Here is a 72,089-nt window from a genome sequence, read left to right on the forward strand (position 1 = left end):
TCTCCTTTTCTTCCTTTTCACAGAGAAGTTCACAATAAAATGCCACCCTCGAACCTATGTCTGTCAACCAGAAGGTCATCCCTCTCTTTTTCCCTTACTCCTCCCTCATTCCCCTTATCACGCTTTCATCTCTAATTAAAAGATGGATTTTTTTTTGTTTGGTGACCATAGATGACAGAGAGAATTGGTTTGAGTAGAGAAATACCTTCTTCAGCCTATATATATATATATATTTGAAATAAATTATAAAATATTACAGTGGCTGTATGGTGGCCATGTTAAATGAAAGGAAGGGCGCATAATGATGGCACCTGAGTGAGGAATAATATGGGAAACCTGCATAATGTGGATTCAGTACAGCACATCAGAGTGTAGTAATGGAAATGTTCAAAGTGACACTTAGCTCTATCTTCTTAAGATGAACAAATGCTTTGGGGGACCGAGGTCCAAATCAGAGGAATGAAAAAAAGACAAAAACAAGGGAGTTAGCTGTTTTTCATGCCAGAACTTAATGGGTTGAGGGAAGAGGGGAAAAGGGAGGGGTAGATTCTCTCTCTGTCTGCTTTGTTGGGAGGAGGCAATATGATCCAGATGTTGGGGAGCAGTGTTAATAGAGGGTCAAATTTGGACAATAGTCTCCATCACTGATTTCAAAGACGCCTCTGTCAGCTGAGCCCATTTCTGACTGCTCTATCAAGCAGAATTGGACAGACCATTCATATTATCTTTTTGGCATGGCAGTCATACACCATTACGTTAGAACATCCCCCACTGATCAACATCACGCTCACATACAGCATCCATCTAATGCAATGATAAGCAGTTTAAACGCAGTGTTCAAAAGATTTAATGACAATGTTACTCAATAAAGATTTAGCGAAAGATATGACGAGATGATGATGATGATGATGATGATGATGTGATTAATAAACACTTTAACTCTGAGCTTAGTGCTGCATGTGTCAAACATTACTTTTTCAGCTATCTCAGTGTGTCATTGATAATGGGATTTAAAAACAAAGGTGAATGCCTGTGAGCTCGTCTTTGCTTAGTCATGGTTGTCAAGTTGCACTAAAAGAAAAAGCTAACTCAGGCAGTGCTTTGTCCATCAGCTCTCAAGCGGAGAGCAGGATCTTTGTATTCACATATTAAGAACACAAAGGTCCTTACCAAACTTTATAACGTCACTCCAGTACTGAACAAGAAGCAAAAGAAAAGTGACAGCTTCATTGCAGTTCAACACAGCTGCCTAAGTACATTATTTAATAAGAGTAAACATCAGGGATATCATTCCTCTTTTTAATCAGAAGCTGATGAGAGATGATGTGACCTGTGAGAATCCATTAATCCTGGTACATTTCAGTATCATTTCATTTTATAGGTACAAAGAAGGTGTTCGTGCTGGTAAGTGTACGTGTGTGTGTGTGTGTGTGTGTGTGTGTGTGTGTGTGTGTCAGATTGCGGACTGGCTACCAGTCAGGAGGACTTGTACTTAAAGGTGCTGTAAGGATCTCCGACCAGCTGTTTTGCGCTGCTCTCCACATGTGAGGTTTGTTCATGTGAAAGCAGCTGAAAAGGAGTCCCACTGGTGACCCTTCACTTTTTAATTAACTGTGAGCAGATGAGGCGAAGACAAAGGTTCAATAATGACAAATTGGAAATCATGGAGGAAGGACAGAAGGAGGTAAAAGGGTGGGAACATCCTGATCGCGTTGCCCTTTAAACGTGCACGATCGCCTCCATGGTGCACTCCTAAAAGAAACAATGCATTTTCCATACATCTGAGACACGAGACATGCTGCTTAATCGTGATGCTTTTGTAAGAAATGAATATTCACATTGCATAAACCAGTATTCAGATTTTAGAGGTAAGTGCATTAGAAACGGGTCTGTATCTATCTAAAAATCGATGCTTTCATTTTGAAGTTTCCATAATTAAATAGTTTCATGTTCAAGGTTTTTTGTCCCTAAAGGACCATCTTTAAATCCCTAGTCTGTGCAGATTGACAGCGCGTGCCCTGTTTAATAGCCTGTTCCACACCGAGGCAGACAGATGTTCTCGACATCACACCGCTGTAATGCTGAACAGTGCGCGTATCTGTTCCTCTGTGACGCGCAGGTGCCTGATGCGGTTGTGCGCGTCCTGACGCGCTGCATTCGCCACTGTCACTCTCCTCTGTGTGTGTGTGTGTGTGTGTGTGACGGAGGAGGCAACAGTAACGCTCAAGTCTGACACAAAAAAAGCATCTGAGAATTCTGGACAGAAAATAATGACATCTTTTACAGCGTATTAAAAACATTAGCCTTTTCAGACCCTGAGTCAGTTCTGCAAAGTCAGTGCGCGTTGGACACACAGGCTGCAGTTTCCCCACATAACTGCATCATAAATTTGTAGTAGATTGTAGAGACTGTATAGCCATAATCACATTAAACACACCCTGCCCCAGTTTAATGATGCTTTTGGGCTATACTTTAGTTCAATCTGAAAAATGAATCTCATAGCCAATTCACAGCCAATTCGTATTTTTAGAAGGGCACATGAAGGAAAAAAAAAATATATATATATATATATATATATATATATATATATATATATATATATATATATATATATATATATATATATATATATGTATATTGGAAATAGTAATTGTTACTCAGTCCTAGTCGACTAACTGTTGTTGTCTACGTTATTTAAACAACTGAAAAAAAAAAGACACTAAATTTTACAGTAATTTCCTGCCAACAGGGTTACTAATAAAGTACTGTAAAAAAAAAAAAAAAATATATATATATATATATATATGTACAATAAATATCCTTAAACATATTTACAAGAAAGTACTGTAGTATAAAATATTAATTAATGCAGGATACAACTTAGCTGAAGGTTAAGGGTCTTGCTCAAGGATCTCACACCAAACTTTGCTGCCAATAAATTATTGTAAAATTTACAGTCATTATTTTTTTCTTACAGAATAGTAATTGCACATTAGCAAAATAAAATAAAAAAAACCTCACACCACACACAAACAAAAATATCATCATTTTCATCATCATCATCAACAGTAACAAATAATAATGATAACAACAACAACAGCAATAATAATAATAATAATAATAATAATCAGCATCATTTGAAAATGTGGTGTGAATAGTGCGAGCAGTGGAGGTGCAGATTGCATTTGGTATTCTGAAATGAAGAGGACTGTCTGAAAGAGGCATCCCATATTCCTCAGGAATATCTCAAGCCTGATCGATAGGAGGATGAGGAGTGCTCGGGGCTCTACAATTGAGTTCCTAAATGCGATATATGGGAGACGCAGCCTCTGAGTTGTGGAGCAAGACTGTAATGATGGAAAGCCTCTGGACTTACAGAGCTGATTACATCGAAAAATCCCACGTTTATAAGCTATCATGTGAAGTAATCTCTCCTCCTCCCTCCTAAACAGCTGGGCGCTCTCGCTGCACTTGTCATTTTCCTCGCGCTCCTGTCTCTCTTCGGCTCGTCATAACCTGTAATAAAATGGCCTTTTGTGCAGAGTTAAAGTTCAAAGGGCATCAGATTTATTTCAGAAGTGACAGAAGAGGGTACAAGGGACAAGACGTACCTGGTATACTATCATTCTCTCTCTCTCTCTCTCTCTCTCTCTCTATGGAGACTATGTCAGTCCTCACATGCCTGTCAGATTGCGCGCTGTTTCCACATGTGCGCTCATTAGATGATCTTTTTAACCCTCCTATGCTCGACTACACTGCATTTCTACATCATCTACAGCCTGTGCACTCTAATTGCAGGCACGTGAGCCTGTGTTTCCGGTTTATGCTACTAGTCCTCGCTCTACTGCTTCATCATGCTAAGATCTGGAGAGTCGTAACTTCTCCCTAAAACATTTTGGAGAAACAATTTTGCATTGCATAAGGAGGGGGATTATTATTATTATTATTGCATATTGCTGGACCCTGTGCTAGAGATAATCTTCCATCTGACCCTCACTGTATATTTATTTCCTGCTTTTACTTCTAATGTGTGGTGAACAGTCAGACAATCATTTAAACCTGTCTATTTATTCACTACATCTTAACACCAGCAAACAACAAACTGCAAAATTCTCCTAATGCAATATATATATATATATATATATATATATATATATATATATGCTTATAAAGTCATTTGTACATTTCTATGTAGAGAACAATAGCATGACATAGCAGGAAGTTTGTAACTTGGTTTCTGAGTTATATGAGTTACTTTATATTAGCTAATTAGAATATGCCCTTTTGGATGTTAGTAACTTGGCTAAAATCTTTCTTTTCCCTCCTCCTGTAGTAAGAGCTCGTTCATTATAACACTTGCTAACACAGTATTAATAAATGAACAGCCCATCTTGCTTGTGGTTAGAGTGTAGCCTATGTGTATATAATAAATAAATAAATAAATAAATAAATAAATAAGAACACAGAAGATGGACTATTACTGTACAGATTTTGTGTAGTTCAATGGAATTCAAAGTGTTGGCATGGAAGTATACTGTATAGTCCAATACAGCAAGTACAACAGAAAATATCAATAATAACAATAAATAATAATAATAATAATAATAATAATAATAATAATAATAATAATAATAGGAGTAGTAACAGTGGGGGTAGGAGTTGAGGAACAGGAGGTTTCTGTCTCTCTCTCTCTCTCTCTCCCTCCCTCTCTCTGCCCTGGACCTGTGGCATGCGGGAACGCTTGTGCGTGTACCTCACGCCTCTTGCCCTGCGTCTGTCTCAGCTGAGGTGAAAGGTACCTCAGGCTCTTCCCACCCCGAAAGGCACACTTCCTTCCCAAACCACCTCACCACAAGCTGCACCGTGATCCTGCTTCCTTTAAACCTGGCGCCGTGCACAACCAAAACATGTGCCACGCTTGTTAAAGGGGGACAGGATCCGTGATTAAGTATTTACACCGCAGCAAAGGGAGAGAAAGACAGCCTTGCATAGTTTGACTCTCTTCCCCTTTCCCTTATGTAGTGCTCAGTCTATCAGTTCTACTGTGTGCGTGTAGAAATGAAATCATAAAGGCTTTTGGCCAAGCCAAAGAGAGGTCATTCTAATAATGCCGGGGTCAGTAGTGGGAGCCGGCGAGTCTCCGCGTCATTTTTCATTTGTTCACGGAGTTAATGACAGTTGCAGGGGCGGCACCACAGTCAGTCGCCGTGTGACGTCACTAGCACATACCAGAGGATTATAAGAGCAGGTGAGGACAAAGACTGTGGATGGAATAGAAAAATAAACAGTTTTTAGCACTCACCACCTTCTGTGTACCTTCCCAATCCTTCTGGGATTAAGAAGTTAACGTTTACTATGTAATCTAAGATATGGAGCCTTTTCATTCTTTTAATTCTTTTCCACTGTTCTTCCATCACTAATAAATAAATAAATAAATAAATAGTGCAGCATTTTTGAGAATTTCTTTCTGTGGAGTGATGTGCTTTCTTCTGGTGCCCTTTTGCTTCTCTGGCTGATTTATACAACACAATCATACCACAATTCTTCTAACACATTCACACCACAATTCTTCTAACACATTCACACCACAATTCTTATAACACAGTCACACCACAATTCTTCTAACACATTCACACCACAATTCTTATAACACAGTCACACCACAATTCTTCTAACACAGTCACACCACAATTCTTATAACACAGTCACACCACAATTCTTCTAACACAGTCACACCACAATTCTTATAACACAGTCACACCACAATTCTTCTAACACAGTCACACCACAATTCTTCTAACACAGTCACACCACAATTCTTATAACACAGTCACACCACAATTCTTCTAACACAGTCACACCACAATTCTTCTAACACAGTCACACCACAATTCTTCTAACACAGTCACACCACAATTCTTATAACACAGTCACACCACAATTCTTCTAACACAGTCACACCACAATTCTTATAACACAGTCACACCACAATTCTTCTAACACAGTCACACCACAATTCTTCTAACACATTCACACCACAATTCTTATAACACAGTCATACCACAATTTTTCTAACACAATCATACCATATTTTTTATAACACAGTCACACCACAATTCTTCTAACATATTCACACCACAATTCTTCTAACATATTCACACCACAATTCTTCTAACACTTTCACACCACAATTCTTCTAACACTTTCACACCACAATTCTTATAACACAGTCATACCACAATTTTTCTAACACAATCATACCATATTTTTTATAACACATTCACACCACAATTCTTATAACACATTCACACCACAATTCTTATAACACAGTCACACCACAATTCTTATAACACAATCATACCAAAAAAAATTTCTAACAAAATCATCCCACAATTCTTCTCTTACATTAGTTCCAGATGGGTGAAGTCATTAATACCACGTCTCACCTTCTCACGTCTGCCATCTGCATTCTGTCCATTTTTTATAGAATGTCCATCAGGGACAATAATATTGTTCTGATATATTGCCGTGGCACTGATCTGAACTTCAGCATGTCTGGAATAAAGGTTTTTCTGATTGTACTGATTGAAAAACACAGCCAGAATCGTGAGAAAGGTGTGAGCAGGTGGGGTTTTGTTACTTTCAGGTAACTTCCCCTCGGATTGTAAAGTTTTCAGTTAAAGATTATCATTGTGAGAAATTCAGCCTTGAAACTGGTGGATAATAAACTTTACATATAACTATTCACGCATGCACACACACACACACACGCACGCACGCACGCGCACACACACACACACACACGCACGAATGCACACACACACACACTCACACACACACACACGCACACACCCCGCACGCAATTTGTTGAAATGTATTCAAGTTGAGTCCTTGATTGAAGACTCCTCATCACCTTCTTCACTAATAAAAGGACATGAGAAGGAAGCTGCTACTCGGAGCACTACTGCAAGTCTGGACTAAAATAACAACAATCTTATTCATTTTATATTTGCAATTTTGGTCAAGCCAAAAGTCCTTTCCATGCTTTCACCAGGACGACATCTTTTAAAAGAAGACCCTTTTTAATAGAAGAGAAAAATTGAACGAAATCCAATATCTCCTTCGTGTCTTCTAACTATTACTACCCTGAGGTCAGGGCTGAGTTTCTCCAAAGTATTACAGCACAAAATAAGCGCTAAACATCGCTGCAACAAGCATCACGTCAACACAAAGCATTGTGGGAACTGGGCCAGTGCATCTTTTGTGGTTTTGCTGGTTTGATCTCTGCTTAAACTACAGTGGTGACAGGTCTCAGGAACCTTCTCAAGAAAACCACTGAGTCTAAACCTGCCCCATAACCTTAATCATTCCCAACTTTCCACACGAGACATGACAATTCTCAAATGCAATTATAACTTTGGGCTTGAATAAAGTTTGGGATAGAAAAAAAAAATCCTACTCCAAAGCCACTCCCTTGCAAAGTGTCATTTAGACCAGGGGTTCTCCAAATCAGTGCAGCCAGGGAGCCTTTATTAAAACCGTATCAAAAACTAGCAACTATTCATATACATCCAAGTATTCAAATATCAGACTTGTTATTTCTATGTGTACAACAAGAGTATTTGGCTTTTTAGTTGAGCAGTGGAGCTTTTATTCTTGAGCCATACACTCACAGGACCCAGTTTTTAATTCAGATTTGATTACAATTATCATTAGATTCACATTAACATTATTTATAGTCCGACTTGTTTTAGAGGTTTAGATTAAACTCAAATTCAAGGATTAAATTAAATTCAAGTGACCACTAAAATCAGCTAATAACTAAAAGAAATCAATAATAAATATATAAACTTGCATAATAGTGGGTTTTGATTTCCACCACTGTAATAAATAAATAAATAAATAAATAAATAAATAAATAAATAAATAAATAAATAAATAAATAAATAAATAAATAAATAAATAACTCCTGGGGGTCTCTGGACTGCACTCTGAAAACCATGGCTTTAGAGAGGCGCTAATGATTATAAATCCACAGAGTATGCACATGATCTGTACAAAAACAGCAGAAACATGAACTAATGGTGCCTGTCACTGACATAACGCGAGATGGATTGAGGTCGCTTGGGTGGGTGTTGAGGTATGGGGTATACTCACACTGTAAATAAGAGTTATACTGATAATTATATATACATATATGTTAGGAATAATATGTATATTACAGTGGATATTTATAGCACAATTGTCATCTGTGATCACATTTCAAGAACAGATGCGTTTGGTGATTTGGTCTAGATCTTATAACAGGCTGTAAAACCAGCCATTCAGCTGGATGTTGGCATGGTGCTGGAGTTGCCCAAGTCTTTTTCGTGTCATCGAAATATCAAAAATTAAATCGCACAAGGGAGCTTTGACAAGGGTCGTGGTCCTTGTCTCCGTCTTGCCGTGTGTCGGACTGTGTTACTGGCCAAAGAGACCTGCGGTGTAAATGGGCTTCCACGCCTGTCATCCCCTTAATAGACCTGTCAAATAATGGCTCCGCCTCAGGAGCGAAACTGGTGGCATATCAGCGCAAAAAGACATATGTGGCGAGCTTGTGGATAGCTGATTTAAGAGGAGAAAAGGCGATGAAGCTATGGTACCATATTCCAGCCGACTTTTTTTTTTTTCATCAAAACGCCTGATTTAGGGTGCAATGGGTTGTCCCCTTCACATTAATATATATAATAATACATATATATGTATATATATATTGCATGGATGTTTTATTTTTGTATATATAGGTATATTTTAATATTCATGCAAAACACTGGATGTTTATAAACAGGCATTTATCAGTATCTGCTCTTCAGATCCTCTTCAGATCCAAAATATGTCACAGCCAGAACATGCAGAACGACAAACTTGTGTAAAGACAAACTCTAATGGTTAAAGAATGAGATATAAGATGTGTTTTTTTTTTGTTTTTTTTTTTTTTGGAGGGGGGGGTGGTAAAAAATATTAATAATAGTTATTATTATTATTATTATTATTATTATTATTATTATTATTATTATTATCCCCAATTTACTTTTGAATTTTTTTTTTATTATCATGCTTTACAACATGTGCATAACAGGTACTTTATTACTTTATTTATTTTTTTTTTATTTACTTCTTACGTATTTAGCCAGTAATTCATATTACAACGGAGTAAATGTTGCCTGCATTAAATGACTTGATGTTTTGCACCTATTTTTAAATGCTTATATTTTTAAACCCTAGGTCCAGTTGTGAGTAGAAAATGATTACAAGTGGTTTAAGGCTTCATTACAGGTGTGTGGATGTGATCAATACCGGGATCAGAAAATAAGAGCGCACAATCCATTTACTTGGACTTGGCTGCCATGGACTTTTTTCCCTACTGATAACACAAATAAATGTAGGAGGCTGTTAATGGCAATGTCAGTGCCCAAAGCAGGTCATAAATCAAAGCAAGAGGTTTTAATTTGTTTCATTGGGTCTCTTAATCTCAGTCCACAATTCTCACTAGAAAGCGAAGTACTGTTCCAAACCCCTTAAATATGAGATTATCCTGTGTCTTCTGCTTTTTTCTTATCCAACCCCTAATACCACCAAATATCAGAACTTGTCCAAATAAATGGTCTGGAGTGTATAAACACTATAAAACGTATTAACAGCGGTATATCGAAATACCTCTTTTAATCCAAGGCGTGTCACAACATCCAAACTAAACCTAAAACAAAACGACAGTGTGAGACGCTCGTGGAAGAGCGAATTCATTAGGCTGGTCCAGTGTGTGTGTGTGTGTGTGTGTGTGTGTGTGTGTGTGTGTGTGTGTGTGTGTGTGACCGCAGGGTGCTCGCTTTTCGTCAGGTATATCTAATTAGAGCATATTCATAGCTTCTTTTTCTTTTCACACCCTTCAGGCGCCCACACAGATTCAGTGAGGCAAAGCATAATTAGAGACACTGTTCCTTTAATTGTGGGCTACGTGGGCTAGTTATAAAGGTTTTTTTTTTTTTTTCTTTTTGGTTAAATTATCCTCCTGTGCCCCTGCACCGTTATCTCTCTGTAGACAAGACTATGGCCGTGCTTTCCAAAAAAAAACAAAAAAAAAACCTCAACCCTGTTTTTGCATTTTGCGAGCTCATTCTCGCTCTCCTCCTCTCCGTCCTTTTCTCTCTCTTTTTTAGTTCACTGATCTGAGCTTGAAATGCGAAGACAGCAGCGCTAAGCCTCCAAACGTGCGATTTTTCCAGAAGATCTCTAGAAGCAATCTCAGCCCGCCTGACCCCTGACAGCTGCACATCTCTTTATTTCTCTCTCTGCTGCCACTTCATTTGGTGGCAAAGCTCTCATATTCACACTTTGCTCGGTCCAGTGTTTATTATGTGCATACACACAAAATACCCCACCGTGAGCATGACAAAAAAAAAAAAAAGAAAAAAAAAAAAAAAGGTGGCGGTGGTGGGTGGGTCAGGGGTGGAAGGGGGTGGGGGTTGGTTTGGTTCTCATCGGTGGCGCTCACTAAATCCAGGCCTCCACGCGCAGTTTCACGTTTCCACCGGCCACTCATCGGTAGGTCATCAACACATCCTTTCTGTGCGTGTCATTCACACACACACACACTCTCACACACACACACACACGAGCGCGCGCGCACACACACACGCACGCACACACACACGCACCCACACACTCACCGAACGAGAGAGAGAGAGAGAGAAAGAGAGAGAGAGAGAATGATAGTATACCGGGTACGTCTTGTCCCTTGTACCCTCTTCTGTCACTCCTGAAATAAATCTGATGCCCTTTGATCTTTAACTCTGCACATAAGGCCAAGAGAGAGAGAGAGAGAGAGAGAGAGAGAGAGAGAGAGAGAGAGAAAGAGAGAGTGAGAGTGAGAGTAAAGTGTCTGGTCTATAATTTGCTGCGTTTCCCGAAAGTTATGAATTTTTATGAATAGGGAATAATTTAACGAAAACTTTAGTGAACACAGATTTAACTTCTGCTAAAAGCAGGTAAAGGAATCGAGCCACAGTCTCGCTAAACAGAAACAGACCTCCACAGAAAGTAGTTTTAAATGGAGGAGGATAGAAAATTAATATTCATTTTTAAAAGCAATTCTCGCAAAGCAAAATCCGGGGCTGCATATTATGACGAAAAAAAAATAATACTAAGAACGATTCTTTTCTAATGATATCATTATTTCACAGAATATTTTGTGAGTTTGTCTGAGTTGCAGTTGCACTGCTGTCATACTGGACATTCGGATATTCTCTTGATTATCTCTGTTCTTTAAATGATACTTTTTTTTTCTTCAAAGAATTAGAGAATAAAACAAATAGCAGCAATCAGATACTGAGAGGAAATCCACTATCACCCAGTAGCCAGTCTCACTTTCATTACCGAAATGTTTCATGTCAGCTGTAGATGGGATTCAGAAGATATGTATAGAGGTGAGGCCTAAATTCAGTGGCATAAAAAACTTATTTCATGCACGTTATCCCAACTTCATGTTGAAAATTGTATGTAGTTGCATGACGCCTTGATCACTAAATTCACCAGTGTGTGTTTTTTCTTTTAACATACCATCAGGGGCATGACCACAAGGACAGCACTGAGTGACTGCTGCCAACCATCAAACTATAAAAGTACTACAAAACTGTTTCATCATAATAATAATAATAATAATAATAATAATAAAAACAACTATTATTATTATTATTATTATTATTATTATTATTATAACAAAACTCTTTGGGGAAATGGACCAGTGAGGGATTAATTTTTTTTTTTTTGCACCGAAATTAGCGGCCTCTGCCTTTTTGACGTAGAACTGCATGCATATGAATAAAGAAGTGCTTAATAAATTATTATAAATGATTACTCATTCATCTGGGAACTAGTTTACGTAGCCTACTGCTAGTTAAGAAAGCTTTTGAGGTAATTAACTTTGCCTTATGAATCCTTGGGGAAACGCACCCTGCTCTGTTACACATCCTCTATCCTTTATCGAATTTTTCCATCCCTTCATGAAATGTATTTAGAAAATAAAATTCATCGGGGAAAGTTCTCCTCACTGCCCAAAGCTTGCTTGTGGTCTGTCTGTGTGTTTGTAGCCTACACCATGACCTACTGACCTGATTTCATAACGAGAGCCTTAGGATCTAAGTGTAACATTCATATCTACCTGTCCTGACTTGTCAGTGCATTGCATACTGTATCCGCTTACACAAACACACACACACACACACACACACACACACACACACACACATATATATATAAAACACTGACACAAAAGACAGTGCGATGAAATGTTTATTTGCAGGATTTCTTTGAAATCTAGTCATCCCCTCCCACTATGAGGGTGTATATGTTGTCGGACCCTCCCATTCTTGAAATGAGACTCCGGGCTCTGTCATTAGATCGGATGGCAAGGCTTTATACAAAATGTTTTGCATAATTACATACCAAAGACAGAATCGCCACCTTCAGATTTTATGGGTCACAAAGCATCCACAATTGCCACTTTATTGTCCACCGAAGTCCAGCGCAGCCAATGACAAAGAAAGAAAAAAAAATCTCATCTGCCTAATCTAAAGTCGGGGGATTGAATTTTCATTCTCATAAAAAAAAAAAAACAGTAAAGGAGATTACTTCCAGACTGACAACTTGTTTACATATAATTGTAAAGTTCAGAGGACTTGCCAGGGGTTTGAGAGAACGTGATTAGAGACTGCACTCTCAGTCTGCCTTTCTAAAGAGGAAGCCCAGAAAGGGCAGATCCCTACGTCCTTCAGGTTAACTCTACTGAGACATTAGGGCAAAATACAGCCTGGCATATATATATATATATACTGAATATATAGTATTTGAATGATCACCCACCTACTGCAGCACGGATATATATATATATATATATGTAGGTCTGCAGGTCATCATTTAAATAGTAATCCAAAGATGTATTGACAAAATGTCCTCTTAGAGCATGTTCACACCTTTTTTCAGGGAAGTGTTTTTCAGTAAATATGAAATAGTAATTTTTGCTTAGAATTTCAATCACAGTCATTAACAATGTGATACACGAATTCAAAATATTTAGCAAAATGTAAGTGGTGTTTAGAGTTTCTGTCATCTGATACTCGCCACACCGGAAATAATGCTTTTCCCCAGTCCTGGTTTTACAGAAGAAAAAAAAAAAATAACGGGATAACGAAATATATAACTATAAATTCCTCCGAAGAGAGAGGAAAGCGGCAACCGACAGCTTTAAGTGTATTATCATATTATTATCATATTAGATTTCACGTGCACGTGCCCTTATGAAAACTCAAAAAGAAAATTAAAATAGTCAAGATAATAATAATAATAATAATAATAATAATAATAAATTGTTGTTTTATAAAGGTGATAAAAGCTTCTTAAAATAAATGTAGTTCAGTTGATTAGATTTCTCTCATATTTTTGTTATATTTAGCTAATTAACCACAAAGACATTTTTTTTTTTTAATAAACCTTTTTACCCATCTTTTTTTTTCCAAGGGTTACAACATTGTGTGTATGTGTGTGTGTGTGTGTGTGTGTGTGTCGACCTCAGTTACAGACAGGACTTACTGTATATTTATAGTTATACTCACTATAAAAAAAATCAGTTGGTAGTAATTAATGTTCAATAAATTTGGATGATACAGGCCTATGTATATGCGTCAATATAAAACACACACAGTAACTGAGCACAGCGTGCGGGGAACACACACACACACACACACACATTAGAAGAGGTGAGGATGGGCTTGAGTAATGGTATAGTTCTGAGTGGGGTACAATACAGCGCCATCTCGCTTTTAAACGCAGAATAGCAGTGGAGCTTCATGTCCACAGAGCTGAGCGAGGGCTGGTTTTGTTCAGCAGCACACATGCTGAAAACTCTACCATTAGCACCACTGGTGTTTTATAGTCTGGATTCTCCAGCACTTGTTTACAAACGTGGCCAAATGTATGGACATGAAAATGTTATTTAATCCTGTGAAAAATAATAATAATAATAATAATAATAATAATAATAATAATAATAATAAAAGTGCACATGTAGTGGACACATCTTGTTGAAGTTATTATACATGTTTTTAGATCTTCATCTCAGTTTAGAGAGCAGGCTTAACTTTGAGCTTGAATGATCTTATGCAGTGATGTAAGACATTTCAGAGTGAGGACAACACTAATGACATACAATCAGAAACAAAAAGCAGGCTATAATTTCACACACCTGAGAGTCGCGTCGCAATAAGTGTGTGTGTGAGTGCACTGTTTCCAAATAGTGGGATTTGTTTGTTGGGAAAGTGGCTGTGGTTGTTGTTAATAATAATAATAATAATAATAATAATAATAATAATAATGAAATATATTCTTGTGCATTTTTTTATTTATATAGCGCTTTTAAGAATAGACATTTTAATTTTAATTTTAATTTTAATTTTAAGCCAGACGCGACGTTAAATTCGGTTCTTTTAAACACCAAAGCAATCTAAGATTGTTAGCAGCTGTCATTTTTTTCAAGGATTAAATTCTGTCACGGCTGGTGAATAGTGCATGCTGGTAGAGTCCCAGAGCTGCGGGTTTTCCACTGTACTTCACTCATCTATAGGTGAGATCTGCAGTATTGCTATACTGATGAGCCATGTTTAATAAAGATCTCTCTCACATGGAAGTCATTCTTGCTTGATGCTTAAATCTGACCACTTCAAGAATGATAGCACAACTGTAGTAGACAGAGGAACATGAATTAGCAGTCTATGGCTAGGAGTGTTGGGGGGAATGTATAGAGGCAAACCTACTACTTCTACTACTACTAATAATAATCAGAATAATAATAATGAGAATAATCATAATAATAATAATAATCAGAATAATAATAGTAATTAGAATAATCAGAATAATAATAAGAAGAGTGTGTTGTGCAGGTGTTAAATCATCAGTGATGCTTGAATCCTCATCACTACATTTTTTTTTATTATTATTTTTTTTTTACATATAGCAACCAAAGTGTCAGCCAACCAAAGCCTAGTCTCAAGCACTTCACTTTGCAACTTTAAGAGTATGATTAAATGGTTAGACTTCAGTGCAGGTGAAATCATTGCTCTTACTGTGTGTGGACAGCAATCTTGTGTCCATCCTGTGATCTCCAGCGAGCTATCATTTTCTGTACTATTTTCTAATATGCTCACATCACTTAATTTAGGACTCCATTAGGTCCAGCATATAAAAGGCATGTTATTGACTGGAGTGATGCTTGCGTACGGGTGTTATGGATCGTCTCTACAAAAGATAACCGGCGATTGGACTCCAAGTGAAAAGATTCATTCGTTTCAAGAGGTTAGCAAAGTTGCCCGGGCCGTGACTAGCATGGCCAAGTGGCTTTTCCATGTCAGCACAATGGCGCTTCAAAGAAATCTTTAAAAATGCTCAAATGTACATACACTGAAACACTCTCACACCCCTACCTCAACTGCAGTTGTCTTTTCTGCATTGGCTCTATTCTGCCTCTACAAAGCATTGTGCCTCCTTTTGTACGGCTGAACAGTTTTTACGGGATGAACTTTACCATTCTGGTGGCGAGCAGCCCCCTCCTTCTTCTTCTTCCTTTAGCGCACTACATGGCTGCTTTTGTTGAAATAAAAATATATTATGCATCTGAGCTCGAAATAAGTACACGGATAACGGATAATTTTATTATTTAATAATATTATTATTATTATTATTATTATTATTATTATTATTATTATTATTATTATTATCCATAGTGTGCGCCTGGAGAACAAAACGCAGATTCTCCAGACTTAACCAAATTGCATTAGGAGCATTACAGCTTCTAAGATTTCCACTTCGCATAAGGAAAGAGGCTTCGGAGTGTGCGGGAAAAGCAGACTGAGAAATGTGGATGGAGGGAAAAAATGAGTGCAAATGATAAAAAACGCAAGCACGAGCCCGTCCGATCTGAAACTCAGCATCGGATCCCCGCCGTCTCATTATCTGCTGTATATTAAATAAATCAGCAAGTATGTGGCACACAAACGTATATCATTAGAAGAATGAAAAAAGAAAATCGCTCCAGCAGAGTTCCAAGTGTTATGTGATGAGCAGAAGATGTTTTGGGGGAGATTTATTATTTTTTTTATTATTATTGTTGTTTCGCCCGATTTATGAAACAAAAAAAGGGCTAATTAGAAAAAGTTGGATTTATAGACATACCGGCAAACAAACAAGCAAGCCAACAACAAACAAACAAATAAATAAACAATGTGAATAGATAGATAGATAGATAGATAGATAGATAGATAGATAGACAGACAGACAGACAGACAGACAGACAGACAGATAGATAGATAGATAGACCAAAGCATTCCTCTAACTAAAAATCCTCTAACTTTTATTTCTTACCCTCAGAGCCATTATAACTCACAACCTCCACAGTTTACAACTGGATATTGGGTGTATAATGACTGCACGTATTATCAGTTGTTTTTGCTAATGAAGAGTAAGCAGTTGTTAGCATGTACACGGCCATGGCAGGGTATTCCTCAGCTGGGAGGAGATTATACGCTGTTGTGGAGGTGTGTTAATGCTGTTGTGGAGAAGGTAGCTCGCTGCAGTCTGTAATGCAGTCTGTATTACACTGAGAATTGTTGCTAGTTTTGGTTTAATGCCTGTCCTGGTCGACACTGGCCGACTACATGCGACCAAGCATCTCACCAACCCCCTCAGCCTTTGTGTTGGAGTCGGCTTGAGGTCTCGGGAGGTCCTGCAAGTGACAGTTCTGTGAATAGCGGGTAGATGGCACAATTTTCTAACATTTAGAGAGAGGAACCCACCGAGACAAGTGCAGCGAGTACATTTTAAAGCACTTTATTCAAATGAAAAAGATGACTCTGACAGACAAGTTGAAAGGCACATCTAAGTGGAGCATTAGGGTTCGTTTATGCAGTAAATAGCCAGTAGAAATCTGTTTATGATCCTTTTTTTACGCTTCTTCTAATCAATCAGCTCAACACCCTCTGGTGATCGAAACCGTCGTCTTGTGGCTCATCTAATAAAAAGAGGATAGTATGGGCCTGATGTAAAACAGGACCAAAATATAGACTAATATTTGGGCTAACTTCCAGAAGATCTCGCAGCCACACCGTTTAAATGATGACAGTAAGAGGATGTATTACTTGGACCATTATACATCTTCATCGTTACTCTAAAAGAGATCTAAAAGACCTTCACGTGGACGCCTTAAAACTAGTGGCGTCAGATGAACACAATGTCGTTGTGTGTGTGTGTGTGTGTGTGTGTGTGTGTGTGGCCATTGCCTATTATCTCTTTGGGGTGTCACTATGGAAACCAATTGCAGGCTCTTCCTTCATTGAGCTGAGCTCATCATAAGAATCACATGGCCTTCTGCGCGTCTACATATGACTGATTTTAATGAAGAGCCCATGCAACAAAAGACGGTAAACCAAATGCACTCGCAATAAAACGTTTGTACTAAATGCACTTGCCAGGAGAAAGAGCGCATCGGTGTGCACATGGTACGAGAAGACTAACCCTACTGATTACTGATTGATTATATTAGCCTGAGAAGCAAAAATAAATAGCTAGAATTGGCACATGAGCCAGTTTTGAAGGAATGATGCTCTATATTAGTAGTTCCACGCAGTTCTATTGACCCGATATTAATAACATGGAATTTATAATATAAATCAAATGCTCTACAGCTGCTATTTCTAAGAACTTATTTCTAAGGCAGCCAGTGATTACTGAAAGAAGTGTTTGTGATGACATTTGCACAAAATTGTAAGTAAGAATATGGATATTTGACAATATGTCTAAAATGTTTTGTTTGAGGGACAGATTCTGCTTAATCAATGGAGTACAATTTACAAAATCTAAAGTGCCATTCTTTCTCCAGGAGGAAATAAATAAAAGTGACACTGTACGGAGGGAGACCTCATTAGTTCGCTGTCCAATGCTAATAAACGAACAGGAGTGCAAATTATAGAGTTCAGTCTCAACACACGGTCTGTCAACTAAAATCAAGCCTCAAGCCATGATCCAAATCACTGCTAACTTTAAGTGCCAGCTCCAGGAAAGCACAAATATGGGATTATTATTCTATTTTTTAAATAAAGACAATAGTTATTCTCCACAGAATGAAAGCAGGGACATGTCTCTAGTTAGTAGTAAAGGACATTGTTGCAAGAGTAAAATTCATGAAAAAAAAAGAAAAAAAAAAGACTAAAGATTAAAGTGCAACAAGAGTCATTAAAAGCTCCAAACGTCAGGTTCTAAAATTACTACTTATTACTATAGTCTAATAAGTAATAAGTAATATAAATGGAGTCTGCATGCATTTCCGCTTCGGATCAATCGTGGATGCTGAGCCACGTTTATAAAAACATAAGCAACAGCCATCAATCGATTCCGATCATCAGCGAAGCCTCGTGCAGTCACACGCCGAGTGCAGAACCCAGCTCCTTCATCACACTGCTAGCCTTCTGTCCTGTCTTTCTGCATAGTATTATTGCAATAATAATAATAATAATAATAATAATAATAATAATAATAACATCAATAATGATTATCAATACAATAATAATGCTCAGCATACTACTACTACTACTACTACTAATAATAATAATAATAATAATAATGGTGTTGGATAATTTTAGTTATCGTGTTAATTTCTTTCATAGTATTGCAATAATCGAGAAAGTCACATGACAAGACAGTATATCCTTATGTTTCTAATATTGAAGCAATAGTTTCGTCTATTATTATTATTATTATTATTATTGTTGTTGTTGTTGTTGTTGTTGTTAATGGGGCAGATATTTACGCAAAAATGCACGAGCGAGAAAACGCTGCTGAAACTTGGAGAAGGCGCGCGCGTTAAGAAAATCTGGCAATAAGAAATTAAGCGTAAAAGTATAATAATGAAAAATTACAATAACAACCCAGGTGTCAGTAGAAATCCAGGCTAATTTGGGGAAGTGTGGAACTAGGCTAGTCATGAGGTTTCTAAGAGCTTGTTATTTTGTGTGCGGAAAGTTTTGCTGAGCCTCTCTGGCGATGGAGGGGGTCTTTCTTCCCAGCTCGGGATCAGGCGCATCCGCACTCTGCCTCACTGCCTGAACCAACACGACGCAGAGCTCTGAGCGAGTTTCAGCGATGCAGTTCTACCACTTGGTCTCCCTGCTAGAAGCAAACTAGGTGTAAAACTCAAATTTGGAGACATTGTTAGAAATGAGCGGGAAAGGTGTGACCGCTGCCCGCTTTGCTATTTCGCGCACATAACAGACGATGGCAGTATTTGACATGTAGCCTACACACCCATGTTCAGTGCACATAACTAGCTTTCAGATAGCAAAAATTATATATGAAGCACGGGTTCACCAAATAATCATGTGTGTTATCACTGGGAGATGCATCCATAAGCACAGATAAATAAAAGAACAAATAGAAGAGCTTGCTTTCCGCACAATGTCCTCTTATGCTTATTGCTCATTTTAAATGTCATTTCGGTCGTTTGCGTGCCAACATTTTTTTTTTTTTCCAACATTGGCATTTCTCTCTTCCTTTACCACACACCACACACCACACACCACACACACACACACACACTGGAAAACTCATCAGTATTGTAACACACATTTTAGTAAAATAAATAAATAAATAAATCGCTGATTGACCAGCAGACCAGAAAAGACAAAACATGGCAAGAATTTTGATTTCAAATTCATAAATTATAATTTAATACCAAGAACAAATTTACAGCAGAATGCTTGTTTACAATAAGCTAACACAAACAAACAAGAATTGTTTTCAACTATAAACTTCCACACACACTCACGTATATCACTTGCAATTAATAATAATAATAATAATAATAATAATAATAATAATAATAATAAAAAAGTATCTATACGTTATCAATACCCTGCAGTAATATATTCTTATATATTTATATAAAAAGGTGGGTCAGTTTAAACTGTTCATAATTACAATCATGTAGCATTCTCTGGTCCATATGTGGCATGGGAACAGCCCACGATAACTGTTCAGTCAACTACACAATATGATCCCTTTTTATCCAACCACAACATGGTGTCTTGTGTGTTGAAGAAAAGCCTCGAGACAAGGACGAAATTGCAAGCTTTCACACTTACACACACATACAAGGCATCTGTTACAGACCGAAAAGGAGCAGGAACACTGAAGTCAAAATAGCCACCCCTTTCCAAACCAGCTCACCCTGTTAAGTCTTATCCTATTATTGAACGTTTTGTTTCTTTTTTTTTTTTCTCCTTAAATACAAGGGCTAGAGTACTGAATGCACAGATTATATCTATACAGTCAAAAACATTTACATTTATATATATCAAAGGTAAAATAGGTTAGCGACCTGTGGCCATGCATTCACAGTCTAAATACATGAAAAAGAAAAAAAAAAACATTTGTCTTAATATGTATGTACAATACAAAAAATTTTCAGTGCTACTAGCTAACTCTGCCACTCATTTTTGAAGACATTTGTTTTACCGAGAAAAAAAAAATGGCAACCACAGTTTTTTTTTCTTAATCACATATATTTTGTATAAGAAAAAAGTCCATGAATTGACCTATATATTTACAAGAATACTGCGTCTAATTGTCGTCTCTCCCTCTTTTTCAAGTGAAATACTCAGTCATAAGACTGAATTGTAAAACTGTTCCCCACGTTCTCGAGCCTAGACATACAACAACGTTTAAATAACAAATCGGTGATTTCGCTCTTTACAGGCACTTTTAATGCTTTAAGTGTGTTGGGGAGGCTTTCGCGAGCCGCTCTTTATAATACTGCTTAGCTGCTTTTTTTTTTTAAAATACAGTGTAATGGGCTTCAGCAATAATTTAGCATTTGGACAATTTCGCAAAGTGGACGGACTTCGGAAAATTCCCTAGAAAGCTTGGAACAGATGAACTTTAAAAGTCAAACCAAATAATTTGCTCTACACATTACAGTTCAAACTAAATATTACAGATGACTGAAAGTAAGACCAATAGAGCAAGTCGCAGCATCTAAACAATCGCAAACAACACACACTCTCTCTCTCTCTCTCTCTCTGACACACACACACACACACACACACACACACGCACACACACATGCACACATACACACATGCACACATACACACATACACGCACACACGCGCGCGCGCAGCTCTAGTAGTGTAATGTCCTAATAGTTTAATAGTTTTCGGGTGTCTGAGAAACACCCAGAATAATGGCATCGTAAGATACACTCTGGTGCATTAAGTCGAAACTGGGCTTTAAAGGACTGCTCTGTTTATTTGACTTGAAGTTCATAAGTCCCCATTTTCGTTCATTATAGGGACCGCGAAAAGTAAGTGCGCTTTCAGCATTTATAAGTGTATTGTCCTATATTGCTGTAGATTTACTTTCAATTCTTAAAGAACGTCTTTACAACTGTTTTAAGTAGTGATTATCAGAAAATAAACAAATCAAAAAAAAAAAAAAAAACCAAAAAAAAAACACCAGCTTCATACTACAGGATCACATAGGCCGGTTTGGAACCAGAAAAAAAAAAAGGTAAAAAAAAAAATAAAATAAAAATACAAAACAGCGATAGATACATGGACACAGGACATAAGAGCCATTTGGTAAAAAAAAGAAAACGGACTTTTTCACTTCTTCTAAATTTCTCCAATTTATCGCCTTAAATGCACTTTAGAGTTTCCTTTCTCCAGAAGGAATATTAAAAATCCTTCCTGTGTTTTTGTCCCGTTACTCTTTTCGTGCTTTTTTTTCTTTCTTTTGTTTCAAAAAAGAAAAAAAAAAGTAAATACCCCCCTCCCCTCCCCCTCCCCCACGCCCCCAGGTAGTTTTCATTAAATGTCTCAGATTTGAAGATTCACAGTCATTTATGAAAAACGTCTCTTTTCCGTGAAAGTAAACTCGTGTAACAGCCGGTTTCTTCTACAAAAAGAAGCGCTAACTAATGGACCCCCATTTCCGATCCTTCCTTCTGCTTATTGAATGGACATATATGGCCAGTTAAAACTGCTCCCTGACAGCAACATATCCCGGATGAGGGTTTCAATTGGGGTTTTACCTACCAATCGGACGAAAAATAATTGCTCTATGACCGAAGAGGACACTGTGCGCAGAGAAGGCAGGCGTAGTAATAACTTCCCAAATCGCGTAGGCTGGTTAGGGTATTGGCTCCGCACGTACTCCTCCAGTGCACACTGCGACTTCTCCTGCAAACTTTCGATGTGGGCCACGTCTGACAGCCCGCAAGCATCTACAAGTAAAAAAAAAAAAAAAGACAAAGAAACTGTCATTATATGAACTGCAGCCTACGCCGGCTTGATCGCACGGGCATCAATCATCCTACTGCATTACTGTACTAAAATGTTGGGCTCCATATTGTCAGTATGCCAGCGTCATCATCATTCAGCTTTGATATTGCTTTGATATCCTGCGCGTGCATAAAGGGGATCACTGCAGGGGAGAGCCATAAACATACACGCGCGTTCAGGCTATCAAACGACGTCATCTGTCAAATTTAGTCTCGCGCTCATAGTTAGCATATTGCCTACCGGGCAACACCGCTTAGAACCTCGTATTAGGCTTGCATCAATACAAATGCGATGTATTACAGTGTGGAGGATGGAAAATAGGCTGCTGGATTAAATAAATAGATAAACGAACAAGCAAACAAACACTACTACACATCCCCCGGTATCGGTTGTCGGGCAGCGGTATGACAGCCTAATGACTTCAGAAATGTTTAACTGTAAAATGCATTATTAAAACTGGTATTCCAATGGACGTGTATGTGAAAGAACTATTGTCCAGGTGTAAGCAAAGGTTAATATTTCACTTCCACTGTCCTACACGTACCATGCTTTCTAAAGTCACTTTGGCACCACAGTGAACTGAAGCTAATTTCAAACTGAAGCCAAAAGGCAGCCGAGCCCCAGTGTATGAGTGCTTACTGTCATATTTATTATTATTCTTATTCTTATTCTTATTATTATTATTATTATTATTATTATTATTATTGTTATTATTATTATTAACAAACAGAATACTTTTTGGAAATGATTTCACTAATTCATAATGCAGGCCTGGAACCTCCAGGAGTTGCACACTAGGACTAAACGTTCAATGCAATGTTAAATGCTGAATGAAAAAAAAGTGAAAAATTAATCAAGAAATTTGAGTAAAATACTTAGTTGCCTACAGTGGCATGTCTGACCACTAGCCTACAGCTTGCACAGCATTACTACACACAATTCTTCGTAAAATACTTAAGGACATATTCGCTAAGTTTTTCACAACTGTGCAACCACTCGTGTAACGTTTATAATGCACAAATAAAGAAAGGAAGTGAGGGTCATGACCCAGCTCTGGAACGAGTCCAGCATGTGTCTCGGATCCCTAGATCCCCCCTAACAAAAATAAGGAAGAATTGTGAGCCCTTTTACGGCATGGAATGAAATGTGTCTCTTTCCCGCCCGACGCGATGCAGCACAATTGAACTAATCATGCCGCGTGCATTTATCACAACTTGGAGCAATATATCAATTCGAGCGATCAAACTCACACAGGAAAGCTGTGCTTAAATGTGTGTAAATATAGCATTAGGCCTTTCTTCCTCTTCCTAACAGGCTGCTCATCTTCCCTCCCCCACCAAGCGTGACATCATTAATAACTGTCATTCCAAATAACTACAAATAATCGATTGGACCCAAAGCCCAAATCAGGTAAATGGTAAATATTTAGAAGAGAACTAGCAAAACATTAGGTCATGTTCTCACTTTACACCGCATTTTAATCTAACCTCAGTATTTGAAATACTTGCTGATATGGTCGTATGTAACTCAGCAAGCACGTGCTGTTAGTGATACAATATGTGTTTATGTCTGGACAACGCACTCCTTTTTTTTTTTTTTTTTTTTTTTTTTTTTTGAAATTTTACATCCATTACATGCTCTGTAGACCAAGGCCTAGCTTACAGTGTCTAAACATAATTCTAATTTTATTTTCTGATCAGTCAGTACGACTGCTGTATTGTCTTATTTATTGGCTGTTTTATGAAATTTACAAGCACATAAATGGGTTAAATAAATAATTCAAACCTTAACGTGTGAGCTAAGGGTGAATCGTCTTAGTGAAATGGTTTGGTGACACCTGAAATACTAAAATAAATGTACCACCTTTTCACTTATATTCCCAAATTAACACAGCTAAAGGAGCACTCCCTTAATTGGAATTTTGAAATAATAATAATAATAATAATAATAAAAATAAAATCTACCAAGTGAATGTTTTTATTCTGTTAAACTGGGAACTTACCCGTGGTGAATAACACGATGGCTTTTAAGCAGCTGTATTCGGCCGAGTCGACATGTAATGCTTTGAGCTTTTCAACTTGCTCCTGGAAGATCCTAATGTGGTCCATAAAGGCGACCACTCTGTCCGCAGACATGGGGGAGGCGTGGAGGCCTGCGGCGGCTAGCAGAGGAGCTACATGCAGTGGCATGGAGCACTGGGCCGCGTTGAGGACGAACAACTCGCTCCAGGTGAGCCTGAGCAGAGCCACCTGGTCTGTGATCTGCAGGTCGGGGAAGAAGGGAATATTCCTGGCCCACTCCACGGCGCTGAACAGCATGCGCGCCGCCAGTTCGCAAATGTTCTCGATGCCCATGATGTTGTTGGGCTGCATGCACTGACTGCCATAGCGCGACGTGGGGTAGGGCTCTGCTCGCAGCAGCAGAGAGATATATCCCGATAAGTAGGAATGGCAGTGCAGCGGGTCCCCGTTCGTCAGGGCGAACTGGCCGTGGTGCGGCTGCGTGGGTGGCATCCTGCCCCTCTGGACCGCTGCAAAAAGAGAAACTACAGATATTGATGTTTGAAATTCTACACATCAGTGACTGACATGGTATGACCTCGTGTTTCTGGTCCTGTTGTTTGGATGTGCTTTGCAGTTAAACAGCTCAAAACGTCCTAATGCCCAAAAGTTCATGTTTGCATAAATAATAACGGAATTGCTCAGTGACACAATTCACATTTTAAAACATAAGTGCGTTGCTTCACATTACAGGCATAGTATAAGCTCTATATAATTGACAAAGTTAAACCCAAAGTCTCCAACAATAAAAACAACACTATCATTCATAAACCACGTCATCAAATTCTGTAAAAATGACAGAACTGATGTAATGTTATCAGCGAATCCGTGGTTGAGATTTTTTAAATATAACAACACGAGACTCTGGGGAAAAAATTAAACAAAGAAAGGCACGGATGCTAATCCATAACCTACTTAGCTAGCGCAAGACTCAGTTCAGTCAACAACAACTAAAGCTGAACTGGAGTGCTAGGGGAACACTGAACCACGCACGAGCACATCAGACCCGATCTTAAAACTTCACTATTATTTTCTGGCTCGTGTAGGCGGCCTGCGGTCGATCTTGACACCATAGCCTAATGTGTGTGTATGTGTGTGTGTGTGTGTGTGTTTGATTGTAATGCTGTCTGTCGGATTTTCATAAGCGTGCAGTATATACTGCAGAGGTGTTATTTAAATCCAGATGCATGCCATTTTTTTTTTAAATTGTTAAACAAAAGCGAAAACCCCAGGTAGGACTGTACGGGCTATAGTCTGTGCAAGGCACAATTAACGCGAGGAATATGATTTATGGGAGTATTACTAGCGCCGTGTGGAGCATTAATGAAGGCGGTTTCCTTTGCACGCGCTGGTCGGGTTGCCTATGGAAGTCGGAGGCAAAACATGGGAGAAAGAACGTAGCACACACTGGCCCACGGCACACAGAAACACGACAAGAGAATCGAGAAAGAAAATCTTAATACCTTCCCGTCTCATGCCAACTTTGAGACATTTTTTGAGGCGGCAGTACTGACACTGATTGCGGTGGTGCTGGTCGATGGGACAATTCCGGTTGGCGCGGCACGTGTATGTGAGGTTGCGCCGCACGCTGCGCTTGAAGAAGCTCTTGCAGCCCTCGCATGTGAACTGGCCGTAGTGCTTGCCGCTCGACTTGTCGCCGCACACCACGCACTCGATGTGCTGCTGCTGCTGCTTGTCCGACTGACTCTGCGACGTCTGGTTCGTTGGCGTGGACTGCGCGTTGCTATTCGGCGCTCCTTGAACAGGAGTCTGCGGGGTCGGAGGCGCGACCTGCGAGGCCGTGAGGTTCAGCTGGCCCGGCTGAGGGGTCGCAAGGGTTAGTCCGGCTTGCGATGAGAGGGCGCCCTGCGTCTCGGCCACATCGTCCTGGGAGCCTCTCCACACTACCATTGCCATATCTAATCAGTCAGCAACTTTGTGTCGTCCGTTTTGTTTTTGTTTTTTTGTTTTGTTTTGCTTTGTTTGGTTTCTTTTTGTCTTGTTTTGTTGCTGCCGTGTCCTGGTGGCCCTGGTTCTAAAGCAACGCAGCACGTCGAGGTTTGTTGATCGGGCGAAGAAATACTGCACCCTGTGCTTTTATCCCACTGAAAGTCGCGCGCCGACGGCGAAGCGTAGCCCGCTTTCGGGACTTGGCAGCGGTTACAACTGACACGAAGACGAGCCGAATCGCAGTCCTGCTCTTAGAGGCCACGTCCAGGGGCGCCTGCAGTCATCCATCCAGGAAAGCCGTGGAAGAAAAAAAAAAATAAAAGTGGAAAATAAATACGACGACTAAAGAAGAGCAAGAGTCTGCTACAGACACGGGGCCAGTATAACTTAGCGACGTTCAGACTCGCGGAAAATACAAGAGCTCGTGTAGATTACACAAACTGGCGAGCGGCACACCAAGTTCCAGTCTTGAAGTGTTGTAGAAAACCCAACAACTGGACCCAAATATCGCCGCTTCTTCCTTTTTTTTCTTCCAGATGAGGTAGCGCTAGCCGCCGCCGCGCGCAAAACCAAGCCTGCGTGCTCGAGTCAAATATGAAGTCAACTCTCCAGGCGAGCGGCAGCGATAAGGAAACAAAAAAAGAGAGCACAACCTACTGAGCTTCCTTTGCGTGTAGCAGAAATAATAAGAGAAGAGAACGGAGAATCAAAGTGATCAAATATGATGAAAAGGGGGAGGTTAGGAAGTGATTGCGATTTGGAGGCGCTGGGCTGGCAGAATGCTTTCTCTCTGATCAGCTCACCGAGCTCTCTATATAGTGAACTTTGACACGACTGCTGCAACTTAGCACACGTTACCATGGAGATGGTTTGCCATATATGGAAAGTGACTGTGTTTGACTGGTCAGAGCTCACGGACCGCCCCCCCTGAACCCGATTGGCTAGTCGGCACTTGTGCTACTTGGTGCTTTGCCAAAGCAAGGAAAAAGGGTCGAGGAACGACACGGTCCTAAAGAGAGTCCGATCCACTGCAACACAATAAAGCACGCATTTCTTTATCATTAATGTGGAATAAATCCAAAGATTGTGATAGCGATAATGTTCCACACTTATTCTCTCAGGGGGTTTCAGAGATTTTCACTTTTTAATTTAATATGTAAATGGTTGGCAGAAACATGAGGCCAATTGACTAACCATCTAAACATAACACTGCACGAAAAAAAATAAGATACTGGCAATAGCGCTTTTAATAAAATATGAACCACGTTGTATAACACACGTCCTTTTGGATTATATGCTATTGCTAAACTACAGCGCATAGTGCATAAAATAAAATCACTTCCACTAGGCATACCTCCTCATTACTCCTATATCAAATAAACCGGGATTATTACGCTGCCGCCATGATAATATTCACTAATAATACATCTATAAAATATGTAAGACATAATACGTGTATAAGTATACTGCTGGGATACGTGTGCAATTTACTGATTGCTTAAACAAAGCTTCCGTGCCGACATCAGTACATGTCACGAGAAAAAGATGTCAGAGACAGACTACATTACATCAAATTCACTTTACATTACACGACCTGCGCTGTAGCATACTGACTGCTCATCCACCACAAAATCTTTAATCTTAATATGCACAATATTTATTTCTCCAGTAGTCCTTTGCATGATGCGCTTATTCCTCGAATGCACGCGTAGCCTACAAATAAGCAGCGATGGCGAGAAGTTTTTAAAGTGTAAGATTGACCTGGCCGCTTTGTTCGACGCATACCCTTCATTTGCAACTCATATATTAACAGGATTTATTAGATGGTGAAACATAATAATAATAATAATAATAATAATAATAATAATAAGTATTATTATTATTATTATTATTATTATTATTAATATTAATATTATTGATATTGTGCAGCAACAACCATCATCCTGGTGTAGTTCAGCTTCGTGGACTAATAGTTACTCAGCTTCAAATATCCTATATGGATGTTTTAAGTAAGAAATGTTACACCTGGATCTCCACCCCATCACCAACTATAAATTACACAGGCTTTGTATATAATAAATATGAAAATAGTGCTCGATCTTGGGCCTTGGAATCACAGCAATATCTTGTTTTCACTCTAATCCATCTCACATGCTAAAAGTAATAATAAAAACAACATTTTAAACTGAAGCACTATAGTGCGCTGATGAACCTGGTGTGGATAGTTAATGGTGTGGATAGTTAATGGTGTGTATATGTTAAGTGGAATCCTGATAGCTCAACTTGCTGATTAAACTGGGAGGCTGAATGTGAGTCATGTCTTGTGTGAACGGTGAAGATGAGTGTCTCCCATTTGGCTACTCAGGTTGTATGTGTGTGTGTGTGTGTGTCATATCAACTTCTAAAAAGCCCCTCGTGTTTGAAGGTTACTTTGTGCATCTCCAGGGGCTGTCAGCCATGAGTCCAGTGCAAAATTTACAGCTCTAAATCAGAGCATATGCCGCCAATGAGGAAGAAACGCAGAAAACTGGGTGTATGACAGTATCTGGGTGCCCCCTAGCGTATGGATCATTTCTGCCTCAAAATACTCGCTTTACCGTGCAAGAGCCATCTTAAATAGAAAACGGCGTCTCCGGCTGTTCGTCTCTCGCTAATGCCAAAAGCGACGTGCGCTCGTTTTTAATCTGATTAATGCTTTTGAGACTCGTTTCTAATTGAAGCGGACGTGGCAAAGCTACGGGTGTGCGTCCGCCTTTTTTACTCATGCATGCTGCAGAAGACGCGGAATGTTTCTTTGCTTATTTTGCAGTCAGATGTGTGTGTTTTTTTTTTTCTTTTTTTTTTTAAGTGAGCTCTGCACTGTGCGAGCCAGAAGCCTTTACGCAAAGCGGACACGAAGGAAAAACGCAGGAAAAAAAAAACAATACTACGGTTTTGGAATTTACTGAAAGCCATTTTGGTGAGTGTGGTTATTATGTCTGATGAACAGTGAGTGAATGCATGCTCTTGTTGTTTTCATTTCTTCTCCCAGAGAATGCTAAAATGATTAACTACTAGTTTCTGCTCCTGACGCACCACACCGCAATTTTAAATCATCAGAAATCAAAGTGCACGTGGAGAAAAGCTAGAATAATCAAATATTTTCACCATCATTGCTCATTTAACAGTTAACATTTCGCGACATTAATACACAATGCAAAGATGATAGGGAATGTGGCTTGACTTTTTCTCTGTAATTCAGGATCCGATGCCTGTACAGGGCAGAGAGCAGATAGGCGAGCTGCAGAACTACACAGCGTTATAAACATGAAGAGCTTCTGAAACCTACCAAAAGCATAGGATGTCGATTCGTCGTCCCCGTAGTGCATCCTCTCCTAGAGAAAACCAACTTAGTCTTCTGTCTTTCTTTGTGTTTTTACGGTGTGTTTGCTGGGGCAGACAGTGTTCCCTTCCCCACAGACGGAGTAATGCACGAGAAAAACAGGTTCCTCGGTTTATTGAAATGATTAAAAAAAGCTTTAGGGAATAAAAGAAGAAGAAGAAGAAGAAGCAGAAAAAAAAAATTGGCAGAGCGTCAAGTCAAACCAACTTTTCTACGAAGCTTTAACTTTGGAAGTCTGTTATTTAGTACACTGCTACTAATGGGCTTGTCTTTATAAGCGAAAGTGTTTTGAAAAAAAGGGACAAGATGGTCCTTTGCGTGTTTTTCTTTTGTACAGAAGGTAGAACGCCACTTGCTTTGTGTAGGCTGAGGGACTGAGAGAGAGAGAGGGAGGGGGAGACGCAGCCAGGAGAGACACCTGTCTGTTTATGGGGACATTCGCATTCTATCCATGGCCAAGTTCACCGAGACCACACTAAACTTTACCACTCCAATTAAAACGCCTTCTGCGCAGTCCACCGCGTACAAGACCGAGAATCAGCCAGCAGAAGTGTTCATCCCAAAAAGTTCAAATATCAAAACCATGGAGACTTTTTGTCAAGGCCTTCCAAATGTGATTTCCAGGGCACTCTGCTAGATAAGCAAGCCGCATCCTGATTCAAATGAGAGTACACTTCACTGTGAAAAGCTCACTTCACCCGCAGGGAGCAGTGCTCCTGGAAACCGCTATCGATTAGGACGGGACCCAAAGACGGTGTCACACTAAATATTTACCGATCACACACACAAATAGCGGGGGTCTGTAACGATTTGTCGTAGAGCACCGGGAAGTCAGAGAATCCCTTTATGAGTGGAGAGGAGTGTGTGTGTGTGTGTGTGTGTGTGTGTAAGTGTGTAAGTGTGAGAGGGAGAGAGAGATAGAGAGAGAGAGAGAGAGGCGTAGAAAACTCGCCCTGGTCGGAGTGAAGAGAGTAAAAGGGGATCGATAGGTATTGAAGCAGACTTTTAATCGCTCTCTCGAGGAAAGTGAGCAATAGAAAAACACGTGTACTTGAAGTTATTTACAAACACACTACCTATTTTTATTGCCAGCAAACTAAATCGAATTAACGCACCCGGTATTTAGGCACGGATTGAATCATCTTGATTATTGCAGGGATGCTAGTCTTGTTCAGGCTGTGCTAAAGCACTTTTCCTGAAATTGGCACTCCTTCTTTTCAGCTAGTGTTAATATTAGTGAAGGGGTTTCCGGGCTCGGAGGAGCAGGGTGGCTCGTGCGCGGGTGGAGAAGACTTGACTTCTACCAGGCTGCACTCTCACACTAACGCAACGTGTAAAGTTTCCCTTCATCTTATCTTTTTGCTCCACCGACTACCTTCGACTGGGAGATAGAGGGATTGTGACCTGCAGGTCAGCGAAAGCCCGACCTAATTAACTCTGCACGGAGCGAAGGTTAACCAGGCTAATCTACATGAAGAGGCTGATTAGGTTAGATGACATGAAGTCGCAAAAAAGAAGAATTACAGCCTGTCCGCTGAAATGGTCTCTACACTCCCTGACCAAAATATTACCAGCATCCGCAGGTCTGACTGTTACTGGCTTTCATCACACCACTTCTTATTAGTTCTAACCTAAACGACAACGATAATTGTTATGGCACTTTAATGTATAAGTTTAAATTAATATTACATAATTATTCAATCTGTTTAAATAAGCAACAAATTTGTTGTTTTTTTTTCCTCCCTCCAATTTGTCTCTAATGTAAACACTGGTCTTTGCACCTCTATGATAACCTGTGCAACTATGTGAGGTGTTATAAGGGTCAGTGTCACAGTCTAATGGCCTAAAGACCTGTCACTATATCCAAGCAAAATATTGCAGGGAATATCCCATTTTAATGCAGGATAGTTATTTAACAAATTTAGTAACACATCTGAAAGAATGCTTCAGCCGTGCTCAGGAAGCAGCCTTTACATTTCAAATGTGATGCAAGGAATAAGTCAAAACAATTGGCCAATTTTAACCAAGGTTCATACTATCTGAAATATAGTCATAAATATTTTAGAATATCTCACAAATCACTAAAGTATAGTTTTAGTAACAATTAAGAATGATCATGATAGTGCTGACTTCATTTAATTTCTTTTGTACAGTTTTGTTAGTTTATTTAAAAACAATCCAATGTAGATAGAAACATCACTGCACTATAAATAATTCTATATATCATACTTGTAACTGTAGTGCCTAGTTTAAAACTATCCGAATGTAATAAGTTTAAAAAAAAAAAGGTTGAGAATCTTACACTCAGCCCTAGATGCATGGTTCAGTTCAAAATTATTATTTTTTTTTTAAATGTGAAATTTATGGAATATTAAAACATAAACCTCTTCACAGATCTGCAGGATTTAATTGTGTGTAATTATTGAAAAATCTCAGATTCCACTTAAAGATAAATTAAATGGGATTATTATTGTTTAGTATTACTATGTAGAAAAATCTGGTCCAGTGCCTAACATGTTGTAATTTGTTTAACATTACACACACACACACACACAAACACACACACACACACAAAAAAAAAAAAAAAAAAAAAAAAAAAAAAAAAAAAACTTGCCTGGAGAATTCAAAGGTCTTTCTCGTGGCACAAATGGCATCACTATATTCTATTCTCGCACATGATGCACAAAGCCAATTCTCTGTAATCATATTTGTTTGTAATTGCTTGTTTGTAATTGTCACATGTTTGTAATTTATCACATGTTCCTCACAGTAAAAGAGCTGCTTAGCAGGGTAACCCCTGCCTCTGGGTTTGCATTCTAGTAGAGTCATACACTATACTAGTATGTTTACAGTATGTAAGACGTGTCTTCATAGGCATGGGACATTATGAGAGATTGAAAAATTCAGTTTATTCTGAATGCATTGAGGTATTTGGTAACATTGCATGGGTTGGCTACTAGATAAGATGGCAGGTATTTGAAATTATAATTCCAGTAATGTTACATTTCATATATTAGTCATATATGAATCATTTGGTTGAATTCTTCTTCTTCTTCTTCTTCTCCTTCTTCTTCTTCTTCTTCTTCTTATTTTTATTATTATCATTATCATTACTATTTGGTACATTTAATAACAGCAGGATTTACTATAAACTGTGCACATTTGACAGTTTGATGTTTTAATTTTGCAATAAATACAAATACGTAGCTAGATTAAGTCTACAGTAGTAACAGTCTTATGATCATCATGCTAATGCATTAAGTCAGATGCGATTTGTCATTTTCCACTTCTTGAAAAAAAGAATTCAAGAAAATCATTTGATGAAAACCAAAGAATAATACATATAATTCTGGAGCACAGATTTTGTAGAAAATATGTCATTTGTAAATGACATTTAGGCCTACATAATTTCCCAAGAAATGAACAGTTGACTTAACATTTTAATCCACACTGCCATGTACAGCATCTAATGATCTGTATCATTGTATGTCATTGTATTCAATTAACATTCTGAATTGTTTTTTGCTGTATCTGTAGTTGTACAAATGATGTCTAATACAGAGTAGTATTATATTGTTGTATCTCACAGTTAGCAGCGGTTGCAGCTATAGCTGAAGTGTGTATATAGTTTACATACGCTTAACCTCTTGTGAAATAATTGGTAAAATATTTGTTGAAGCACAGCTCCAGTTATCTGTATTTGTTCAATTGATCATCATATTGTAAGTAATCATTTAGATTAAAATCATTATTATAAGCACTTTACTGCAAGCTGTTATGTGTATGACATCTTAAACATGCCTGCTCTGATGCGCAAGAGTGTTTTGCATTAGTCTTGTTTATGACTGAGAGCAAATTGCTAATAATTGAACCACCATTTCAATTTGTTGTGCAGCGTGTGTGAAAGCAGTATTTGCTCATACTGAATGGGTCTGGAGTCTGTTATGAACAAGTCCGTGGTACGCTTAGCAGCGGAGGAGATGACAGTATGAATAACTATGGCAAGCTATTTGGTGGTGAATTACCACCTGTGCTTATGCAACTACTGCATAGCATGCTTTTTGCTCAAAGCAAAGGGTACTGTATAAATAATATGCATCACTTACAAGCTACAAAGAGAATGCACATGCAACTAAAAACAGGAATTCTCGTTTTTCCTCGTCAACCTGTTAATAACAGACTGAAATAAGATATATATGTTTTGTGTGTTTGTTTAACCTCACCATGTGTAATGGAAGTTGCAAGTTGACATGAGACAACACTGATTATAGTACTCTCTGCCTCATATTGTAAAGCTCAGATTCATCTTTTTTATAGTACCCAACAAAAATGTCACATTTTTATTGTCACATCATAAACATATCATTTATGTATTGACAATTGATGTATTGATTATTGTATGGCCTTTTATGTATTAAGCCTGTGTTCCTGCATTAAAGCCTCTCAAGCAAATCAAATGTACGTTGATAGCATTATTTTTATTATTCCTGCTAATTTGACTTTTGCATTTGTTTGCATTTTTTTAGAGATCAAGAGAAACTAATACTATTTATTAATGAAGTTTGGAGTATCAGGAACAGTTAAGCCCCACACACAATATAGATATGGATGCCTTATTGAACTGTGTCTAAACGTAGGGATAGAGTCCATCAATGCAAACAGTTATGTTCTGTGTTAGATGTGCATATGTCAGTATGGAGGTGGAAAGACTGCTGCAGATGCTGACAAAAATTCAGGGAAGATATCAAACATATCAACCAAACATATGATGAGAATGACAGTTTGTGGGAATTATAGGGATTCTGTAATATACAAACAGGGCAAGCGGTTTTTGAATCAGGTAGGTTTGATTCTAATGCACTACTGCATTGTCTTGCTCACCTCTAAATGGAAATATAATATACTATATCAGCAAACACTATTTAGACTAATTGATATAATTAATTGTAGTTTCCAGTACTGCATTATGACTGAATGTCAAAATAGATCTAAATGTGAAAATATATCTTGCTTGTGAGAAATAAATATAATAGTTATTTATATTGTGTAGTCATGTTCCATCCCAAGTTGTTGTTGCATATTTTGTTGCAAGTTTTTTGAAGTGCTTGCGGTTTAACATCAACTACACAGCGTTAAATCGTGGACACAGCAATGTGCAGTATTCATTACCATTACCAAACATTAATATATAACATGCCAGTGACAAAGTGGGAGAGATTACCTGACTTAATGTTGTCACACTGATGTTTGCTAACCTGCTGTTCTATTGTATATACTTCACTATACTGTAACATACAAGGAAGCAAAACACTGTCATCCAAAATATGTAATAAAATATTGGTTGATCAAACAAAAGCATGCTGTTGTTCCATATTGTGGAACTGATTCTAAACAGTGCTGCATAATGATTGTCACATTAACAGCAATTTAATAAATGTGAGTAGTGCACACTCATTTGTGGTCTTTTTTCCTACTGTTTATGAATATACAAAACACCACACATACCGCAAAACTCCATCTAATAATATGTTGAGGATATGAACACAGGATACTGCACCTCTCCTCATACTTCTTTAATGATAGTTAAAATATCATAATAAAGAACAATTGTATGTAATATAAATAACATAAAAAATGGTTATTGTTGAATATCATTGTAATAATATTCATAATTTGTATTCATAATTTGTATGGTGATTTAACAGCATGAAATTTTATATACACACACACACACACACACACACACACACACATATATATATATATATATATATATATATATATATATATATATATATATGTATAATTTCCACATAGTTTGCTTACATTTAGTTTCCTAATGTGGAATTAATTTTTGATCATTGGATTAAACTTAAAATATCTTAAACATTTTTAAAATTAATCAAAGAGTCTTGGCAGGAGAGAAAGACAGACAGATTGATTAACTGTATAGAGTGACCTTAACTGGAAGCAGCTACTGAGGACTACTGGAAGCTCTGGGAAAAAGCTGGGTTTGTCCCTGCCACAGGACACTTCTTAAGGCTTACAAGTATTATGCATGTGCAAAGACACACACACACACACACACACACACACAAAATCTTTATTAAAAAATATATAATAGTGTCACTAGAGTTTCCCATCATGCAGAGGTACTTGCAAGTTTCATATTTCTTATTGGCAGTAGTAAGAAACTGGTGGTAAGATTATGCATGTTATTATGCAGCTCAACACGTCTGTGTAGTGTGTAGCCCACCCAGTGTTTAGAATAACTGTTTCTCATTAACAGTAATAATTAATAACATTATTATTATTATTATTATTATTATTATTATTATTATTATTATTATTTCCTAATCATCCATCTCTGTCATCCTCTAATCTGGATAGGCCTACTTTCTTAGCTGATCACACCAGGATATTTGTAGATTTTAGTATTCTGCTGCATTTTACAGGTGCAATTTGTCAAGAAGTCTGTATACTTGTATAGTTCTGCACAAATGTTCATAATTCAAAAGCATAATCAATAGGTTTTTTTCTTTTCTTCCGTCATCGAGGGCACACTGAAGAAGGAGACAAAGCACAACATAGAGCAATACACAAACAAATGAGGACAAACACACAACACAAGTGGGGGCACAACAGAGTGAGGCAGTCTCACAAACTTGACAAGAGATTTAATGCGTTTTGAGTTGTGGTATTTGCAAAATGGCCATGAAGGCTCAGCTACTCTAAGGAAGCTTGTGAAGTGTCAGCAGTAAAACACCCACTGTCAAATAAGATTTGGGATCAGTTACCCAGACAGAATGTGTAATGTTTATCTGAGTCTCCACTGAAGAGAGTCAGGCCTGGGTGAAGCTCCGTTGCCGCCCTGAAATGATCATGTGGCTGGCTCTCCAGGACTTCAGTCAAGATATTTGCTTTGGCACAGATACTCCAGGTTTACTATGTAACAGGAACAAGGTGAAGTACAATAAGTTTGGGTGCATTAATCAACCATAGGTGAGTTTACTAATAATGATGAATCTTAGTGAATAACAAATAACTTAAAGAAGGATGTACGCTATGTATGAGCCTGTTTTGTGAGTGTTTCTCGAAAGCCTTCATTATCGGTGGTTTAAAGAACGAGTTGTAAGTAGTTCTTGTTGACTCCACCCAGCCCGCATCTGGAGAAAAAACACACGAATCAATAGTCAAACAGTTGATTCATAGTCCAGAATTAAATTTAATAGATAAATCAGTGACTTAAACAGCATAAACAGATACAGATAGACAGTATTTATAAATAGTGAAAGAGAGACATGAGTGCAAGCAACAATTTAAAACATTACATTTGTCTGGAAGAGCTACAAGATCAAATTACTGTATGTTGGCAGTACAAAAAACAAACTGTGTTAATGCAAATCAATTCATTCACGTGGACTCAATTTACACAATAAAGTGAATTCAGTGGCCTTTTTTTCATGGTATAAGTAAATTTGTGTCTATTGGTTCCACACAAATGAAATATTTTACTTCAACATAAATTCATCTCTTACATTGAAATAATTGATTTATATGAACATAGTTTTAAATGCAGTTTACTTCATTTGTTTTTGTACAGCTAACATGATTAATAAAAGCATCACACAGGCAGTTACTGGACCATAGGCTTGAACCTAAGACACTGATTTTGCAAAGTGGCCACACTACCCACTGAACTGAGCCAATAGATCATACTGACTCTATCTAACTGAAAGGATTTTTGTATAGAAGTTAGTGGCCTATGTGCTCTGTACACAAGCTCCAAATAATGAAGTCATTAGTGAATAACAAATGGGTCAAGTTACTCGTTCATTTACAAAATAGTTTATGTACTGCGTTAGTTACAAAGGGTTTCAGGAAATACTCATTAATTAAAAAATATTCTAGTGAATGAGATAGCGAAGTACCTAGTGTTATGAACATTTTGAGAAACCCACCCATGGTCAGTACTCACAACAATGTCATACTTCAGCTTGAATAGCCCCAAACCACAAAATGCAGGTAAGTGGCATTGCACAGCAATGTTGTTCTTCAGCCACCCACAGCCAGACCCCATTATTGCTGAATTCCAGCTCCCAATACACCTGCACCAGGTATTTGTGCATTTTATTTTTGTTGGTTTGGGTATGTTGGGAGCTCAGACATGGCAAAAATGTGGACCATCTTGAGGTGCACAATGACTGGTTTGGGAAACATTCATAGGAAATATTTCATGAACTGGCCTCAGTGACTAAAAGAACACATAGGTGCACTTTTCTAAGAATAAATTCCCAGCTCATGTTTTCCAGATCTGAGAATGTTTACTTGTTTGTTTCCTTGTAGCAGGACATGTCGAAATGATCATTTTAAATAATAAAAAATTAAATAATAAAAATCACACTTAGTTCAATTCCAGGCATAGTTCCTGTGGTGCAGGAATGCACTCTGAATGTTCACAAACTATGCACTGATGGGTGTTTCAACACTGAGAATGTTTCATTGTGACTTCTGGGACTATCTCATAATAAAAGTCACAACAAACATGCCATTTACAGAGAAACTGTACAAGAAAACCTCTTCTGAAGTGGAATACTCTTAAAAGTAACATTTGCTAAAATGTTTCAAAATAAGGGTAGAATGTACATCCGAAAATGTACATCCAAAAAAAACAAACAAACAAAAAAAAACTGAAGCTAAATAGAAGCTAGTGAAAACCATACATAATGGTTGATAATGGATCTCTACTAGCATTCACAGACTTATCAGTGTACAAATTGCATGTTTAAGTTAGTGGAGTAACAGTAATGATATTGTTACTTTTTGCCAGGTTACTTCAAATATCAAAAACTTGCCTGGCAACAACAGCAACTGATTGGGGCTTTAACACAAAACTGCTTAATCCTGTCATTATCCATCTGTGCAGATTATGATATCAGATGCTGTATTTAACCTTAGTTTAAAAGGTTGGTGCAAGTGCCTGCCCTTTCAGTCTTCCTTCATGATTAAAAACTCACTACTTAATGAAAGTAGAGATCTTAAGAACACACCTTCTTATATATCTTAAGAGCTGTAGGAGGTAGTTGGATTAAGTGTGTGCTTTTGACCTTCCATAGACAGAGATCTGTAAACAAAAGCAGTTTTTGTTGAATTTTATTCCATTTGTGTGAGACTAAGCATGTTGGAGGTCAGTGTCATGTCGGAGGCGTTGGGTCAATTTTTATGAATATGCCAGAGCTGCTTTGAAACAGTTGCAGTGTGAATATAGGTAAATAACTGCCACGGTTAGGAAAGTGTTTCTCTTATGTTACATGATAAGGTACAAGGTGGGAAAGTATGGCATTCTTTCACTGATACGTGCTTTAGGCCTTCAGGTAACTAACACATTTCAGTTCTTAATATTACAAACATACATAGATTTACCTAAAAGCAACACACATGAAATCAAAGATGTATGAACATTTGAGAGGACTGATGCAAAACACTATATATTTATAATATGTAGGTTAATCGTGCATTGTAGCACAACAACCATGGAATTTTACTGTGGTTCTACTAAATTAAATTTGTGGCTCACCTCAAAGTGCTCTGCAGTATTGACCATCCCTGACTACTGTCACTGTATCACAGTTCTGCAGTACGGATAATGGCATATTGTTTATTGTTAATGGCATACAGTATATTTATATATTTCTGTAAAGCTCCTTTGTGACAATGTCTATTGTTAAAAGCACTATACAAATAAAATTATGTTGAATTGAATAGTACGTATTAGGAAGAGGTAAAAAAAAAAAATGTTTTCTTAATTTTGTTTTTGAAACTACTAGGGTAGTCCTGTATCACAGTCTTTTTGATTAATTCAGTTAATTCGAATTGATGTTTTAATGCGATTTTCAAATGGATGTTCTAATTGAGATTGCTGTTTACGTATATCTTTACATGTTTACACAGTTACGTAGAAGTCTAAAGGAAAATGTCAGGACATTTGTCCATGAACTGAATCTCAAGAGAAAGTGGGTCATGCAGCAAGACAATGACCCTAACACACAAGTCGTTCTACCAAAGAATGGTTTAAGAAGAATAAAGTTAATGTTTTGGAATGGCTAAGTCAAAGTCCTGACCTTAATCCAATAGAAATGTTGTGAAAGGACCTGAAGCAAGCAGTTCATGTGAGGAAACCCACCAACATCTCAGAGTTGAAGCTGTTCTGTACTGAGGAATGGTTCACATACTTTTGCCACTCACAGATATGTAATACTGGATCATTTTCCTTAATAAATAAATGACCACGTATAATATGTTTGTTTCATTTGTTTAACTGGATTCTCTTTATCTACTTTTAGGACATGTGTGAAAATCTGATGATATTTTAGGTCATATTTATGAAGAAATATAGAAAATTTTAAAGGGTTTACAAACATTCAAGCACCACTGTAGTCAATGTTTTAGATTTAACAAGGGTAAATATGTCTGTGTGTTGATTGATCAAAAGCAAATACTTGTATATACAGCATAACTCATTTAAAGCTACTATGTTTACTGCTGATGCTGTGAGCAGCCATGTTGATTTGACGTCACTCTGTAAATGGGGAAGAAACTCGGAGTTTGGAAAACTACCCCAAATTTTCGAGTACCAATTTCAACGAGTACTGGTTTCAACGATGAGTTTCTTTGGCTTTTACAGGTTGAAGGTTGGGAATAACAAGTTGCAACCTCAAGTCGAATGCAGCATTAGCTGAAATGTTTTCTAGTGCTGTACCATATGACAAGAACGGAAAAATTTACTAATGCGGTGGCATTTCATACAGCAAAAGTGCCCATTTACCCTGCCAAGAAAGAAGGGTTCATTAAGTTGTGCAAAATAATAACATCACCATCTATAGAAAATACTACAAACAGTGTGTCTTTTATATATAATTTATTTACATATCCTTTAAAAGAAACATTGTTTGTACTGTTTGCTATAGATGATGCTGTTCCTATGATTTTTTATTTTTATTTTTTGTAATATCACCCAGCCCTAGCTACAACTATGATTAACTTTCATTAAGTTGAATTTGAAGACTCTGGTCCATTAATCATGATATTCAGCATACAAACAGTATATGTATGTCTTTGTATACATCATTACAACATTGAAGATGGCCCTCTTTCTGCCTGTCACATACAGACAGGTATCAAACACACATCCTAGGATTCTTGGTAGAACTGGCTCTAAATTTTTTGTGCTGTAACAACTCAAATATTACGATTCAATGGATGCACTTTGATTGCAGAAGTTCTGTGATTGTGATTAAGGAATCATGATTAAAAAATAGAGATGAATTTTCAATGAGTGTATAATCTTTATTTCCAAAAAAGCTCCTCAAATATGCAAGTTGGCTGTCAATGTTCACCCAAAAGAGCTGGCTCAAAGATCTGACTTGGTCTTTACCAGCCCATAAGCACTGCTCGCTAAGATAGCAATCATTTTCTGCTGGAGAACATCCAAGAATTCTTAAGTTCCAACCTGATCTCCTGTAACTTTTTTAAAGATTCAAACAAACAAGCACGATTTTCATGAATTTTATATAAATGACATCATAAGAAGCACTACAATTGCTAACCTTTCTATATTAAGTGTTTATAACCTTTCATAAAAGAATGGTCTTGTTATTTAGCAGTTGTGTTGGTTCAGGCAAAAGGTAAAACTGCTAATGAAGCAAATTAGATTTGAATTTATTTTAAGGCTTAGTAAGATTTTTAGATGGACTCTTTTAAAACCTGAAATATTTCGGACACCAGGAAAAAGTTGCCACTATCACAAAGACAACACTAGAATTAACACTATAGGTATGGCCTGGGCTTAGGCTTTGGGTTAAAAAAGTATTTTGCTTGAACTGTTTAGCATCCTAAAATCCAGCATGACCTTAATCTGCATGGCACATTAAGGACACAAATTCAGCCGTCCCAGTACCTCAAAGCCCATTAGGATGGAATGATCAGTTTAGGCACTGAAGTCTGACCCAAAACACTGACTGATCAGGAGGCGTGCATTACCTTGCACTAAGGTCTACGCATATCAGCTCATGTACTGACTAATCCCTCCATCAGTGTGCCTTTCTAATACATTCATTCAAATCTTTGTTCAAATAGTGTACAGTACAGACTCCCCCAACACACACACCCACACACACAAATTATAATCCTATGTATTTTATGCCTGAGCCTCTCTCTCTCACACTTAATCTTTTCACAAGATCTGTGCACTGGGAAGCACAGAGTGTTAACTAACACCACTATTTGGCCCAGCAGGGTCTAGACTTTCCTTTGTGAATGAAACATAAGCAAAGATCACACTACTCACATGGGTGTGGCAATATTGCTGCCTGAAAAAAAAAAGAAACAGATCTCCCCCTTTCAATACTAGCAAGACCAGGCTTGTATCCTTGTGCCCTTCTCTTATACCTATGTCAATCTGCAAAATGATTAAAGTCAAATAGAAAGAGACAAACAAATAGAGAGGATAGCTCTTCATTTTCCCCCTTGTGATGATTGGACAAAATTTAAGAAAAGAAGCAGAAAAACAGTTTTTATTAAATTTCAACATGGCTGATTTCCTGTTTGGCAGATCACAAATTCATTACATGTCAAACTCTAGGCACCTTCCAAGAAATCAAGTGAAAGAAGAATTACGATTGCAGGTCAAGCAGTTATGGTTAGGTTAAGAAGTTATTAGAAGTTTTATTAATTTGTGAATTATAGTGCCCCCTAGATGGGATTTAGACAAAACATCTCGGAGTCCCTTAGGACAAGGTCATTTACTCATCTATAAAGTTTGGTCAAAATCCATCACACCATTGCTGACATATGCCCTTATGTCCTGTTTAGCGACTTCATTGTCAAATTCATTTGAGCGTTATGGACAAATTGTCCAACGTATCAAAAATTTAAGTATGAACTTTTGTTTGGGTTGGTCTCCAGATGGTCTCTTCCAAATTTCATGGTTATTCGACAAAATTTGCGGTACAAACAGCTGTTAAAATTCTGAATGTCCAATTTCCTGTTTGAGAAATCACAAATTCATTATATCCACCTTGGCAACACTGGTGCCTTCAATGGAATCAAGCGGAACAAGAACCTTGATTTAAGGTTGAGTAGTTCAAAAGCTATGAACAACTTTACGAATTTGTTATAGTGCCACCTAGAGGTGAATTTAGACAAACTTCTTGAAGACCCTTAAGGTGAGATCTTTCCGTTACCTACAAAGTCTGGTTAGAATAAGTCACACCATTGCTTAGACATGCCTTCACTTCCTGTTTGGCTTCTATGCCATCAAATTCATTTGTGCGTTATGAATGAACTGTCCCATATATGAAAAATAAAAGAACAACTTTTTGGGGATAGTCTCACAATGCTGTGATTAAAATTTGGCGATGATTGTACAAAGTTTATAGGAAAAGAAGCAAAAAAAATGTTTTTGAAAAAATTCTAAATGATGAAAGATACAACATGGCAGAAATTAGTATCCTGGTATCGGCATGACTCAACAAATCAGAGGAAAGTGGAATTGTGTTTCTACGACATGGTGTTGTGGAGTTATTGTTCAAAAGGTATGTCCAAATTTGCCCTGGTTTTGGTGCTAGAGGGCTTGAGTGGCCTACACCAAAATAACTGTGAAGGTAGCTGAGACTGTATAATAATAAATATAGCCACAAATGGCGATCTGTGGGGTCCAAGCACTCCTCACAAATAGCACAGCCAAGTTCTTGCCAAGATACACAGAACCATAAAGAGTCAACTTGTCAAGTTTTGTGATGATAGCTCAATGCTAGTTGCTTAAAATGTCTATTGAAAACTGATTGGCTGAAATTGGCCAAGTCTTTTTTTTTTTTTTTACTGATGATTAAAAAAAAAGAAACAGTTACAGATTATCAGATCAATGCAGCACAACATATTTCTGCTCAACTGGACTTTTTTGCTCCTGAGAAACAGCTATTTGAACTTAACTCCAACACCTATGAATACGATTAGCTCATCCCCAGTGGCCAATCTGAGCAAGACTGCATCAGCTACTAGTAGCTCCATCCCTGAAAATATCATTCAAGTTTCATGATGATGACTTAATGGGAACATTGTCAAATGCCTGCTAAAACCTGATTGGCCAGTGGTGGCCATGTTTTTTTCAGTAATTAGTGATAATGAAAAAATCAACTTACAGATTAGCACATAGATGCACCCAGCTTGATCACCTTTACGGTTCTTGAGAAACAGCTCGGTGTAGTATTAAATGGTGCCGGAATCATCTGTACAAATAGGACAGGTATAACTGTACTCAAGAACCAAATGTTTCATGCACAGAAAAAGTCAATTATCAATTATCTATCAAAATTTAACCAACCAACTAAACTGCTAAACAGCTAAAGAAAAGGAATTTCTCAGAATCAGAAGTGGATGTTATTTTGACTCCTACACCAATAAAAATATTAATTAAAAGCTTAACAGTGCCTTGAAAGGCCAAAAATCAATAGACAAATCACAGAAAAGGTGAATTAGGTGTGAATTAGTGAAGTGAAAAGTAACTTGCTTGATGAGAAAATGGAGGGGAAAAAAGAGTTACTGTGCCCAGCGATCATGGAAACCAAGCACATCACACAGAGAAACTGCTAAGTTTATATCGTTTTAAGTGTCTTGGTGACTGTTGTCATTGGTGCAGAACATTTAAAGAAGATGCCATGGCAAACTGAACCGCTTTATAAGCCGTCTCTGGGAAAAAAAAAAAAAAAAACCCTACCGGTTTCAGTTCCCTCATAAGCATGACATTAGCGATATCTTCCATCAGCTGAGCCATTACTCAGTGTTGACTTACAGCTATGCACAAACCAACCCGTCCTCCTTTTATACAGGGGCATTTCATTTGTTTTAATTAAAATGACTGATCTTGGATTTGGATTTGTGTTGGCTTTCTTTCTTTCTTTTTCATATTCAATATTTCTTTATATAATGACAGTAATATGAAAAGATTAATTAAATCTCACAAAATCTTTATTACATTTGTGCATGTAATTGAAATAGGGATGTAGCTCAATAGTATTCTTGCCATGAACCAGCATGTTTTTGATAGAGACTACAAAGCACTTCTGTAAGTTGCTCTGGATAAGAGCACCTGCTAAATATACATGTAAATAAATAAGCGATTTAAAATCGAGAGCATTATCTGTATATAAAAGTGCAGTAATCCATGAAAATTATATGGTTTGAAGCTGATCAATTGAGGTTTACATTAGTTAGCCTCCACAATTTCATGTGTAAATGTTCCTAGAAGTGATTTAAAAATAAATCTGTTCACATCCAGCTTGATAAATGAGGCCCATTGTCCAATCAAAATACAAATTGCACAACGGGAAAAATGACAGAATCGTAAGTTCTGTGTGGTTTCAAAGAAAGAGCTGACTAGCAGCAATTGCAGCTATTCAGAAGAGACATTAAATTATTACAAACTTGGAACACTTGAATAAAAAATAGCAATCACGAATTGTGTTGCTTATCTGCCTTTCAATAAGTGTGTTCCTATGTGTATGCATAATATGTTTATGCCTATGATGAGACCCCCTATGCTAAAAGGCTCAACCCTAACAGTTTTCTATGAGTAATGCCAAGTCACTGATAATTTTTCTGTTTTTCTTTTTCTTTTTTTCTTTTCCTTTTTTTCGCTTGTGGCCATCTGTCACTGTGTGGTGAACCAACAAATGGCCTTTTACAACATAATCTGAGATTATGCACTGAACATACTGAAGCAGAGACAAAGCTAAAAGCATAAACTGACAAGACACAACCTATTCCACAGCCTTATCTGTTAAACACTTTGGACCATTATCATTTCGATGTATTCACCTAGTGGGAAAAATGTATAATTTTAAGTAAAAATCAAAACAGTTTAAACTCAAGTAATATCACAACAATACATCTTACAAATAATGAGGTGGGTAATACTTTTATTTCAGAGTACAGAGCCATATATTTTGGCTAACTTCAGTATATCCACCTTTATCATGGGAGAGAGCTGGCTTTATTACTTGTATCATGTTGAATTTGCATTGTCTGCTTTTGGGATGGGGCTGGGAGTGGGGAATTAGTGTACACAGCTATTGATGTTAAGTAAGGCAATGTCCTCCATACACTGCATAGCCACTTCCTCTACAGCTCAAGGTGAAAATAATAGCTTAAACAATTGGACACTTTATTATATCAGTTTACATATCCAGGACACAAAAAAGTAAGCAGCTATTTCATCAAGCTAATTGCCTGAATGTTACAGGGAGCAAACTTTTTTGCCATCACTCTATTATGCAGTTTTTTTTTTCTTAATCACAAAAAGAGATCTTGTATCCCAGAGGGACTTGCATTCTAATTTACAATTGAACTCTAGACCAAAGCTATCAATCTTTCACAGTGTTTTTCCCTCTCCCTCTCTTGTCTTTTTTCTCCCAGCAGTGTAACTGTGCCAACATAACACCAAACAAGACCAAGAGAGACAGGCAGTTTTGAGGGATCTGCAAAGAAAATGGTCTAGTTCATCTTTTACTTAGCCACATCTTCGGGTGTGCTATTCGACTTGATAACTACAGGCTATATATAATGCAGAAGACAAGTACAACACCTTGTACACTGTACATTAACACACCAGGGACCTAGACCCCCCTTCTGAGATGATGAAATTTAGTACATAGGAATATTCTACACACACGTTCACATACTCATTCACACAGGGGCAATTTAGCATAGCCAGTCCATCTACCAGCATTTTTTTGGGAGGTGGGAAGAAACAGGAGACCCCAGAGGAAACCCACATGAACAGAGGGAGAACATCTACAACAACTCCACACAGACAGTAAATAAACTCAGGATCGTACTGGGGACCATGCTGCTGTGAAGTGGCAACAGCACCTGCTACACCACTGTGCCGCCCCACTTTTCTAACTTATAAAGGAACAGTTCAGAAATATACAGCACATAGCCATTTTAAAAACTATACAGCATATGAACAGTTTTCCTATGACGGCGTAGGACTGCGATTGCTACGAACAGTTCTGCACTTAAGTCTCCATCATTGAACAGTTAATAACGTCAACAAAACAGACTTCATGTTAAAACTATAATGAATTCAGAAATAACTCTGATGCTCAAATTCATCGTTTGCTCATAAGCTCATAGGTTCCTGGCTACACAATTGCACTTTTTGACTATATAGTATACAGAAGGGAAGTTATTTACAATCGCACTATCCGGTGCCACCCAGATGAGGATGTTTTCCCTTTTGAGTCTGCTTCCTCTCAAGGTTTCTTCCTCATATCGTCTCAGGTAGTTTTTCCTTGCCACTGTTGCCTCTGGCATTTATAAATTTAAATGTAAAATTTATATCTGGAATGTTTATATTTCTGTATAGCTACTTTGTGACAGTATCCATTGTTAAAAGTGCTATATGAATAAAATTGTATTGAATTGAATATCAACAGAGAATTTTGTGGTTTGAGCTGCTTTTTATATAGATAAACATTTTTGTATATGCATGATTGTTGGTTTTGACATGTCAACAACTGCTAATAAAAAAAAAGTTATAAAATAGATGAGTTAATAGCAAAACCAGCAGGCTGACCATAATACTTGACCATAACACATGTAAACATTGTGTTTCAAAACAACAAAAAGGGTGATAAAAACTGTGGCATGGACTCGCATAAGTCTTTTCTTTCACACAGATTGCTCAGTTTTAGCCATGTCATAGCCATTCCTCAGCTGCTATGGCTTAAATTAAAATCTAAAAAGGCAAAAGGGGCCTGATGAATTCCTCCCCACCCAGGGCACTCCCAGTCCTAACTCTTGTCCATGGAGCGATTCGTCTTGGCATTAATGAGTTAATGCGAAAACTCTCAATGTCATTGGCAAACCTAAGAGGGAAGAAAGCAGTGCATTGTACACATAATGACAGGCTATCCCCTCCTTCTCCTGAAATGTCACAGGTCAGCCATGTTAAGAATGTGTGTGCCCAATCATCTACTGATCCTTATCTGTATGACCTGCAGCTAACCAAGACATGGGCTCAATCAGTGCAGCTGATGAATGAAAAATGGGGAAAAGGAGGCTGTGAAGTGTTCAGCTCATCACATGACTCTCACTATACTAACACATGATGACACTGCCAATCAATAGATTAATTAGGACCATGAAACATATTATAGGCAAATATTCTGGACTTGTAGGTACTGTGAAGGAGGGAAGGGCACCACCTTACAGTGAAATATGTGAACTACAGAAACTTGCCTGCACAGATTTTTCATCTTACAAGTGACTAAAACCAGTTTTACACTGCAATTGTCTTTTTACTTCTCACACTGTACGAGATGATTCCAATGAAATCTTGTGTGCTGTCCAAGACTCCATAAAGATTGAATAGCAATAGACCTGCAATTAAAGTAAACTACTATTTTCTGCTTATGGTATTAATCAGTATGATCAAAGGTTGTACAGAAAACGGGGTCAGATAAACAGAAACATTTGAAAAAGTGAGCTTGAGGTAATTAGGATATTTTTTCTGTCCATTAGGATGTTTCATTTACATTTTGCTTTTGCCATTACTGTATTTATAGCTGTCTCATGAGTTTTGTGCAATCATATGCTGTCTTCCCATCTGACGTTTTTAAAGATATCTGACACTGGCAGAACTTTGTTGTTGACTGTCCTTGGTCACAGTGGCACTAGATTGGGCATTGGTGAACATGCCACGTTGTGCATTATAAGACTGCCAGTCTTGATTCCCAACCAAAGCATTCTTTTACGATGCGCAATTTTTGTCATCAGTAACAAAATTAGACCAAAAGCAAACAGTGTAAACCCAGCTTTAAGTATAATGAACATGAGGATCAATTCAATTCAACATAATTTCAATTTTGCCCTTGCAGAATATTGCATGTATATTATTTAAGACTGAACAAATATTAAAAATATATGTCATCATATTAAACGCTAAGCATAAACTAAGCATAACAACCTTATCTCAACAAAATCTAGTTTACTTGTAAATGGAAGCTTTATTCAAGTGAATGATATTCTTCAGGTGACAAATTATAGATTCGCTTGTCATAATATGGAGGCTGTGAAAGGTTAAGGAAATGAATTCCTGCTGTCACAGATATCGTCAAACCTGACAAATTGTATTATAAACAGTTTATTTAAATCTACTGTGGCGAGGTGTTCTTTTGCTACAGGTCCCCAGTGGGGCCATGTCTCAGATTCTGGTCTCCAGCTAGACAATAAGGCCCTGCCAGGTCCAGTGGTATTTTGTCTGCTTCTACATTATCTGAAATCAAATGCTCTATTCTACTCCCACAGTTCCATGTGGAACAATCAGCACTGATGTGGGAATGCATGTAATCCACACAAAAGGGAAATGTAGACATTTATACCAAGCCAAAAAAGGAAAAGAAGACTGCAAAGGCTACGGGGTGGGGAGAAGTAATGACACTTTAATACCGGCCTGCTAGCTCAGGTAACATTTGATAATGAGAGGTGGAGGGTCATTGAGAGCAGACACCTGTAAGCTAAGCGGCTCTGTGTATGTGTGTGTGTGTGTGGATAAATGGTTGAAATAGGTGAAGAGGGACTAATAGATCTTACTGTAGCTTAGGGGAGGGAAAAGAGTGTGATGTTATCACAATGCAAAAGTGAGTGGAAGGGAATGAACTTAGTTGCATTTTAGGCGTTTGAGTTAAAAGGCCTGGATCACTGGCAGACTTTGCAGCCACCGTGAAGTATAAATTTCATGCGGTGTGTTTAATCCGTTAATAAAAGTAGTCTGCATTCCACAATCTGTTTATTTAATGCTAAATAAATGTGTTACAAAATGGTCCCTGGAGGCCTGGTGGTTAGGCCATGGTGCTCTCACTGCTGCGGCCCAGGTTTGCTTCCTGGCCAGGGAACCAACCCCAGACACTGGAGTTGCACACGACGGGCCCAAGCCTGGATAAAATTGAAGAGGGTTGTGCCAGGAAGGGCGTCCGGCGTAAAAACTGTGCCAAATCAAATATGCGGACCAGTGATCCACTGTGGCGACCCCTAATGGGAGCAGCCGAAAGAAGAAGAAGAACTGTGTTACAAAAAACTGTGCTGTGAACATTTGCACACAGAATGATTTCTGATTACTTATCTGACAGGTCAGTTATAGCTAACCTTTATTCCATAATCCAAGAGCCTGTCAGCAAGCCAACAGTTTGCCTATAAGATTGCTTAGGCTTTAGCAAATCCTACTACACAAGATTAGGCCTTTTGACCTTGCAGACATGATAATGACATTAGCTAATGTTGTAACAGTACTGCTGTGTGTAGCACTTCGAAGAAGATAAAATCTAATGTGAACTTGCAATATAAAAGAACATGAAGACATACCTTATCACTTCAGATAAGCTGTCTTTAGCCTAAGATTGATTCATTTTTAAAACTTTCATGTATGAAAAACTTTTTTAACATTAATCCTAAAAAAAAAATAATCAAATATTTTAAACACTTTTATGATATACACTGGTCTTTAATGTAGAGGACTACTCATATTCATAAGAGATTTAACAATCCATTTTTAATAAAGAGAAAAACTAAATTTCACTAATTTCACCTTTTATTCAGCAGTTATTTAGGCTTAAAATAAGAATGTGTTCATATGCATATCATGTGCGTATGTATTTGCACATTACTTTATGTTTCATACATGTGTCTGTCTAAATGGATGAGCACAAGGGTTAAGTTAGCAGTTCTCCCACAGCTGTATGTGTGGAACTGGGTTAATTTAGTTGACCCATGTTTGTTTTCTTATTGGCTAATATTCCCAGAGCGCTTAAGCTTTCATTCTAGGAACGGATCCTGAGTGCTTGATGCCTGTAGCACTAGTGGTGTAAGATTTTACCCTCCCTCTGAGACTGTAACCTAACACTAAACCAAGACAGGCCTAACTAGATTCCACTATCTGTCTTGCACTGTTACGCTGCCAAATGGTCTAGTTTCTATCAGTACCATCAATGGTTTTACAATTTGTTTTGTTACCACTGTTGTATGAGTCTGAATTAAATAGTTTTAAACATTTTACATTTGAGGCGGCTTGTGACAGAATATGACTGGAAACAGAAATACATGAAAAGAAGAAATGAAAAAATGTTTGATATTGTAGATCACATTAAAAAAAGTGTACATTTTATTTCTAAACTTTATGCTTTAAATTTATAAACTGTATGTGAATCACATATGATAGGCTTTGAAGTATATAATATAACTTGAATGGTAAGTAATTACATATACACCATATTAAGTGTATCAGAAAGTCATGATTATTTGAAATTCATTCTTGCTTATATTGTATTTATGTGACATACTTTCTTTAGACCACACTCATCTTCCTTCTATTCACTTTTCTGAGTTAAACATTAATTCTATATTTCAGAGGCAATAGATGATATCTTTAACACCCCAGTACTTCATTGTGTTTTTGTGACAGTTCCAATGTGGCTTAAGTGGCTGCCTCCAGATTTGGTTTTTAGAACTTGATTGGTTTTAATTGTGCAAGATCATGCCTTAAGAATACACTGACATGTTAATAACAGGGCAACAAGTCATAAAAGTCAGTGAACTAGATTGAGCTAATTTGGAGAAATGTTAATCTAATGCATTCTCTTTTCTCCACACAATCTGAAAAGCAGCAAGTCATAAAGTATGAAACAGCTTCCAATGAAACCCCAACCTCTAAAAACCCTGAATTCTTCGAGCTTGACAGGAGTGGGTTTCTGGGTCTGGCAGGGGGCAAGAAAAAAATGTTCCGTGAAACAATGAGCTGACTGGCCGCAGTCATTGCGCTTTGTGACCTATGGGCTTTTCCATAAGAGCTCTCCAATAAAAAACACATTCCCTAATTTGATTCAAATGGGAAGTTTGTCATTTTGAAATACCCTGGTGCTGAGCAGTTAGTGGCTCTCCAATCCAGATGTGCAGGGTGTTTTATTTCTGAAGGAGAAGCAGCTAGTCACAGGTGCAAGGGCTGCTTTTGTGAGGTCTTGAATGGAGGGGAGGCGGAGGAAGCTGCGAGGAGATATCTATTGCCTGTGTTTAATCAGAGGTGGTCAGATGGGATAGGATTCATTGCTCTTTGATGGAGAGCACTGTTATGAAGATAGACAGTCACTTTGCTTTCTAAGTGAAACCATCGTTTAGCCTCAATTCGCAAAGAAAAGGCCCATTTGTTATCCACCACGGAGTGCAGCAGAGCGGGCCGTAGAAAGGCTGGGTGGGAATGGCATGCATTTGCCACACAATTACACCACTCAGGCATACATTTAGGTGCAGAAGGAAAAAAAAAGGCATGGAACGAAGGGCTATGCATATGGGTGTGCAATGCTCTTTTGCTTATTTGCCACATATTATGTGTGTGCAGATCTAAGGACCTTATAGTGAAGTAGATGATAGTGAAAATAAATTGCACTTTAAATTTGTAAATGATAATTAATTAATGATAAAGGCAACCTTGCTAACTTCCTGGTCAGGCAGTAAAACCTGGTGAATTTAAAATTGTGTTAAGATTTAGTGAGTTTGGGAAGGCAGGCCAGGTTATTAGAAATGACAGTGGACAAACAGGACTGGAGAAGTACTGATCACTCCTTTATAATCCATCAGTTATAGTGACATATCATTATTTATTAGTGATATCTGATTGCACTCAATCTAGAATTTTAATAATGTTCTCTCACTACTTTCTAATGTAGTCCCAAAATCATTATCTTGATCCAAGCATGTACTATACACGTTAAAACTGCCATGCATTAGATGTGCAGAACATGTGGAAATCCCAGTGGTTAATGTTCACTCTGAAGATAAATTCATTGAGCTCCATGACTAACTGCAAAGGATGAGCTCTGCCAATGAGTTAGACAGTGTAAGAAAGACAAGTGTATCTGGAGTCCTAATTCTTAACTCAATCATCTGCTGGTGATGGAAATTGCATTATGGATCATTCTGACAAGACAGCCCGCCCCAGCCTTGAACATGAATTTCGACAGGGATTCCAATATGCTAAGGAGGAGCGTGTCAGTGAGGTTAATATACATGAGAAAGAAGCTCTAAGTTGCTATCTGTTTTACCTGACTGGAATTCTGGCCTTTGCAATGACAATCTGCAATAAAAATGCAAAGGAATCTATTAGTTTAATTAAATCTGGTGATGCATAATGACTTCTAATTTTTAAGAGTAGTTTGACTTGCACCTTGTGTACCTCACCATCATGAAGTCATAGACTAGCATATTAACACACACACACACGTGCGCAAACACGCAAACAGAGCCTAATTTATGGCATTGTTGACCACAGGATAAAATAAAGCTGTCATGTAAATGATGCAATAGTTGCTAATGATATCATGCTGCCAGTATTTTTTTTTTTACGTGACTCTTGCCTATATTTATTACTCATGCCCAGCTACAATGATTTTGTACTTTGACATACTGTACATATAATAGTGCTTTCCACAATATAAGAGATAGAAAATAAAAACTGTCAACCTCTTAAACTCCCAGGACCTGTCTGTGGACCCAGTTTTAGGATTAATACCTTAAAAATAATATTGGAGTTTAAGAAATTAATATTTATGCACGGACTTATTTCCATTCCTTAACTGTTTTTAATGGAATTCAAAATCACATTTTTCACAGCATCATACAAATACATTTGTAATGCAATACCTCTGGGAATGTCTGAGAGGTGTCAAAAACTTAAAGTGGTGTTTAACTTTTTTATCAGCAACTCCTTTGACAAACTCAACAACATAACCATGCTTTCTCTCTATACTGACATTCTCTCTTGGCATCTGCAGCTTGTTCCCAACACTTTCATGTTTTCTTTCCAAATTCCTTTTTCTTGTACTGTATGTGTGTTGCTAACTAATGCTCCCTGACAGACTACCAGTGAAGTTATCTGAGGGAGTGAGGTTTCACATTTTATGTGCCTTCTCAGGCCCCTTTCCTTCACCCTGTCCCAGCTACAGTGTCTGGGTTATGTCTGCATAGTGTCTCCAGCTTTGGCCCACTGATAACAGCCCAAGTGGTCAGGGTGTTAGCACTCCCTTAGTATCTATTACAATTAGTTTTTGATTAAGAGACCCATCTTGGCCGTTTGAAGCCTTTAATGTTGCCAACTTGCCAATGATTGAGAGAGCAGCATGGATGCCTCCCAGTAACAAAGAGGTTTGTAAAAAGATCCAAGTGAACCATTTTATCTTCTTAATGGAAACCAGATTACCCACTCTTTCTTTTTTTATTGTAACCATTTTTTTCTAGGGAGAAAACAGACTCAAACAACCCTCCTACCCCCAGTCATTTATGCTTGGGTTTTGGTGGTTGTATTTCCTTGTGCTGTTTTCCTTTCCACTTTAGTCACTGAGTTCATGACTATAATCTAAGGTTTGGAATCTTGAAAGAAATAAAAACATTGCATTTTATAAATAACACCAGTGTGAGTTGATAAAGACAACGGAGTCTATGAATTAGCAGAAAACGTGATTTATGCTGCACCCTTCCTGTGTTAAATAATCACATTATGCCTGACAGTCAAATAATTATTTGACAGGATTTTGTTTTATGTTAAACTTTAAAGACTACACCTTTGTGAAGTTTAATCAGATTTACCCAAACCTGGCGTCAAGACAAAGAAATATGCTTAATAGCATATTTACACTGACAAGCTTAGCTATTTCACTTGTGGTCTTCAATTTCAGGTATTGAAAATTCCAGTTGAAAAAAAATAAAATAAACATGAACAATTGTGAAAAATTTACTTACTAAAAATTGTTTACAAATAACTCATGAAGAATCCAATGTATTGTATCTTGTTAACATATATTTATTTGCATAAAGAAATATTTATACAGTCTTTCAAAAGCAAAGCTTTCAAATTTGCTATTTTCAGTGCTGTGACAGGACTGAGACAGAAAGACAGTTAACATGGCTAAAAAATAAAACAGTCTGATGGGAACCCATATGGGATACATACATGACAAGAGTTAACAAGCCATGATATCCATGCAACTGAATATAATTTCCATGTTACTGATAATATCCCTGGTAGACAACAGCCAAAAAGAAACAGACAAAGGTCCATCAAAAGGTCTATATATATATATATATATATATATATGTGTGTGTGTGTGTGTGTGTGTGTGTATGTATGTATGTATGTATTTATGTATATATAGTCATCTCCAAAGGTGTCCAGGTGCCCAGGTGTGCCTGGTTAGATTGGTTGTTTAAACAATTTATAGTTACTCTTGGCCTGACCCCTGAGTTTTCTCTGTGAAAACTGCATTTGATGTTAAAAATCATAAACAAACGTGAAGACAAGAGAGCTGTCTATGGGAGAAAAGCAAGCCATTTTAAAGCTGAGAAAAGAGGGAAAATAGATCAGAGCCATTGCACAAGCCTTGGGCATAGCCAGCACAACGATTTGAAATGTCTGGAAAAAGAAGGAAAGCAATGATGTACTAACAATAAGACATCAAACACTCAAGGAGAACAAGAGCATTTGGAGACAGAAACATTGTGAGAGCTGTAAAGAAAAACCCAAACGCAACAGTCAGTGACATCACCAACAAACTCCACAGGGTAGGGTTGAAGAGATCACAATCCACCATCCACCAAGACATTGAGTGCAGAAATATAGAGGCCATACCACAAGCTGCGAACCACTCATCAGCAGTAAGAATCGGAAGACCACCAGGAAATACAGAGTTGAGCCACAAAAGTTCTGGTGTGGAGAAAGAAAGGACCTGCTCATGATCCAAAACATACAAGCTCATTGGTCAAGCATGGTGGAGGTAGTGTCATGGATTGGGCTTACATGGCTGCTTCTGGAATGGGCTCAATAATCTTTACTGATGAATTAGGATGAACTTCATCAAGGAGCAAGATAATGACCCAAAACACACTGCCAACACAACAAAGGACTTCATCAGGAAAAAAGTGGAAGGTTGTAGACTGGCCAAGTCAATCACCACACGTTAACCCAATTGAACATGCATTTCACCTCCTGAAGAGGAGACTGAAGGGAGACACCCCCAAAACAAACAACAACTGAAAGAAGCCGCAGTACATGCCTGGAAAAGCATCACAAAAGAAGAATGCATGATGTCAGTGGGTCACCGGCCTGACATGGTAATTGAAAGCAAGGGATATGCAACTAAATATTAAAGTGTTATATACTTTAATTTACTTTAAGACTATCTGTTCCAATACTTTTGCTCACTTACAAATTGGGTGGTGTGCCACCAAAGCTGCCATGTTCTAAGTTACCACATCGAGATGTAAATATCAGAAAATGAAACTGAAATTCTGATCTATCTTACATTCATCTTTTGATCTCAAACCCAAATGTCTTCAGTGAAGAGCAAAAACAAAGGAATTGGCCTTGCCATTCCAATACTTTCAGGGGGACTGTATAATCTCAGTTTTCAGAATATGTTCACCACTACCTCTAAAAGAGTAAGCTCTCTGGCAAATTTCTTACCTGTCATACTATGTGGGTCAACAACAAGACATGCAAAATGAGCAAGAGATGTTCATGCAGACCCACAAAATTAAGAAGAAGAAGAAGAAGACACGCAAAAGGTTTGTCTGGGTCATGTCACCACATCGTAAGCCTTGAATGTCTTTTATTGTTGGTCTGTAGTTTCATCAACTGAGCTAGAGAAATTGTCTTGGGAATCTGGGAATCTTTGATTATTTCGAACAATGGGACAAAAAATGATTGAAGAACTGAACAAAAGACAAGTAGTCTCTATTTTACAATAAAAATCAATGTCCTTTGTCCATCAAGGACTGAATCTCTGCTTTTATTATGTATGTGTAGGGGGGGTCCTTATTTAAAACATGTTAATGAATATTTGAGCATGTCATTGTGAGGCTGAAAATTCTGAAGCAAATAATTACTAACAAAACAAAATTAATAGTATTAGTATTGCAAAACCTGCACTTGAACCATAAACCCTTTTCTGAAATGCACACTCACACACACACACACACACACACACACATACACTCACACACACACACACACAAAGAGAAGAGAAGGCTCTGGCATGCAGTCAGGCTGATAAGTTGCAGCTTGTGCAGTTCGGCTTAGTTTATTTTATCCCTGGGCTGGAAATGACCTTGTGAACTTAAGAGTTTTTCTCTCTCTTTCTTTTTCTATCTCCCTCTAGCAGTCAACAACCTACTCACTATACAGTACCTGCATGGGTGTAGTGATAGCTGTTGACAGGTGTGGGTTACTACACTCCTTCCCTTCAAGTGTGTGTGTGTGTGTGTGTGTGTGTGTATGTGTGTGTGTGTTTGTATGTATGTGTTTGAGCGCAAGCGCAAGCTGATATGTAATACCTATGAAACTGCTGCTTTCACATATCAAAAGTCAAAGCCTTCTGCCCTAAAATGATTGCTCCCTATTTCATTAGCACTATGAATGCTTCGCTCTGCATGCATTTATGCGCCCATGGCCTGTAACCCCATTGAGCTGGAGCTTAATCATTACCGTGATCCACTTATCTCTTCGTCAAGCAGGTAACCATTAATAAGTGTTTACTTTCCAGTGACCTCCACAAATGTGCATGGGCCCTTTGGCCCATAAATGTCAACACAGTTCAAGGACCTGGCCTGATTTCTTTCGTCTTTTTCGTCTATTCCGCTTCATGAGCCAGCTGTGGTCTTGACCTAGAAGTCTATGTTTATTTTTCAGTGATAGAAAAACCGTGTGTGAACGAGAGCAGTGAAATACACAAAAGCCGGTATTTCTGGAGTGAAATTTTTGACCGTGTAAGAACTAAAGGTCATCTACAAAAAAAGAAACAAAAATATGGCAGGCTGACAAGTTCACAAGCTATAAACACATTCACACATCACCACTAAAGAGTTCAGCGATATGCCTTTCATAGTAACAGTTTTTTTTAATCTTCTGCATTCAGCACAACCTGGATAAGCTTGTACAATTTTATTTTTTTATCTTGATGCAACACTTGGTCGTTAAACAAGCTTTATCTTCTTCATGTCCAGATGTGTCCACTGCCTGCTCTTTGACTGCCTTTGGAATGATATCTCACTCCTTGTCTACCTTGCTGATCTTGGAAATATATAGGTGTAAGGTATCCTGACATAGTTATATTTGCTGGTGTCTTAGAAAAGACAAGGAGACTCAATTACAAGAGCAGCAGCAGGAATGCCTTTCTGAACGTCACACCTGATGAATCACACCTGACCTCACACCCAGTTCTTACCACTCCAGTCACGAGTGCAGACTCATAAATGAGAAATCAGGACTGGGGTGTGATTGTGTGTCAAATGTACTGCAAATGTGTGTCTATATGTGTGAGATGGAGCAGTTATAACAACATAAAATGTGTACATCAGGTCATGTAACAATGAAGATCCTACTGAATAAAATGATTCATTTGAAACATTCTGGTGGGCTGTTTTTGAGGCTAGCCAGCAGCTTCCTGACTGTGGTCTTGCTGATACTTGTGCCAGTCCCCTGTAGTGTTTACAGTAGGACCACTGATTAGCCTTCTCATAGCCATACACTCTATTTGTTCACACATACACAAACAGACCACATTCCCTACTAGCAGCCTCCCCATGCTCTTGAAAGAGCAAAATCATTATTGACATAGCAAGTATGCATATCAAGTCACTTGTTTTCAAGCTGAATTGAAAAGCACTCAGCAATCCAGATGTAGTATTGACACAAGGCAGCATTTCTTCCCACCGCACTCTGGCTGCCTAAAGTAGCTATGCTTTGGGAGCAGGCAGTCCTGGCTGTCGCATTGCCCCACTTGACCCCAGGCAGTCGGTGAGCTATTGCATTGTTCTCTGTGATAGCTCTGAGGATAGTTGAGGGGATATCCTTGCCTGGCCTTCTGGGGAATGGAGTGGAGTCAAGAGGTGGATAGGAGTAACGCAGGAATGAGCAACAGGCACACACACAAGGGCAAAGGCAGATGTGTGTAAGGATAGATGGGTGAAATAAATCAGAGGCTGTCTAGAGCCCAAGGCATTTGCATTCCTGAGATGGAGCTCAGGAGAGGGGGGTGGAAGTGGGAATTCACACTTAACTCCTAAAAGGTCTTTATTCAAGAAGTGAGATGTCTCTCGCAATAAGTTGTCTTGGTGAACAGATATATGCAAGCACTATTGTTATATCGATAACATTAATTGTTTATGATATGACAAACAGGTTCCAAGTTCAACGGAGATCGAGGATATTAGGAAAGGAAGGTCATACCTTGATGATTTAGTTTAGACAGGTGCTCGGAGATGTATTGCACCAGTGTCTTCAACTGACTCAATGTCACAAAAAAGGACATGTTGTCCTTTGGAGACCTTACATGGGCTTCAAATTCTATACAAATCCCCAGAAGGCAAGTGCGAGCTGAGCGAGAAATGAAACAACCACTCTGGTCTAATGCATTACCGGATGTAGTGAAACACATTTTTATGAGAGGATTTATAATTTCCATACTGATTTGCAACATAATTTTAACTAAAATGCTAAACTTTTAGAACCTGCTTTAGTATAAATAGTAATATATAAATGTATATACTATATGTGTAAGTAGCATAAATAGTGAGATTTCACTGAATGGTTGTTAAATGTAACACTCTCCGAGCACTGCTCAAACCTGCTGAGGTGAGAAACATCTGCTCATGTTTAAGTAAGTATACTGAATTGGGCTGCAGTCTAATCATAGACAACAACACATGTGCCCTGGACCAGTTCCAAGAATCACTAGATCATCACTGTTTACAACTGAATTTACTTGCTTTAATATGGCACAGACGTGGAGTACAATTTCCAGAATTTGCAAGTCATATATCTGGTATGCAAAGTGTTAGTGAAACAGTTAAGCAATAGCAAATGATGACATTTGCTTTGTAAATTTTTTTTAATGATGCCTAAGAAATAAGAGCTCAAGGGGGATTACAATCTTTAAGGCTCCTGAGTAAACTGACTTGGCATGATGCATGTGGAGCTTCAAAGTAAACATTTCTCTTGCTTGCATTTGAGCTGTTGCAGGACTGGAGGCTGTGTGTTGCATTTAAACATGAGATAATGAGAAACGAGAAAAGTGAAAGAGGTGATGGTGGGAAATCAGACAGTAGTGGGAGGGAGATGGGTGGGAAAAACTGTCACTGGGTACTCCTTGTCAGCATGAGGAATGTTGAGTAACTAATGAGCATGTTTTATAAGTGAAGTTTATCATAGCTGAGTAGATGCAGCTGGATACCCATCCTGCTCAAAGTGAACTCCAGGCTAAATACTTCTATTTAATTTTATTCAGTGTTACCCTCCCATATGAACACTTGAACACTATGAGAGAGAGAGAGAGAGAGAGAGAGAGAGAGAGGGGAAACAGCTTGGATCAACAAACAGGAAGGTTGGGAGGGTGGGGGTGTTATAAGCAGAATCTGGAGGGGGAACAAAAATCTCAGAGGAAAGACAGTCACTGGGATGGAAGCCATGAAACAAATGAATAAGAAGTAAACAAATAGAAGGAAACAGACAAGGACAAAACCGTGATCACAGCCTACTAGAACAGTTAATGAGCAACTAATAAAGAAATGTAAAGTGTGGTTGAGGGATGGTTGGGTTTGGCAGTTTAGGAAAACAAGCAAGAAACAGATAGCAGCTGAAACCAATAGAAATGTAAAGTGAGAGGGGCAGGAAAAGGGAAGTGTGGCCCCTGATTTGCGAGATGAACTGAAACCGGGATGAGGGCAAATTCCAGCAAGATGTCTGGAAGGCCAAAAAATTAAGTCACCTGTGCAAATACAACACATGTTCTCTCAGTGTGGAATAATCTTATGACAACTGATTTCTTTATCTGTCTTTGGTCAGGGTGTTCAGGAAGAGGCTCAGCAGCAGGAGAACAAACGTGACAAAATGTGAAGAATATAGTTGTTACAGCTTCATGAAAAGATTGTGCTTAAATATGTATATCTTATATTTTATACCTACTCCCTTAGTTTGATTAACCATGAAATGCTGAGAAATTTAGCATGGATACATAAATACAGTGCATTCAGAAAGTATTCAGACCCCTTCATTTTTTTTTTTTTTCACATTTTGTTATGTTGCAGCCTTATGCTAAAATGCTTTAAATATTTTTTTCAAATCAATCTACACTCCATACCCCATAATGACAAAGCAATAACCATATTTGTGATAATTTTGCAAATTTATTTAAAAAAACCCTGAAAACATCACAGCACAGTGGACTCCATAATTCTTAAATGGAAGAAGTTTGTAACAACCAAGTCTCTTCCTAGAGCTGGCCGCCAAACTGAGAAATCAGGGGAGAAGGGCCTAGGTAAGAGAGGTGACCAGGAACCTGATGATCATTCTGGTTGAGCTCGAGAGATCATGTGTGGAGATGGGAGAAACTTGTAGAAGGTCAACCATCACTGCAACACTCCACTGATCTGGCCTTTATGGCAGAGTAGCCAAACGGAAGCCTTTTGAAATGAAACCCCACTTGGAATTTGCAAAAAAAATGTACATTTTAAAATTTCAAATTGCATGTTTTCATGCTATCATGTGTCCTTCACTGTCTGAGCAGCCAGAGATCTGGTTATTCCAAATTTTTTCCATTTAAGAATTATGGAATCCACTGTGCTCTTGGAAAATTTCAATGCAGCAGAAATTTTTTGTAGCCTTTCCCAGATCTGTGCCTTGACACAATACTGTCTCTGAGCGCTGCAGGTAGTTCCTTTGACCTCATGGCTTGGTCTTTGCTCTGTTATGCATTTTCAGCTGGTAGACCTTATACAGACAGGTGTGTGTCTTTCTAAATCATGTCCAATCAATTGAATTTGCCACAGGTGGCCTCCAAAGTTTAGAAAAATCTCTATGATGATCCAGAGGAATGCGATGCACCTGAACTAAATTTCAAGTGTCATAGAGTCTGAATACTTATGTGATTTTCGAGTTTTTTTTTTTTTTTTTTTTTTTTTGTTATGGAGTTTAGGACATAGATTGATGTGAAAAAAGCATTTTAGCATAAGGCTGCAATATAAAAAAAATTTGAAAAAATGTGTAGATGTGGATACTATATACAAAAAAAAAAACCTCAAAGGAATGGAGTGAAATGTATGGGATTAGCTGTATATATTTTTTTCATTTCAAGTACCCTAACTATAATATTATGGATATGCTTCAGTAATTCATTAATGTATTTCAAGTAACTGGAACAAATAACCACAAATAGCACCAGCAGCAACTGCAGTGTTAACTCCTACATGGGAGACAAACACATGTTCCTAACTAGTCTGCCAATTATCTAACATTTACTTTCCACGAATTGGCCAAAATTTACAGTTTCTCTCAATTAGATAGCTATTTGGCCACAAAAAGAAATATGTACCACAATTCTGCATGACCCAAGCTAATATTACATATTAAAACTCTAGTATAATGGACCAGGACAGAACCCATGCTGTTTAGTAGATATTTGCCTTAAGAGGGCATTCATTATACTTGCCAAGGTACTGCTCGACCCTAATGGGTGAAAAAAAAAACAGCCTCTCATAAGAGAGGCATTTCAGCAGGTCTGTGCTGTAGCCTTACACAATCTCCACAGCATGTTCCAGATTTCTGAACTTATAAACTTTTGTGCACAGATATTAGAAGGTGCTCCAGTGTGCCAAAAGTCATGTTTTTACATCAGCAACTGTCTTACCCACCCACACACACACACACACACACACACACACACACACACACACACACACAAATTTAGTGAGCAGAAAAAACTTAATGTGTTTTCAAATCACTTGTGACCTGTGCTTGTACCATACTTTAGCAAGCTGAAAGTAGTGCCTTTTAAGGCTCTGAGTATTGCCTAAGTCCACTTTCTACTACTGATGATATCTTTACTGCAGGCTGACAAGAGCTCAGGGATTGCAACTGGCCATAAAGCAAATGGGGAAATTACATCTCATCTTAGGGCTGTAGGCTCGAATGGCCTGTCTGTTGATACAGCAGGGCTCATGGTGTCTTTTAACAGGGACTTAGCCTTCAACCTCATTCCTCATGTTCCCTCCCCTACCCATGTGATTACAGTACTTTCAAACAAAGCTGCTAGAGTCTAACAGTAAGAACACCAAAACGAGAAGTGATGGATGCTAATGCTGGCTTGAGATTGGTCACTGAGTCCCGGGCAGAGTCACTGTCATTCCAATGCTGTGCTGGTCACAGCATATCAGAGATATATGACTAGCTCTACTACAGGGGATTGAAGACCTTAAAGCTGCCAAGACTCCTGTCAGATATATAATGAGTGGGCTCAGCTTCCTGCTGCACCTGTGGACATTTGGCAGTACTGTAATTATCCTCCAATTTTGCTGATAAAAAGAAATAAAAAATCAGCATGTGCACATGCACACACACACACACACACACACACAATAATATACATGATTGTGTTCATGTATAATATACATGATGATGTTTTGGGATCTGGAATGCTTCATCCATCCCAGTGATAATTTGACTGACTATCAGAGGTGGTGGTGAGAGAGAAATTTCACTGGACATTTAATCCTTTAAATCCTGCAGGGATGGGTTGACCAGGTCATATGAGATCCACTAGCAGAGGCTAATCTGCTTGCAGCACTGATGAACCCAGAAAGTGGCATTTAACAAACTGTCTGTGGCTGGATTATCTAGTTTTCTGCAACACAAATTTCAAAAAGACACATATCCGTAATCCTGGTGTTTTGATGACACACGTGCTAGGGCCTCATGTTCCAATGCTGGCCTGGGCTACTAAATTGTGCTTATCCATTCATCCATGCTGATTCCTCCCATGCTCTGTAGAAAAGACACTGAGTATGTTATCCTCTCCAATCTGATGAATTACAAAGGCAGCCAGAGCTCTTCTTCCACATTAGGGCAATGGCCTTTTGATATGGTCTCAGTCTAACCTGTTAATATCCAGAGGACTGACTGCTGCAAGTATGCTTTTTGTCGTCAGCTTGACCTGTACAGAATGGAGGTAACTTCACCCAAAACACTGAATGGAAAGAGTAATCTTATTTTCATAATGCAACCTGACAACAAACTGAACATTGTTAGCATTTTGGGTGAAGGGTTTCTTTAAAAGAGAATGACCTTAGACACAGACATTGATCTGTGCCACTCTGCTGTTCGTAAAGGCATGTGGCATGAAAATTAGCCTATGAAGACTACGGTGTATACTTACACAGAAATACAAGATAGCATAAAGATCATTTGGGTGTGTTGTTGACTATGCATATTTTTCCTGATAGAAAACAAAATAGTTGGGAAGTGGAAACTAATGGGTTGGTTTGGGATGTATATACAGTACTTATACTTTACCTTTGAAGTAATATGGGTCAAAGGCAAAATGTAATAATGTAATATTTCTTTAAAAATGATATATACATACAGTAGATTCACTGACTTGTGGTCTTGATTTGTCTTGCAACCATTATTGAGTGTTTTTTTTTTTTTTTTTTTTAAATAAGACAAATGAAAAGTACAATATAATATTGTACAACCTTCTAATATAATGTTATTTATATTACATGATGAAATAATAATATGTCAAATCTACAGTCTTCAATACTCCCATTTCAATAAAATATAGAGCCACTATATAATAACAAGCTTTAAAAAAATAAGAATGATACAGTGCTCATTTACATTTACAAACCATTTCATAAACAAGTCTCCTCTTCAAGGCCTACAATAACAAACCTTGAGAGGCAGGCGGTAATTTTACACAATAAATCTCTAGTCTAACCAAGTGAGGCATCACATTGTAAGCAGCAGAATAATCCTTTGTAAGGGTGCACATGTATTCCTTTTCTTATTTCTAAATGTTTTACACAGCAATGGTACATTCAGTGTATTGTGGCCCCTAATGTCCCAAAGAATAGACCCGTAAGAGGACTCAGAAAAGGCAACTGGCCTTCAAAAAGCTCACAGGGTTACTTGGTAGAGGCTGCACTTGCTATTTTCCAAAGCACACATCTCTAAAAAATAGATTGAAGCTCTTTCAAATATGGAGACATCCAGTATAAAGGATAAATTAATGAAATGTATTAACTGGTTAATCATTCTGAGAATGCCAGCTTGGTACTACTAAATCCCTGAGAGCCTTGTGGGATCTGCACAGAGATTTTAGTGTCAACCCAAGTTATGGACCAGCAACATATGTTTTCTTCTATCCCACTGAAGTTAATTATTTAAAAGTCTGCAAAGCATTTCCTGCTTTTGTATTAGCTCTAGGTGGAATTCCCTAAATGGTAAGTAATTATATAGACAAAGTGGGATTTGCGGCTCCCAGTAAACCAATAATAGTCAGCTTCATTGGTGGGCCTTTTAGCTGGTGCTTGTATATCATACTTATTATCTGAAAAATGTTTTATTTTGGTGACAATACTTATACTTGTGATTTTATTCTGATATAGTAACTTTTTTTAATTGCAGTTTCCATTGTTCTAAGAATACTACGCATGTATTGCACATACAGTGCCATCCAGAATTATTGGCACACATAATTTAATAGATAAAATGAATAATACATACATAGAACACACAACAGTAAGTGATATTTTAAGCTCAAACATACAGGGGCAATGTGTAGCTTACGAAAAAAAAAACCCTCAATAAATTAAGCATTCCTGTGTTGATTTGGAAGTATGTATGGCCCATCATCTTGTTGAAAGGCCAAGTCTGATCCTCCTGGCAGAGGCAACCTGGTTTTGGGGTGAATTTTCCTGGTACTTCATGGTACTTTTCCTGGAATTGATGCCATCAGTCTTTAAAAGAACCCATGAATCGCCAGCCACAAAACAGCCCCAAAGCATGAATGACCTACCACTATATTTTATAGTGGATATCAGGTGCTTTTCCTTGTATGCAGTTTCCTTTATCTGCAAAATATGCTGATCGCAAAAAGCTTTCATTTTGGTCTTATCTGACCACAACACATGATGCCAATTGTAGCTCTAATGTTTTTTTTTTGCTTGTTTGTTTGTTTTTTTGGTTTGTTTTTTTTTTAACAAAAGAGGCATTTAACAATTGATTTTGAAACTTGACAACCACAAGAATCCATTAAACTACAATTCTAAAACTGTGATCTTTGGGTTCTTTTTTCCTTTTTCACTATCCTGTATTGTTTGGGGATACAGTGTGCTCATGAGTCCAATTCCTGGCAAAAAACTTCAGATGTGATATCATGGCCATAATTGTGCTTAATGGTATTTTATATATTTTATAAAAAAATACCATTTTTGTTGTGCTTATAGTCCATTACCTGATTTTTGCATCAAACATCTGTCTCATTTATATTGACATTTTAGTGATTTTCCCATGGTAATGGATGATAGAATTTACAATGGATGACAGGATTTTACATGTGTGCAACATCATATTTATACTCCAGGGAATAGATAGATAGAAAGATAGATATACTTTATTGATCCCATGAGGGAAATTCTTGAAACAGAGGTTAAAAGAAATAACAATTGTTAAAAGAAATAACTAGAGTTATTGCCTGGGGGACTGACAGCAACTGAAAAATAATGGCCTTTTTTTCAAAAATGACAAATCGTTTGCATTTATTTAAAAAAAAAATCCTTAGGAGTGTCAATAATTTTATTTTAATCAAAACAATATTTTTGAGAGAAAATATGTTTATTTAAAAAAAATGTATTTTTTATTAGAACAATGTTCACTTATTGTTAGATTGAAAGATTACAATTTTTAAAAATTGTTTATATATACAATTATTTTTACTTATTTTTATGAACGTGCCAACAGTTCTGGAAGACACTGTGTACACCCAATTCCTCCTGAATGTAGTCATTTACACACTGCAATTAAGTTATATTCTCAACCTTTTTTACTGGTGCTCTGAAAATGAATAAACTGTATGAAACTTGCAAATAGGTTGTGAATTTAAAGACTAACATTATAAATTTTGTGCTTAAATTTTTTATTTTATTTACTTAAGAAACTTTAAGAAGGAAATGTTTTAATGCATAAATATTGCTTATTACTGTACCTACATTAAGTATGAGTGTGAAACATTAAAAGAGATAATGACTGAAGGTCTTACAGACCTATAAGGCACTATTCTTAGCTTACAGCTTGTACCTTGACTTCAAACACAATTATCAAAACAGAGTGGTAAAAAACAATATTCCAGTCTTTATATTAATTTAATTATAAGGTTTCTATCCAATCACAGATGGTCAAGTGTGCAGTACCGAATTCAGTACAGAATATTGTGTATCCTGTAATCAGAAGAAATATATCCATTACAGTATCAAACAGACATTGTGTGCTCTTTCAGTGAACACTATAGCAAAGACCACAGGTCCTTCTGGCACTAATTCAAACTAACTTGTCATAAATGTATTTTTTGTTATTTTAAAAAGCACACTATTACATTGTACCTGGCTAGGTAGTTGTTTAGTGCTTATATTTAAGGCTCATGTTGGTAACTCCACATTAGTTGAAAAAGCAGAATAAAGTATATTTTTAATGTTTCATTACTTTAATTAAAATTTAAGTTAAACATTTCTTTGTATCTCTAATGACTCATTAAAATGCTCTGTAGAATGTTACCCAAACACCTTAAAATGTAGATTTTCTTTTCTTTAAATCTCAACACTGAAGCTGCCACGCACACATACACATGTACACACCCCTCCATTTGCCTTTGGTTGGCTAGGAACCAGAATTTGTTGAGAGAAACATCTAGCAGGCATGAGAGCTTGCGTTGAGTGGCAGACCTCACACAAAGAGCGGATAGCGGTGGGAATCAGCTGAAAATATGTGACATAATCACATTAGTGTCTTAAAGGACACAAAGCATTCAGTCAACTTCCCTTGATCAAGGCAGATCTGGAGGAGTTTGTGAGTAGTGAGGCATGGTCCTGGCCTTCTCTGCTTAAAATGAAAACAACCTGTTTTGCCATGTTGCTGGACTGCACTGGAACTCCTACCATGACACAATAAAGGACTTCTCAGGCTTCTCCCAGCACTAAATGCACACACCGATTTCCCACGACTGGCAAAGCAGGACCTGCAGAGGCCAACTGATATTTGCTTGATATTTGGCTAATTGATAACAAATCTAAATAATTGTAGAGTTCCTATTCTAGAGGCACAGTAGTCTACAAGGCAGATCAAATGAATACTAAAAAATAGCAATAAATACAGATGGTACTTGTCTTGATAACTCTCCCATGAAAATAAAAATGGTACATCACATGTACTAGCACTGGTCCAAAATGATATCTTTCCTTTTACATTAAAATAAACTCCTGCAAAATAATTGCCAATATTTACATTAAAATTACTATCAACTTAATTTTAATGTAAATATTCAAATTAAATTGATAATAATTTTAATGTAAATATTGGACGAATAAGCAGGAAGAATCTGGTAGAATCTCTTGAGTGTAAATGCCTGCTAATATTTCCAGAAGTCTTTTTTCTATGCCCTTTTTTGTTTTGTCACTTTGCAAGCAACAAAGCCTTGCCCCTTCCAAAGTGTTCAGCTTTCAAGATGCTGTGAGAACACTGGCACCTACGAATACCCAGCTCAATGTGCTTAAACTCTGCACTCAGAACTAATTACAAACACTGCTCATACTAAAAAAGCTCTTGTGGATAGCAAACAAAAAGAAAGAGAGGAGAGGGTTAGTGAGAGAGAGAGGCCCATGTAGAGTTGGGGGAGGGACCAAAAAGGCTAATGAATCTATAGGAAACACTACTCTACTGACACGTGAAACGCTTCTATTCACCACCCAATGGGACATAAAGAATGTTCTCTCTTTTGTCTCTCTTCTAATTCCTCTAGAGGAGATGGGGTGTGAACAGTGTGTGTGTGTGTGTGTGTGTGTGTGTGTGAGAGAGAGAGAGAGAGAGAAAGACTGTGTTCCTCAAAAGCAATTCTTATCCCTAGAGCTTTAACACTAATCAATAAAGTGCAAAAGAATACAGAGCTGTTCAGCATCTAATTAATCTTTTGGGAAATCGCTTTATTCTATATCACCATATATACCTTATTCTAACATACAACATACAATTGGCAAATTTGCAGTATGATCATCAACTCTGCTAAAAATGACAAAAAATAACATTGTAAAGCTTAGTAGGTTTAAAAGAAAACAATATCAGATGAGTATTAGTATCGGCTGAGACTCAAGCTTACAGTATCGGTATCTTAAAATACCGTTCCAAAACTTAACTGTTGGAAGATTTCATTCTGAGTAATGTGAATTGTTACAAACTTGCAAGTATGGGACCATGGTAACCATACAGACCTAGTCCTAGTGGTCCATGAATTAGTAGTGCCCATGCTGACCCCTGTCCACCGCCGAAAGTGCTTACAATGGGTGTGTGAGCATCAGAACTGGACCACGGAGCAATGAAAGAAGGTGGTCTGGACTGATGAATCCTGTTTTCTTTTACATCATGTGGATGGCCAGGTGCGTGTGCGTTGCTTACCTGGGGAAGAGATCGCACCAGGATGCACTATGGAAAGAAGGCAAGCCGACAGAGGCAGTGTGATGCTCTGTTCTGCTGGGGAACCTGGGGTCCTGGCATTCATGTGGATGTTACTTTGACGCATACCACTTGCCTAAACATCGCTGCAGACCAAGTACACTCCTTCATGGCAACAGTATTCTCTAATGGCAGTGGCATCTTTGAGCAGGATAATGTGCCCTGCCACACTGCAAAAATTGTTCAGGAATGGTTTGAGAAACATGACAAAGAGTTCAAGGTGTTGACTTGGCCTCCAAATTCCCCAGATCTCAATCTGATCGAGCATCTGTGGGATGATCTGAACAAACAAGTTCGATCCATGGAGCCCCCACCTCACAACTTACAGGACTTAAAGGATCTGCTGCTAAAGTCTTGGTGCCAGATACCACAGCACACCTTCAGAGGTCTTGGAGTTCATGCCTTAGGATCAGAGCTGTTCTGGTGGCACAAGGAGGACCTACACGATATTAGGCAGGTGATTTTAATGTTATGTCTGATCGGTGTATAGATTGTTAAAATAATGATATTGATAATAATGTTCTTTGTGGTTTCTCCACCCCATGTATCTGGCCAATCATCTGTGCCTTCTAATATTTTTTTCCAATGAACTCTATAACATACTGTCAACAGTATTGACAGTATTGGAAACATAAACAAATGTTAATACAAATCAATTTAATACAACTACCTACAGCTATTTTCAAGGACTGCTAGCAGGAGTTTGCATAGTCAGGACACATGAGAGGAACATTAGGCTCTTTATATTAGCTTGGAGACAGTTTACAGCTGTGCCAGAATCTAAACACATGTTGCTACTAGTGATGCATGGCAGTGGAAGCAGCATGGTTCCCCCTCTCCTCTCCTGCTGTAGAAGCTGTGATAAGATCTACTTGCTTTACCCCCAGGCTTTCCATGGCACTTGTTGGACAGATAAAACATGGAGCTGGGGCCCGAAACGTGATTCAAACCAGTTGTTACCCTCACCGCAACTACTTTGGAGGTCAGTGTGTTTGTGTGTGTGTGTGTGTGTGTGTGTTTGTGTGTCTGTGTGTGAGGAAGGAAGAGTACTGCACTAGAGCTTATACATAATATATTTAATACATTTAATATATTATTATCTAATATAGATAATAATTGCTCCATTCATTATATATGTGAGATAATATTGAAACATATACAGTATGTGTGTATAAAAATGTACAATGATCCATATGACGCATTACCTAATTTAGCTAATATATTAATTGGTTAAACCACTTGATTATCAATATTAGAAACATGTAGTAATTTAAGTTATGCAAAATTATGTGCACTACATTTTGTGGACTTATTTTTAGTCATATTGGAAATAAACATGGTTAACATAGGTCTTTATGATTTAGTTATATTAATGCAAACATCAAGTAATGTAAAAATTTTTTTGTTTGTTTGTTTGTTTTGGTACCATTAGGTATTTGGTAACATTTATTTAAATATGGTAGACTAATACTGAAATTTCATCTGAATAAATCACAGAGAACATATTAATTAAGGTTTAAGCTCATTCTGATCACTGGGTTTACATTTATTTATAAATGTAATAGACATTACTTAATGTTCACTATTTAGTTAACATTCAAGCAAAGATAAATCAGTACAAGTATTAATTATTTTGTTAAAATTGTTTCTGAACAATTAATGCTAAAATGCATGGTTCTTTAACAAAAAAAGGTAGTTAAAGGAACATTAATGTAACATGTTAATGATTTTATTTTATAAAATACAAAATATATACATATATATATATATTCAGTTCAGGTTTAAACAAAGATAAAAATCTAAGAAATATGCTAATTTAAGGATCATCTATATAAAAAAAGATGAATTGAGGCTTTCATTTTCAAAATATTTTTGAACGAATTTGTTTAAATTGCTGTGAAGCAAAGCTCTCTCTCTCTCTCTCTCTCTCTCTCTCTCTCTCTCGTGTCCTGCCTGAAGGACCGAGATCAACCCGATCTCAAAGTGCACCATCAGCCACAAATTACAGGATCTGATAATGAGCTGACTACATTCCACTCCTAGAAGAATAACAGTGACAGTTGTAATATGGAGGCAGTTACACACCTGTTATAAAGGGTAACCAATGAATATACAGACTGTTTACACAATTAGTAATGATGAGGTTATTTCCTGTACCTGTAATTGTATTGTAATTGTAATCACAGCTAAATTGTATAGTAATGAAGAAAGAAAGAAAGAAAGAAAGCAGGGTGTGATGGATAAAAACAGCTTCGATTTAGGAAATAAAATATTGTTTATTGTGGTGTGGCAACAGGCCTAATTTTGGAATATATATATATACATATATATATATATATATATATATATATATATATATATATATATATATATATATATATATATATATTTTTTTTTTTTTAAATTTCAATATAACTTCAATAGCATATCTAGAAGATCAAGTTCAAATAAATAATTGCTCCATCGCACTTCTTATAGGCCTTATAGCACTTCCAGTCTTCCTCACACACCTCAGATTGGGAAGTCTTTACACTGAAGAACTGTTGGAAAACTAACCAGCTACAGTTAATGCAGTGAGAGGGGTGTGCTGTGATTATGACAGGCTTAGTGTTGGGGTGTTACGCTAACCTTTG

The 72,089-nt window shown here is 37.7% G+C and overlaps 1 protein-coding gene and 1 long non-coding RNA gene across 4 annotated transcripts; one reads left to right on the plus strand and one right to left on the minus strand.

Annotated features, from left to right (window-relative positions):
• Positions 1-21,924: 21,924 nt before the first annotated feature.
• On the minus strand, positions 21,925-30,452 carry nr2f2 (nuclear receptor subfamily 2, group F, member 2). Of its 3 annotated transcripts, none has more exons than XM_026927326.3 (3): positions 29,754-30,452; positions 24,418-24,945; positions 21,925-22,357 (listed from the first exon to the last, which is right to left on the minus strand). In XM_026927326.3, exons 1-3 carry the CDS (start codon positions 29,791-29,793, stop codon positions 22,083-22,085), a joined length of 843 nt encoding a protein of 280 aa, XP_026783127.1. In that variant the 5' UTR covers positions 29,794-30,452; the 3' UTR covers positions 21,925-22,082. The 3 variants fall into 3 exon arrangements, with proteins under 3 accessions (XP_026783127.1, XP_026783125.2, XP_026783126.2); XM_026927324.3 differs by lacking the exon at positions 29,754-30,452 and adding an exon at positions 25,939-27,249 and having other exon boundaries at positions 24,418-24,960; XM_026927325.3 differs by lacking the exon at positions 29,754-30,452 and adding an exon at positions 25,939-27,247.
• LOC113534481 (uncharacterized) lies at positions 28,362-29,972 on the plus strand. The gene is made up of 2 exons (XR_003403501.3): positions 28,362-29,384; positions 29,667-29,972. It is a non-coding gene; the product is annotated as an uncharacterized LOC113534481 (long non-coding RNA).
• Positions 30,453-72,089: the final 41,637 nt, after the last annotated feature.

Source organism: Pangasianodon hypophthalmus, chromosome 6 (genome assembly GCF_027358585.1).
Source record: "Pangasianodon hypophthalmus isolate fPanHyp1 chromosome 6, fPanHyp1.pri, whole genome shotgun sequence".
Taxonomy (NCBI): domain Eukaryota; kingdom Metazoa; phylum Chordata; class Actinopteri; order Siluriformes; family Pangasiidae; genus Pangasianodon; species Pangasianodon hypophthalmus.

What these genes read in the sequence shown, in the direction of transcription:
- nr2f2 (XM_026927324.3), bottom strand. Translation starts at nt 26,392, where the DNA reads ATGGCAATGGTAGTGTGGAGAGGCTCCCAGGACGATGTGGCCGAGACG. An exon ending in AGTTGGCATGAGACGGGAAG is followed by an intron (nt 24,961 to 25,938) that starts GTATTAAGATTT and finishes CAATATCTGTAG; the next exon opens with TTTCTCTTTTTGCAGCGGTC. An exon ending in CATCGTGTTATTCACCACGG is followed by an intron (nt 22,358 to 24,417) that starts GTAAGTTCCCAG and finishes TTTTACTTGTAG; the next exon opens with ATGCTTGCGGGCTGTCAGAC.